Raw genomic sequence first — 72,089 nt, forward strand, 5'->3', positions numbered from 1 at the left:
TATATAATATTTTATTTCAATATCACTTTACAAGGCTAAAAAAAAAAAAGAATTGAGCTCAAATTAAGAGAAAATCAAGCGGGATTCAGATGTGCATCTTTTTTTTTTTTTTTTTTTTTTTTTTTTTTTTTTTTTTTTTTTTTTTTTGCGGAATGTTTCTTTTACGGTATGTGTAAGCTATCTGTGAAACTATTTAGGAAAGTGGAAAGACTATTACGTAAGTTCGTGGAATAAAAATATATCTGTCATTAGATCTGGAGAAGGGAAAATTATTGCTTAAAGGAGAAATGTATACGGCCTCACGTGACACTGTCTTGCAACAATAATACGAAGTGTGAAATAGTTTCTTAATATCATAAGACAGAAGAAAATTTTTCCAGCCATGGAGGGACTCGGGTTAACTACGACGGCACATTCGGGACCTGTAGTTCCAATGATAGTCTATTCTGGCCACTAATAAATCAGTGTATGTGTAACTGTGTAAAGAGTAAATGGTTCATTTGTACGAAAAGCTTCCAGATCATACGTGTTCCCACCTGTTCAGAGCCGCGCGGGAGTAGCCGAGCGGTCTCAGGCGCTGCAGTCACGGACTGTGCGGTTGGCCCCGGCGGAGGTTCGAGTCCTTCCTCGGACATGGGTGTGAGTGTTTGTCCTTAGGATAATTTAGGTTAAGTAGTGTGTAAGCGTAGGGACTGATGACCTTAGCAATTAAGTCCCATAAGATTTCACACACATTTGAACATTTTGAACCTGTTCAGAGTAATACGATTGTATGATCTGCACGGAAGCGTGAGTGAACGTGAAGTGAGTGACGCCGATTAACTGAGTCGAGTGACATTCTCATCTCCACAGAATTGTGTAGACACACGAACGTCATTGTAATGCGACATGCTTGTGTCACACGCATCGGCCTTCTGCCACAGAACGTTTTACTGTTGTACCAGCAAACCAGAAACACGGCACGGTTATAGCTAATGGTGCTTACACTCCAGACACACAAAACTGAAATATAAATTCCTTCATTAAACCAGCATGTCTATACGCCTCAAAAACATCGATTTCTAGAAGTAAAGTGGATCTCGAAAGTACTTGAAAAGGATAATGAAAGAAATTATACGAAAACAATATGGTTTCAAAATCCATAAGCTGTCAGTTGAGGTTAGGAAGCGAGTAAGACATGGAACATTCTTAGTAGCACAGGAATTGGGGACTATATTTTGCGGGCATATCAAGGGAATAAAAGCAGACAGACTTAAAGGAATAGTGAAAAGTGGAGTACAGCAAAAAAAATTATGGAAAGAACTGCAGTGCCGGAATATGAGAGAGAAAACTGTGTACGGGTCTGGTACTCAAACCAGAATGTTTGTCTTTAGCCACGGGGTATGGAAAAAACGAAAAAAGAAAGAATCGTTTCCCTGTATTACCGGTGACCGCTAGCTGTGAGGCAGCAGACTACCCGGTATAATGGAACGCCAAGGTAAATTCTGCGAGAGGCGGCGGCCTTTGTTTATAGTGTTAGGTAGCAGACCACCTCAGTGGAGGCGAACAGGCGGCCGCTGCCCGCTGATGATTTAATAATCGGCCAGTAGTGCCGTGCCGGACCACCACAATGAGCCCTTTGTGCTCCTCCAGCCTTTGTCCGCGCGGTGCTGGGTTCGATGTCGTCCCTTAAATTCACCGCGCAGCATCCAGGAAAAACACGAGGTCCGTGCCGGCACCAGATAATATTTGGTGACCCAGCTTTAGCAGAATACCGAAAAGGCTCTATTCGTTATCATAATACACTGTTGTAATTCCACCAGAGCTGCTTTTTTATGTTTTACGAGGATACGTTGTAATATTTCTGGCTTATTCAGCCATCGTATTAGGCTCCAGGAAGCTATTCCCAGGGCAGTGGAGATGCAAGAAGCGTAGAGATGACGCAATGTGGGATGAGGTACCGGTGACAGATGTTAGATTCGGTACCATTCCCGTGAGAAAGACCGCCTGCATGATGCTGCTGTTCTGTGATTGGCTGCTGTGTTCGGCGGTAGGGCGCCAAAACGTTAAACTTTAGTTGCTACTATTAATTAAACCTGTCACCCAAATTACTTCATTTTTTAAAATAAACGTCTCTCAACAGCCAGGTGTCAATCAGTCATTTCAAAATTATTAAAATCGAAGTATTACTAAAACAAAAGACTGACGATATTACTGCCGATGCACTTCGGTGGCGTTCGGGTCACGCCTTGCTGGCTTGGCGCGCGAAGTGTCTCGGGCAGTCCGGCTCTCCAGTTCTGACCGTTCCAGTACACAGGCATGTTGTCTGTTATAGCAGTATTTGTTTCATGCAATTTTATTTACTACAATTCCGATCGTCGCTGGGTACAGACATGTTGTCTGTAACAGTAGTATTTGACTCATATAATTTTATTCCCCAGTTCTGACGGTTCCAGTAGACAGACATGCTGTCTGGCAGGATGTATTTCATGTTATTTTAGCCAGATATAATGACTGTGGAAATATATGTTCAATACGTTGTGATCAAGAATAGTTTCTCGTGTCTATATCAATAAAAACGCGAGTGGCATCCCAAATAACTTAATTTCAGTCTCAAGGAAAAGAATCCACGACCTGCGTGCTGTTTTCTGCGCTGGGGACATCATCATCATGAAGACAGCAGGTTAGTGAAGTGTACAAGAACTTATGTATTCCACTAGTGCAGTGGAAACAACTAGGCATCTCACGTGCATGCACAGAACAGATGTGCTCAGTGACACGTCATCTGCAGTAATGCAGAGGAGGTAAAGAAGGATGAAAGTATTAAAAATATCTCACTTTTATTCCTTTTTTCTTGCCGTAACGTCCCTTCAGCCTACCCCATCGTTAGACAAGTTGTACCATGAAACTCTTTTCTCCCCGGTTCGACACAGTACGTCGTAATCACTTAACCCTATTTGACGGTACCGATTCCGAGCGATGGTTCCTTCCCAAGCGGTACCTGGAAACAATCGAGCTATTATGAGCACATACGTCTATCTTAACACATACACGTAAAAGTTCTATTTTCGGTTGTGTTATAATTTTCACGTATCTTATAAGCTGTCGATATGTTATGATCTACTTATGTCATATTTGTGCATATTAGTCATAAAGTCAATTTGTTCGTCAAGAGATGAGACTTGTTAATAAATTTATATTTTTGACGGAAATCAAGTTATGTTGTATGTGAAATTTAGGATTGTCTTTCCTGAATTATCTATGGCCGATAATAATTCAGTCAGAGTTATCAATGTATTTCGTATCTCCAACTTCTGTTTGTTCGTTTCAAATTTTATTCGGATTATTTGACAAATGAGTGGAGATTTCTATTTCCTGTAAGGTGTCCCTGTAACTTACTTTTACGACTCTATCGAGAATGGAAATATTAGTGCTTATATCTACTGTGGAGTGTCAGCTTTCTGAAAGATGCACACAAAATATGGGAAGATTACTTCAGCTTTTGTTTACATGTTCTTTTTAACTTTTAGTAAATTTTCGTCCTGTTTATCTTCTGTAGAACGTTTCTACAGCAGACATAAGCAGCAATATACCTGTTCTTCATAGCTCTCTCGTCATTGTTTCTGTTTTGGTCGTTAATAGAATGACTGGTTTGATGTAGCTTTTCACGCTGATCTATAGTGTGCAAGTCTCTTAATGCTGCATAATTTTTGCACCTTGCATTCATTTGATCCTACTTATTGCAGTCAAGCCGTAGTCTCCCTCAGATTTCCGTTTATCTCCTAATTAACCAGTCCTTGTTACGTCAGGATATGTCCAATCAACCTATCCCATCGTTTGTGAAGTCGACACACTGTCGTAATGAGTTAACCGATCCATCAGTGTTAACCATCAGCTTTCAGATAAGACACTTCATTTCAAAATCTTCTGTTCCGTTTTTGTCTGAACTGCTAAACGTCCACGTTTCACTTCCGTATAAGGCTACACTCCCGGCAAATAGCTTCGGAAACTACTTCCGAATACATTTGTATTAGATGTTACACATTCTTCTCTTTTAGAAATACCTTTCTTACTACATCCAGCCTGGTTTATGTTGACCTTACCTCGACCATAGTTATTTTACTACCCAATAGCAAAATTCGTCCACAACGTTAGTGTTTCAGTTGTGGAAATCGTAGAATACCCTTGGTAGCGTCAGTTGTGTTGATAGTTCGATTGGAGGTGGAGTGATTTATCCCTTGACGATTCTCTGTGACAGTTCTGAAGTGAATTTCATGGGGATCAACTTCAAGTCACAAGGGCTTAAGTCTGGAGTGTGGTGGGCGGCACAACACTTACTACCCCCACGGACCAAATAAATCAGTCACAACAAGCGTCATATGCGTCCATGCATCGTCCTGAAAAAAAATGAGTGGTTTCTGCAGAAAGTGTTCATTCTTGGCGCACAGCCAGCGACTAGCTCAGAGAAAGAAGCCATGACACTTTCTACAGGACTCGCCCTTCATTTTGTAAGACAATGCACGGGCGCATATGACTCTTTTGCTGTGAGTCCTATGCTCGATCGATGGGGATGGTAAGTGCTGCAGCAACCACCTCTCTCTCCCTGGACTTAGACTGCTCCACTCGAAGTGTCAACACATCTGGTGCTGTTAAGGGTATCCTACAACTTCCACTTTGCTGGTAGCAGGTTATACACAACGCTGATGACAAGTCTGAAGGACTGTAGCAAGTATATAGAAGTTGTAAATATGTCTAGAAGTTGCCACTATTATACACCAACCAAAAAAGGTTTTGCTTCACCCCAGTTCCCAGAACTCTTGAAGATAGACGGTGACTGTGGATATTTTATTGCAGACCAAGTTTCTTTGACTGTTCAGAGTTGTAACTAAACCCTCCCAAAGATGTAAACAACCATGCATGAGCAGCGCCTATTAGACGGAGGAGGTCCGCCAGCCGGTCCGTTCCAGTCATTCCACCCGGAAGGAGATACACGGCTCGTGTTGTCTGTAGTTCAACCATGCCTAGACGGTCAATACTGCTGTTCGATCGCTTCCGCATTGTTACTTTGTGCCAGGAAGGGCTCTCAACAAGAGAAGTGCCCAGGCGTCTCGGAGTGAATTAAAGCGATGTTGTTCGGACGTGGAGGAGATACAGAGAGACATGTCGATGACATGCCTCGCTCAGGCCGCCCAAGGTCTACTGCTGCTGTGGATGACCGCTGCCTACGGATTGTGGGTCGTAGGACCATTGACAGCAACGCCACCATGTTGAATAACGCTTTTCGTGCAGTCACAGGACGTAGTGTTACGACTCAAACTGTGCGAATAGGCTGCATGATGCGCAACTTCATTCCCGACGTCCATGGCGAGGTCTATCTTTGCAACCACGACACCATGCAGCGCGGTACAGATGGGTTCAACAACATGCCGAATGGACCGCCCAGGATTGGCATCACCTTCTCTTCACCGATGAGTGTCGCATATGCCTTCAATCAAACAATCGTCGGAGACGTGTTTGGAGGCAACCGGTCAGGCTGAACATCTTAGACACACGGTCCAGCAAGCGCAGCAAGGTGCAGGTTCCCTGATGTTTTGGGGTGGCATTGTGTGGGGCCGACATACGTCGCTGGTGGTCAAGGAAGGCGCCGTAACGGCTGTACGATACGTGAATCCGACCGATAGTGCAACCACATCGGCAGCATATTGGCGAGGCTTTCGTCTTCATGGACAACAATTCGCGTCCCCATCGTGCACATATTATGGATGACTTCCTTCAGGATAACGACATCGCTCGACTAGAGTGGCCAGTATGCTCTCCAGACATGAACCCTATCAAACATGCCTGGGTTAGATTGAAAAGGGCTATTTATGGACGACGTGAACCACCAACTACTCTGAGGGACTTATACCGAATCGCCATTGAGCATTGGGACAATCTGGACCAACAGTATCTTGATGATAGTATGCCACGACGAATACAGGCATGCATCAATGCAAGGGGACGTGCTACTGTGTATTAGAAGTACCGGTGTGTACAGCAATATGGACGACCACTTATGAAGGTCTTGCTGTACGGTGGTACTACATACAATGTGTGGCTTTCATGAGCAATAAAAAGGGCGGAAGTGACGTTTATGCTGATCTCTATTCCAATCTTCTGTACAGGTTCCGGAACCCTCGGAATCGAGGTGATGCGCCGGCCTTTAGGGCCAAGCGGTTCTAGGCGCCTCAGTCCGGAACCGCGCGACTGCTGCGGTCGCAGGTTCGAATCCTACCTCGGACATGGATGTGTGTCATGTCCTTAGGTTAGTTAGGTTTAAGTAGTTCATAGTCTAGGGGCTGATGACCCCAGATATTAAGTCCCATAGTGCTTAGAGCCATTTGAGCCGAGGTGATGCAAAACTTTTTTTGATGTTTGTAATTGTACTCTCGCGCAACCTCTAAATGATTCAAATGGCTCTGAGCACTATGGGACTTAACATCTGTGGTCATTAGTCCCCTAGAACTTAGAACTACTTAAACCTAACTAACCTAAGGACATCACACACATCCATGCCCGAGGCAGGATTCGAACCTGCGACCGTAGCGGTCGCGCGGTTCCGGACTGAGCTCCTTAACCGCGAGACCACCGCGGCCGGCACGCAACCTCTTTTCAGTATATTATTCATACTGTTCAAATTACCTTGCAGTTTCTTTGCTGTCTCTGACAGAACGACAATATCATTGGCAAACTTCAGTGTCATAATTTCTTCCTTCCGAACTTTGTTTTCGGAACTGTCCTTGGTTTCCTTCACTGCTTGCTGAATGTACAGACTGAATTACATGGGAGATAGGTACCACGCCTTTCTCTCTCAATTATTGCCTCCATTTAGTGTCCATTGACTTTTAGAACTGCAGATTGGTATCTGTACAAGCTGTCGATCTGAGGTTAACCGGAACCCTGGTTAAAGTCGGGGACGTTGCAGCTGCTCGTAATCGTTCAGATCTTCACAGGCGGAAACCAGCGTGGCGTGAAAGCGGCGAGAGCAGAGTGTTTCACAGGCAGGCTGCAGCAGAGTGCAACGGCTGGGAATGCAGCTGCCCCAGCTAACTGTTCCGGGCTGGATCCCGGCGTGCCGATCTCAGGGCGCTCTCGGCGACAGGCCGGAAGCAGGAAGGAGAGCTGAAGAGGCGAGTGTTGTGTTGAGCTATGCTGAGGTGAGGGTGACTTGTTTAGCCGCGGCACCGTACCAAAGGAAGCGTGCGCAAGCGCCGCCTTTTGTTCCTCTGGATCGAGCCGCCGCCGCAGAGAATAGCACGGCCCTGAGGTGCTCGCTTTGCGCTGTATCCGCGCCCCTCGTGTTTTGCGGTTCTGCTTTCGTAAACCTCGCCACCACTGAGTCTTCAAAGCAGCAACGTCTGGTTCCGGTGCTGACAGTTACGCAATACACGCTCGGATTAGCTGAACTGAGACTAGTTGACGACGAGAGTTGGGAGCGAATATTTCCTGTGTAGTTGAGCAGGACACCGCTTATGGCGTGCGGCGCAACTGTCAACTGACTAATTATTAAATCATTCGTAATGTGGCCAGGAGAGATCTGCTAGTATTAAAGATCGCCGTTAAAGTGGGGAGGACTTTTTTGAGCGTGAACCAGAAATGTGGCCAGGAGAGATCTGCTAGTATTAAAGATCGCCGTTAAAGTGGGGAGGACTTTTTTGAGCGTAAACCAGAGGACCACATCTTTGCATCGTAGTAAAAATTGGCCTGTGGAGTAACCTGGAAAGAAGAGAATCAAAGCTTTGTGAGGTGGTGCTATAGAAGGATGTTGAAAATTAGGTGAACTGGCACTGATAAGGAACGAGGTGGTTGTCCGTAGAATCGGAGAAAGTATTGGAATATATACAACAATCAAATGAGGACTTTGAGTGCAATTGCTACTCGCAAATGACGAGGTTGGCACAGGAGAGGAATTTGTTGCGGGCTGCATCGTGCCATTCGGATGACCGGTGACCCGTGCTAGCGGCATTGAGTCCGCCTCTCAAGCGATCTGAGTTTCGTCGTCTCCTGTAACATACGTCTGTGTTGTTTTATTTTGATAATGAACGAGCAGGTTTCGAACATTAGATTTATACAGCAAGTGGAAAAACGTCCTGTTTTATTTTTTCTGGATGTAAATTGTTTCGTTTTCGCACTATTCCTCATTGTAATTCAATCGAAAAAAAAATCCTGAATGTGCTGGGTAATATTTGATTGTTTATCTGTTCACTTCTTGGATGTTTTGAGAAGAGTACAAGGCTTGCTACCTTTGGAGGAAGGCCTATATTATCTTGTTAAGAAATGAGAGGACCAGTTGCCTGTCATGTGGCCTGGCTTGACCACAGGTAGTCAGTCGCAGAGACTCGGAGAAGGAAAGAGGATCCCCAGGACACTGCGGTACGCGGAAATGGTTGCGATAAGCCCCTGCCCCTCGTCTTGCCGCCGGCCGCGGTGGTCTAGCGGTTCTGGCGCTGCAGTCCGGAACCGCGGGACTGCTACGGTCGCAGGTTCGAATCCTGCCTCGGGCATGGGTGTGTGGTGTCCTTAGGTTAGTTAGGTTTAAGTAGTTCTAAGTTCTAGGGGACTTATGACCAAAGATGTTGAGTCCCATAGTGCTCAGAGCCATTTGAACCTCGTCTTGCCGGATACTGAAGCTTTCTCCTTTGAAGGCAGCTGCCTCTAAGCAACTGCTAATCCCCAGAGTATAACCATGTATGATAAATTCACTATCCCGCTAACCAGATCAAACAACGGGGCGACACGACGCCGCACGGCCAACGTGGGAAAATTCCTTGTCTCTTCCCTCCAAATCTTTTCATCAAGTTAACTGAGTCTTGCCAGCAGCCGTGTTTCGGTGCGAAGAGCTCGACCAGGGAGTAGAATATGGCTAGCAGCCGCTACTAATCTCTTGCATGTTAAGATACAATCAGTAATCCAAGAATGAGGATTACTGCAGGGCTGAATTCAAGTAAATCAATCGAAATTCTCGCCGGTCACTGTGGCAATGGCTGGGTACCCTCTCCTCCCACGTGTAGGTTTCCAAAAAGTCGGGAGTTAAATATGGTGGAAAATAATTTTGGGCACTTTTCGCAGGGAAGCCGACTGGGGCAGTCCAGTCCAGAGGACGTCTGTGGCAGCCTTTTTCTGTTGCCATCTCGGTAGTCTCTGTGCGGTGCTGACTTGGCGCAATCTGGCGCACGTTTGCTGAGTTTCAATAAGTGTCGCATACCGCCTTAGCCCTGTCCACTTTCTGAGCGGCTGACAATTTTCGGGATTTGCTACGCAACTTTAATTGCCTGACTGAATGCATGATTTCATGGATCTTGGACTCTCTTTCTTTGCATTTTCGAGATACACAGATTAGGAGAGCTTGTAGCGTTTCGCAAGCTGTCTTCTCCGTAGATGGGGCACTTCCCGCAATATTAGCGGGACATTGCGTGCTTTGTGTATCAATGTTTTAGACGACTTCGTGCTTGTTTCGTCGGAGCAATTCCTCAGTCAGCATTAAGAGACTTCATGTTCATATTTTTGGTAATTTACCTATTCTCTGTCAATTTAATATGGTGTACTTGGAGATTTTAAATAAATAAATGACTTACTACATTCAGACTTCATTTGAATCTCAGTATCAAACTACTGTTTTACAACTGATTCTGGTTAGACGACACTATAATTTTAAATATTACCCTAACATTCATAATAGTTTTCCTCTTAGTGACGGTGTTCCATTGCAAAGCAGGAGCCTGTTGTTTAAATATAAAATGTGAGAATAATTTGATCTGGAGTTATGGTTTACACTGCGCTGACAAAAGTCATGGGATGCACATACATAGATGATGGCAGTATCGCGTGCTGGCTCTGAGCACTATGGGACTTAACTTCTAAGGTCATCAGTCCCCTAGAACTTAGAACCACTAGCCTAACTAACCTAAGGACATCACACACATCCATGCCCGAGGCAGGATTCGAACCTGCGACCGTAGCGGTGGCGCGGTTCCAGACTGTAGCGCCTTTAACCGCTTGGCCACCACGGCCGGCCAGTATCGCGTGCACAAGGAATAAAAGCATAGTACATTTGCGGAGCTGTTATTTGTACTCAGGTGATCCATATGAAAATGTTTCCGACGTGATTCTTGCTGTACGACGGGAATTAACAGACTCTGAACACAGAATGGTAGTTGGAACTGGGTGCATGGGACATTCCATTTCGGAACTCGTTACTGAATCCAGCGCTCCGAGATCCATAGTGTCAAGAATGTGCCGAGAGTACCAAATTTCAGGCATTACCTCTAGGACAATGCAGTGGCTGACGGCCTTCATTTAACAACCAAGAGCAGAGGCTGTCGCGTGGAGTTGTCAGTGCTAACAGACAAGCAACACTGCGTGAAATATGCGCAGAAATCAATGTGTGAGGCGCGACGAACGTATCTGTTAGGACACTGGCGAAATCTGGCCCTCTCCGATTCTGCGCAGAACCACCTCACTCCTTATCAGTCTACCTAATTTTGAACATTCTTCTGTAGCATCACATTTCAAATACTTCGATTCTCTTCTGTTCCGGTTTTCCCACAGTCCGTTTATCACTAGCATACAATGATGTGTTCCAAGAGTATATTCTCAGAAAGTTCTTCCTCAAATTAAGGCCTATGTTCGATACTAGTAGACTTCTCTTGCCCAGGAATGCCCTTTTTGCCAGTGTTAGTTTGCTTTTGATATCCTCCTTGCTTCGTCCGTTGCCTAGATAGCAGAATTTCTTAACTTCGTCTACTTCGTGACCTTCAATTCTGATGTTAAGTTTATTGTTGTTCTCATTTCTGCTACTTCTCATTACTTTCGTCTTTCTTCGATTTACCTTCTGTACTTATTATCCTGTCCATTCCATTCAGTAGATCATGTAATTCTTCTTCACTTTCACTCAGGACAGCAATGTCATCAGCGACTCTTATCAGCCGGCCGCGGTGGTCTAGCGGTTCTGGCGCTGCAGTCCGGAACCGCGGGACTGCTACGGTCGCGGGTTCGAATCCTGCCTCGGGCATGGGTGTGTGTGATGTCCTTAGGTTAGTTAGGTTTATGTAGTTCTAAGTTCTAGGGGACTTATGACCTAAGATGTTGAGTCCCATAGTGCTCAGAGCCATTTGAACATTTTTGACTCTTATCACTGATATCGTTCCACCTTGAATTTTCATTCCACCCCTGAAACTTTTTTTATTGGATCCTAGACGACTGGAAAACCGTCACCTGTTCAGATGAGTCCCCATTTCATTTGGTAATAGCTGATGGTAGACTTCGAATGTGGCATAGATTCCACGAATCCATGGACCCAAGTTTTCAGTAAGACGCTGTACAAGATGGTGGTAGTTCCATAATGGAGCGGGTTTACATGGAATGGACTGTGTCCTCTGGTCCAACTGAAGCTATTGTTGGCTGGAAATGGTTATGTTCGGCTACTTGGAGACGATCTGCAGCCATTCAACGGTGGAATTTTTATGGATGACAATGCTCCATGTTTCTGGGCCACAACTGTTCACTTTTAGTTTGAAGAACATTCTGGACCATCCGAGCGAATGATTTGGCCATCTGACATGAATCCAATCGAACATTTATCAGATCAGTTCGTTCACAAAATCCTGCACCGGGAATACTTTCGCAATTACGGACGGCTATAGACGCAGCATGTCTCACTGTTTCTGGTCAGGAGTTCCAGCGACTTGTTGAGTCCATGCGACGGCGAGTTGCTGCACAACGCCGGGTAAAAGAGGTCTACATCTACATCTACATCCATACTCCGCAAGCCACCTGACGGTGTGTGGCGGAGGGAACCTTGAGTACCTCTATCGGTTCTCCCTTCTGTTCCAGTCTCGTATTGTTCGTGGAAAGAAGGATTGTCGGTATGCCTCTGTGTGGGCCCTAATCTCTCTGATTTTATCCTCGTGGTCTCTTCGCGAGATATACGTAGGAGGGAGCAAATACTGCTTGACTCCTCGGTGAAGGTATGTTCTCGAAACTTCAACAAAAGCCCGTACCGAGCTACTCAGCGTCTCTCCTGCTGTCTTCCACTGGAGTTTATCTATCATCTCCGCAACGCTTTCCCGATTACTAAATGATACTGTAATGAAGCGTGCTGCTCTCCGTTGGATCTTCTCTATCTCTTCTATCAATCCTATCTGGTACGGATCCCACATTGCTGAGCATTATTCAAGCAGTGGGCGAACAAGCGTACTGTAACCTACTTCCTTTGTTTTCAGATTACATTTCCTTAGGATTCTTCCAATGAATCTCAGTCTGGCATCTGCTTTACGGACGATCAACTTTATATGGTCATTCCGTTTTAAATCACTCCTAATGCCGACTCCCAGATAATTTATGGAATTAACTACTTCCAGTTGCTGACCTGCTATATTGTAGCTAAATGATAAGGGCTCTTTCTTTCTATGTATTTGCAGCACATTACACTTGTCTACATTGAGATTCAATTGCCATTCCCTGCACCATGCGTCAATTCGCTGCAGATCCTCCTGAATTTCAGTACAATTTTCCATTGTTACAACCTCTCGATATACCACAGCATCATCCGCAAAAAGGCTCAGTGAACTTCCGATGTCATCCACCAGGTCATTTATGTATACTGTGAATAGCAACGGTCCTACGCCACTCCCCTGCGGCACACCTGAAATCACTCTTACTTCGGAAGACTTCTCTCCATGACATGACATTAGATGGTATCCCATGACCTCTGTCAGTATACGATTTACGAGCATTGCACTGAGCTCGTCTTAGATGTGCTAGGGGAAAGTGCTAGGGGAAGGTGCCAGGGGAACCAATAAAGAGATAACAAAATGCTAATATTTCACATTATCAAGGCCAGAGGCGGTATAAGCATATTGCCTTCTGCGGGTAAGTGATGGCCTGTCCGCGATGTGTATGCCCATCGCGCCAAAGACTATTAAAGTCGTGAGCGTAGGACGGCTCTGTTGGTATGCTGGATCGTGACGGCCGCAGCTGAGAGCTGCGATGCCATTGAGGCGCGGCTGTTGACCGCGCCACCGCGCACGACTTGTTCTATATATAGCGGTCGCAGGCAGCGTGCGGCAGTCTCTCCTCAAGTGGGACGAGAAGGGCCGAGCTTTCTCCGCGAATCGGCGCTCATTAGGAGCGCTGCCAGCTACGGGCTGACATTCCGTTCCCTCTGTGTCTATCTCACGCTGCTCCTGGATAACCCAACCCACCTCACTCAGGCCTGCCACCACGTCCCCAACGTACTACACTTTGCAGGCCACTCCACGGGCAGCGTGCGGTCCGCACGTTCTCGGCAGCAATGAATTACTACCACTTACTACAGGTGTACTGTTGAACGACGAAGTGCCATTCTGCACGAATTATTTAAGAGAGGACTTCAAAAAGTGAATTACACATTACCGTGGCAGGCTAAGTAATTTTTATTTGAACACTGCACTGCACTTCAAGATGACAAAGTGAAGTTCTTCATACTGGCTTGGACTGCGTGGAGGTTTGTTATGCATCATCTCATGCACAAACACTTAAATAAGTTGCCACCCGAACACTCCTTTCAAATACAATAAATATTGCTTACTGAATATTCCGTCGCCGTTGAGTATTATTAATCAGGCTCCAGCTAGTCTTTGCCGTAAATCCGTGCGCCTTCTTCCTCCAAATTGGCTCAGACTTCGCCTCCTTATAGGCTACAGACAAAGCTGCTGAAAATTTCGAGTTATCATTCACTCCACCACACCAATAAGAAGTGAGACTCAAATCCCCTTGTATATTATCTTCAAAATTACAACTCGGTACATGATAAATGACGACAAATACCAGCTCGTATACTGCCTCTCTGTACTACGTACGTAACAGATCTGATATTCAAGTTTATAATGAACAATTACAATATATTATTATCTTATCTTTGATTTGTCGCGTTCTTAGGTTTCATGGAGCTCTCCCTTCCCACCGGCCGCATCATGGAATTCCTATCTCCACCTCAGCAGGTAGGGTCGTCTGACTGCTACCAATTCCTTAGACTCACCGGTATCAGCACCTCCCAACAGTGCGGTCCTCCACTCACGAACATCTTTTCTCTGACGTATGTGTTTAAGGACGTGATACCTCTCATTCAAGTAATGGGATGAATGACTAGAGAGGATACCTGACACTATTTTTCAGCAGTCATCAAGTCTTTGTGACCCTTCTTTAGGATTAGAATTCAAAGTATAAGTCTGTCTTTGATAAAAAGAAAAATGGTTCAAATGGCTCTGAGCACTATGGGACTTAACATCTGAGGTCATCAGTCCCCTAGAACTTAGAACTACTTAAACCTTACTAATCTAAGGGCATCACACACATCCATGCCCTAGGCAGGATTCGAACCTGCGACCGAAGCGGTCGCGCGGTTCCAGAATGAAGCGCCTAGAACCGCTCGGTCACACAGGCCGGCCTGTCTTTGATAAGATTTGCTGATGACATTGCTGTCCTCTGTGAAAGTGAAGAAGTAGTACGGCATCTTTTGAATGGAACGAACGATCTAATGCTTACAGAATATCGATTGAGAACACATTGAAGAAAGACGACGGTATGAGAAGAGGCAGCAATGAGAGCAGCGAGAAAGTTAACAGCAAAACTGGTGATCACGAGGCAGCAAAATAACGCATGATGAACGGAGCAAGGAGGATATAAAAAAGACTAGTACAGGTAAAAAGGGAAATCCTACCGAAGAGACGTCTGTTAGTATCAAACGTAGACCTTAATTTGAGAAAGAAATTTCTGAGAATGTACTTTCGGAGCACAGCACATGGACTGTGGAAATACCGGAACAGAAGGGAATCGCATTTGAGATGTGGTGCTACAGAAAAATGTTGAAAGTTAGGTGGACTGATAAGGTAGCGAATGAGGAGGTTCCGCGCAGAATCGGAGAGGAAACAAACATTTGGAACACACTGACAAGAATGTAGTACATGTGTTAAAACATTAGGGAATAACTTCCATGGTACATGAGAGAGCTATAGAGCGAAAAAACTGTAGAGGAAGACAGACTGGAATAAATCTAGCAAATAATTGAGGACTTTGGTTGCAAGTGTCACTCCGAGATAAAAACGTTGGCACGAGAGTAATTCTTGGCGGGCCGCATCAAACCAGTCGGAAGGTATATGACTTCTGTAGAAATGCATCTCTTGCTCAGGGAGCCATTCAAGAATCTCTGTCTGAAGGTCTCATCGTCGGACTGTTTGCGATTTCTGCTGGATTGCCTGGGCATTGTCGTCTGTGGTCTATGTCGACGGCCTTCTTTCCCGACCAGCATCGGCCACGTCTGTGAAGCCTTCGTCAAATTGTTGGCGCTCTTTCTCTACGGCTGGACGCGACATTACATTTGGTCCACATACCGTCATAATTTCACTGTGAATCGAGTACAATTTAGACGTTTTTCCCACAAGAATTTTACTGTCCCGTGTGTACTACAGCTTTGGAGTACGTTTCCAATTGCCGCGCCATTTCGCTCGTACCCTATCCGAACTGCAGCAGAACTGCGTCTGCGGGAAACCCGGAACATGTACTCACTTCTGACGATGCGACACTCTTGTAGCACAATGGTATTGGCGTGATACGACGTGTATCTTACTTTCCGAAGTCCTTACGCACAAACGAATGGAAAAACTGATACAAACTAACCTAGAAGTAGAACAGATCAGGTTCCGGAGGCAATAACGAGCCTACGACTTATTACACGCATCTTACTCATCTGAACATTGACTCGTGCATTTTTCCCGAGAGGTTACGCAATAGTTCCAATGATTTTGACTTTCGGCTATGCGCAAGAAAAAAGTCTGCACTAAGTGCTCGTCCAAGGCCACTGAGTTGGTACATTTTAATAAAATTATAGTCACAGCTTTCTTAGCTATGACAACGTTCTCCGTTTGAACTGATACAAATGTATTTATTGACAGTCGCGATTTCGACTTCAGTGCCACTGAAGCTACAGCTGTAACAATGTTACTTGCCCCATGGCCACTTCTATTTAAAGAATACATTGTCCTAAAAATTATATAATAAAAATTATCTAAAAATTTATACCACTTCCTACCTCAAACTGCATCAATGCATGATTGCTCGTTTTAAGAATACATTGTCCTAGTATAAACTATGATTACATACTGTAGGAATTTAAAAAAGTTTGCTTTTCTACATTTTTGGAACATACCGTATTTTTAAAGCTGAATTGTTCTTCAAGCACTTTAAGTTGTTAGAACTGTCACATGAAAATGGCTCGAGCTCGCGATTGTGTATAAACGCTTTTATAGCAGCCCGACTGGAAAAAGTTTTCATTCCGAAAACACTGCAGGACTATGGACGTAAGTAAACAGAAAATTTCTAGTCGTGGCGTCAGGACATAGTTCACGATTAAAAACGGGCATGCTTCAATACACTACTAGTGATGTTGTGTGCAGTCTGTTCCTTTTTGTCAGAGCACATATATATAAACAAAAACATTTGACATAATAGACGATGTCTTATTTTCTTATAAAGGAAACAAAAAAATCGTCTTTTTCTTAAGGTCCGAAGCTTGACCGGTCGAATCAATGCAGTGCCTTAAAATGATGTGTGTTTCGAAAGCGTATTCAGTGTATTTTTTTTTCCTGTGGCTGACTGACAAATGATTGTGTATGGAAAGCCTTGTACAGGACATTAATGCCTAAACTTAGTCTTGCTCCTTTTTGGGAGTGGATACTGCGATTCCATATTAACAGCGACGACAAAAAACTCTGTTCTTAGTTAAGACGCGGAAGCAATTCTCAATTCAGCAAGCGAAGCTTCTCACCCTTGCTGGCAGGCGCCCGGACTTGGAAAAAGCCGTGATTTAGCGTTAGTTAAAGTTTCAGCTGCTTACTCGTAGCTCAGAGAGTACATTAGCGTGAAAGCTTCAGGCAGTGGGAGGAAGCTTGAGAGATGAGAAACTCGTGAGGCACTCTGGCCCGCGCGTGCTCCCACGACCAGAGCCGAAGGCTCCAGGGCGCATCCCGCCCAACCAAAGCCTTCTGGGTAAGTTGAGCCTACAGGCCTCTGCGCTGCTGCTAGTCTAGAGGGCATTGGCGTAGACTGGTCGCTGGTTGCCTAAGATCATGCTCTTCGGCTGTGCGTTGTGCCACATCCCTCCTGGTATATATTTCTGATTCATAATTATATATATATATATATATATATATATATATATATATATATATATAGTGGCGTCGGATATCGGGAGAAATGGTTAACAGAAAGAACAGGCTTCGTACGAAACCTGTCCGTGTTGCCTAACAACTGAAAAAAACTTTATCTTTTCTTTACGAATACTAACATTCTTCAGTTTTCAGTGAAAGAAGTTGCTTTGAAAGGATAACGGCTCATATCATTAACTTCATTTATTGAGTTCGTAGCCGGCCGATGTGGCCGAGCGGTTCTACGCGCTTCAGTCTGGAACCGCGCGACCGCTACGGTCGCAGGTTCGAATCCTGCCTCGGGCATGGGTGTGTGTGATGTCCTTAGGTTAGTTAGGTTTAAGTAGTTCTAAGTTCTAGGCGACTGATGACCTTAGATGTTAACTTCCATAGTGCTCAGAGCCATTTGAACGATATTGAGTTCGTAAGTAATACTTCCTAAGACCACTTAGACCCAACCATGCTCACATCATCAGCAGTTACATTTACTTCCATTTTCACAATGAACTTCGCCATTGCTGCACTATTTTTCGAAGTTAAATAATTACGCAATAGCAGTTCACGGCAGCCTTCATAATTGTTTAAACAATAACACAACCTGCCAACGGGTGCTACTGACTAAGGATGATAATATTGTTCTGTCTACTAATTTCAGGAGTACTAAAGCGCATTCAACGCTAATAAACTGATCATTTCTGCCCTACTATGCGATGGCAAACTTCCAGACTCATATTTTATCACCTTCAAACTGCTCACATGTTGTTGGTGCGAATCCAGTGCATACGGCCTATCCACGCGAAGCTTGTGAATGAAAGCGGCTAAAACAGGCCATAGGGAAATCTTTGCGGAAGCGCACGGGTTTGATAATTGGAGGCTTATTTAATCTTCTTTCTGAATTTTTTGTTAATGCTTTATTATTACAGTTAATTGACACCATGAAAGCAACAAACACTTCTCACTAACATAAATGTTAGAATTTTTCCATTTTTCCTCACAGGTTGGTTAAGAATGCTCGTTACCTTCATAAATATGGGTTAGAGTAGCTGTGATACAGGCTGTAATAGCTCATATAATTAATGTAATCATTTCACATGTAATCAATCCACAAGCAGGGAAGAAAACTTTCTGTGCTCGACATTGGTTTATCACTTTTATTATTAAGCTCATGAATCATTATAAGGATAGTCAAACCCTACTTGACCGTCGAGTTAGACTTAATGAGTAGTGTTGAATTCAGCCTTGTATACTATCAGAATCGACTGCGAAAACCCCAGCTACGTTATTTCTATCCAAAGAAACGTGACCACATGATCCTACACAGGTTTCTACGTCCTGGTAGTTATGAAGAAGGGACAAGAGCTAAAACGGCGAATTTATGGGTCACACAAAAGTAAAAATAGACTCGTCATCATATAATTTAACCTGTTTAAGTCCGTTCATTAGTACAAGGCGTTCTTCAGCTAGCTATCAGTCCTACAAACACCTCCCTTCCGCTGGGAAGTACTACTCACCTAGCTAAGACACAAGTCAGAAATTTATTATCTTCCAGGCAGCATTGCCCAAATTCCAAAGGTTTAGTGTTGCAAGTTACGAGATACTCGATGGGTTTCAGCTCTGTGCAATGAGAGAACAATTAGTCTCACAGCCGGCCGCGGTAGCCGAGCGGTTCTAGGCACTTCAGTTCGGAACCACGCGGCTGCTACGGTCGCAGGTTCGAATCCTGCCTCGGGCATGGATGTGTGTGATATCCTTAGGTTAGTTAGGTTTAAGTATTTCTAAGGGGCTGATGACCTCAGATGTTAAGTCCCATAATGCTCAGAGCCATTTAAACCAACTGAATTAGTCTTTCAGAGGGAGAGAAAGTGATTGAGGTGGAAATGCTCAGTTGAGACAGGTTTGGACGCTGTAGAGTGTAGAGGGAGAAGCAACGTTTCGCAGAACTGGAAAACTGCAGCCATCGCATTCGTCCGCGTGTAGCCGGGACACGTAACGGTAGGTTTTCGGCGGCACAGTAGTAGTGCGGGAGGTATCGGTTCGGCTGCGCAGCAGGTGCGGTGCGGCGGCGTGAGTTCCCGCAGGAACGCCGTGACTTCCTGCCGGGATCAACGACCAGACGGCGGCTCACCGCTCCACGGGGCCGGCCGCTAATGGTCGCTAAGCGGCAGCCAAGGCACCTCCCTATTGCCCGTCGACTGAACACCTGTCTGTGCTCGAATACCACATTCATTGCAGAGTGGTAGGATCGCTAATTGCAAAAAAAAAAAAAAAAAAAAAAAAAAAAAAAAAAAAAAAAAAAAAAAAAAAAAAAACTGTGGCGAGTTAGCCATCTTGTAAGTAGGCTATTTATGTTTTCTTTATGTAAGTAGGCTGTTTAGATTTTTATATTGGTAACGCCGCCGCCACGTAGCGGTCTCTGTATGAAAATGAAATCACTGGCTGTGCTGTGTGCAGTCTGTGGCTAGTTTGCATTGTTGTCTGCCATTGTAGTGTTAGGCAGCGGGGAACAGCGCGTAGCGTTGCACAGTTGGAGTTGAGCCGCCAGCAGTGGTGGATGTGGGGAGAGAGATGGCGGAGTTTTGAAAAATGTCATGAACTGCTGTATATATTATGAATCTTGAGGTAAATACATTGTTTGTTCTCTATTAGAATCTTTCATTTGCTAAGACTATCAGTAGTTAGTGCCTTCCGTAGTTTGTATCTTTTATTTAGCTGGCAGTAGTGGCACTCGCTGTATTGCAGTAGTTCGAGCAACGAAGATTTTTGTGAGGTAAGTGATTTCTGAAAGGTATAGTTTAATGTTACTCAGGGCCATTCTTTTGCAGGGATTTTGATAGTCAGATTGCGTTGCGCTAAAATTATTGTGTGTCAGGTTAAGCACAGTCTTGTATAAATTGTTCTAAGGGGTCGTTTCATATGTCGACCCTTAGCCGAGGATACCTCACTGGAATCTTCTGATTTTTTCTTGTAGTTTGTGTAATTAGTGTAGATTTTATTTATTGCTATTGCGTAATTATAGAGAGAATTTCCTTGGTAGTTGTGGTTTTTCATTGTTGCACAGTAAAACAGTTGTGGCATGCATGTAGATTTGCACCAAGTATTTCGCAGTTGCGCTTGCAATTAACTAGATATTATTTTCAGTGCTATGTTAAGGTATTCCCCTATTTTTGCTCTTCAAATTGTGCTTTTCTGTGTTATCGTGTGAAATATTGTGACAATAATGGCGTGTGAAAAACGTAATACTAGGCTCCAAAGTAAACTGAGAAATTACAGTGAAGACGAAAGTAGTGTGTTCGCGCCACCATGTAATGAATTAACTAATGTTCAACATAGTAATTTGGTAACTGTGCATAGGGAAATGGAGCTGGCGGCAAACAATCGCGTAGGCAGTGAAACAATTAGTGAACAGGGAAGCATTATCGATCGATCGCTCGGCAACAGCTCGCCTCAGGAATCCGAAATGACAGGACACAATTTTACAAATACTGTAGATTCAGGTTTTGCGTCCTCACCGTTTTCTCAAATAAGTCAAGACACATTTTCTGCTTGTCAAAATGTGAATGTTGCCGGTGAAAATGCACTGCTGTCTGACAATCTTCTCGGTAGATATTCTTTCTGGCAGTATGAGGAGAGGCATCCTATAGGTAATGCAACACATTTTTTTTCTGAAAGCAGGGTGGTTTCATTCAGGATTCCAATACACCATATTATTCCCCCCTATTTTGGCTACAAAACCCTTTTTTTCAACATAATCTCCTTACGTCACCTTACTGGGGGCCGAACCGCACAATGACCCTGGGTTCGGTGTGGGGCGGCGGAGGGTCGAAGTGGACTGCGGTAGTCATAGTGGGGTTGTGGACCACTGCGGCTGTGGCGGGGACGGAGCCTCTACGTCGTTTCTAGGTCCTCGGTTAACATCCAACATACAACCTCCATATTACAGTATTTTGACCTGTCCTGTCCAGATCACTTCATCCAGTCCGTTTTTCTCTTTCTACTGGGTGTAAATTACAATACTCAGGCGTCGCTGTTTCTCCGCAATTGCGGGGAGGTTTTCCCGTCTCCCTGTTCTGTATAGGCGGACGGGTAAGGATCACTTCCAGTAAAAAGCGCACCATTCCCTTAGACGGATTATCCAAGCGCGGTCGTATTGTCTGACACACGGGGGGGGGGGGGGGGGGGGGAATAACACACCCGCCTTTCGGTTTTCCTATCGTTCCAGTCGCGATACCGTTCGTATGATCATCTGATTTTGTTACTGGTCCAACTCCGGCCTTTGACAGCAGATGAATGGCAGCGTGATTGGAACGATAGGACCACCGGTGGGCGTATGTGTAACTTTCTCCCAAGTGTCAAAGACACGCTGTTGACGAAAGTGTTTCCACGAACAGCTGCGTTTATTTTGCCATCAATCAATACTAATGGTCGAATCCCAAGTAATACAGACAGCTGTCCAAGGCAGTCACAAAACCAACGCCGACTCGCACTCTCGTCGCTGAACACACACACACACACACACACACACACACACACACACACACACACGTAAATAAGTACCGTTCGCCAGGAATCCGTAAGATCAACAAACGGCAATCTGGGTGTCACGTCATGTAAGCGTGACTCATCAGTCCATACAAGCACCATTGCGCCACTCTAAGCGACGTCGTGCATTCGTTCCTGTGTTCAGTGGCTTCTTGGAAGCAGACGGCTCTTCCAGAAACATAGTACACAACAGTGCCGTTTGCGACGCAGTACACAGGCGGTAGAGATTTGCACAGACAGGTGCTCGGTGTATGCAAAGCAGCTTCCCGCGGCGACTTGCAAATCAGTTGCAAATTTATTCGCCGTGTGGAAGCTGACGAGGACTTTCTCCTCGTGCGGCGTATTGGCAGTAGCGCACACGCTTCAGGCGAGACAAGATCTCTAGGGGGAGTCGCTGCTAGACAACCACCGTCTGGTACCTGCTTCCATGCAGGATTCAAATGTACTGCCAAGTGCGAGGAGTTCGGCTTGAAATATACCTTACCGGGCGTTTACGCTAATACATAGTTGCAAGCTACTGTTCACGACTCCGTTAACTACGACGGGATGCTCATAATTCCTTGGCTTTGTTAAGAAAAAATGCTGTTATGGATTTGAAAAAAAAAATAAAAGATTTACTCAACGTATTCGCCTTGAGCTCAACATATTTGTGGCATCTTTGTTCCAGGTTCTTGAACCCATCTAGAGAAAGGGATTTCGATTGCGCAGCAAATCACTCATCCGCAATGTTCAGAAATCGTCTTCCCCTGAGTTGTTGCTTGAAGTTCCGGAACAGAGAGGGCCAGGGGCGGATCCAGGATCTCGGTCAGGGGGGCGCAAATTTTTTGGTAACTGCCGTCCAAAAAATTAATTCCAAATAAAAGCATTAATATATATACGCGCGCGCGCGCACACACACACACACACACACACACACACACACACACACGCGCGCGCGCGCGCGCGCGCGCGCGCGCGCGCGCGTATATAGAGTATTAATGCTTTTATTTGGAATTAATTTTTTGGAAGGCAGTTACCAAAAAATTTGCGCCCCCCTGACCGAGATCCTGGATCCGCCCCTGGCCCTCTCTGTTCCGGAACTTCAAGCAACAACTCAGGGGAAGACGATTTCTGAACATTGCGGATGAGTGATTTGCTGCGCAATCGAAATCCCTTTCTCTAGATGGGTTCAAGAACCTGGAACACAGATGCCACAAATATGTTGAGCTCAAGGCGAATACGTTGAGTAAATCTTTTTTTTTTTTTTTTTTTCAAATCCATAACAGCATTTTTACTTAACAAAGCCAAGGAATTATTAGCACACACGCACACACACACACATATATATATATTCTGATTTTAGTTTAATTGTGTATCGCTTTGTGTTAAGTGCGTTTAATGAAATAACTTACTGCATTACCTAAAAAATACTCTTCAAATACGACATGTGCACTTGAAAATCTCCGTGTTTGTCTCCTAATGTAAAATAATCTTTAAAAATGCTAATGTTCGTTTCCATTCTTAAATCTCCGAAATTTGTTCACCAATTGCTTTCATATGACAGAATGTTGCCATCGAATTCGCGCATGTGTTTATACGCAGCAATGACGGTACGACTGCGAAAAGTTATAATAGGGTATTTGACTCAGTTCAGGAAATCATCTTATATTGTTAATTACGTCCGTGTCTGTCTGAATCTGCTGGCCGTAACATTTATATTTTTACTGTATGAGAGAATGGATTGTGAATCAATTCACAGACGTTATTACAGTTGGATAATTAATGTTTGTTCACATTCCGCATCAAAGTGAGAAGAAAGCTTCTCTGCCTCGTGATGACTGGGTGTTGTGTCCCGTCCTTAGGTTAATTAGGTTTAAGTGGTTCTAAGTTCTAGGGGACTGATGACCATAGATAATAAGTCCCATAGTGCTTACAGCCATTTGAACCATTTGAGAAGAAAGCCAAAATGGGGGAGAAGTGTTCATCCAGATCGAAAACGTGCAATTGCAGAATAAAAGGGACTGTCGTAAGGTTCTCACTATTTGCAACAAATGAGAATATTTTCAAGTATTCTTTCGGTGTTCATCGCATAATTATCAACACTATCTCTTTGCAAATTGCCACTAGAAACAAAATCTTAAATACGCACTGCAGGGAAAGTGCTAAAAAAGGGACACAGATCGCTCATGCCTCAGCGAATATTATCATTTTATTCGTAAGTATAGTTCTTTCTTCTGTAGTTTATTCACTAAATGGAAGAGGCTTCAAGGTCTCTTTTTGAATTGTTACATCAAACTGCGTGCCATTGTTTACATCTTCGACTTCAAGTAAAACATACTAGATAGGCCGACGTAATCAGCCCCTAAAGAAGTCGGAAAAAAATATCGGTCACGCACCGGGGGGGGGGGGAGGGGCTGCGGCAATTGCCCCCCCCCCCCCCCCCTGGATCCGCCCCTGGAGAGGGCCAAGTCAGGTGAATATGGTGAAGATCTGCCAGCTTATGCTGCGTGGTGCCCGCCATGTGATGAGGGGTGCTGTCTTGCAGAAACAAGATTCCTTTTCTCAGCTTTCCTTGATATTTGGATACCTGTTGTTGCTCCAGTTTGTCGAGAGGTTCAAAATATTATCTTGCCGTGATTTAAAGTAGTCAGTAAGTAGGATTCCATCTTCATCCTAAAAGACAGATGCGAGTAACATGTCTGCTGATCTTTGTGTTTTATACCTCTCTGGACGTGGGTGCCGGTCGGTGTGGCCGAGCGGTTCTAGGCGCTTCATTCTGGAACCGCACGACCGCTACGGTCGCAGTTTCGAATCCTACTTCGGGCATGGATATGTGTGATGTCCTTAGGTTAGTTAGGTTTAAGTAGTTCTAAGTTCTAAGAGACTGATGACCTAGGATGTTAAGTTCCATAGTGCTCAGAGCCATTTGAACCATTTTTTCCTTCACACTGAACAACTGAACACTCGATATCTGCCGTTGTTCACACTTCGTTATATACCAGAAAAAGACCCATAAATAACAATAAACACATACAACACTATAAACTCTGGTGGTAGTTCATGTCCTCAGAGTGCTTCACTTCTTTTGTTAAGGCTTGTACATAGGTGACCTAGTGGATAGTGCCGGAAGTTGCAAGGGGCTTTTCGTGGATCATGTTGTTGTACGTTTATACAGAGAAGACGCAACGCTAGAAAATTGTACCGAAATTCAGGAAGACCCGTAGAAGATCGACGCTTGGTAGAGGAATTGAAAGTTGACCGACAACATAAACAAATGTAGCTTTTTGTGCGTAAAGAGGCAGAAAGTCCTACTGTTGCAAGATGATGCGATTGAAGGACTATCGCTGGAAGTAATCACATCCATAAAACGTGTAGTTACTTCACTACAGAGTACGTTGGCAGCTGGGGATAGCCATCTACGGCAATAACATTTTCTGCGGTAGAGGTAGGTTAATGTACTTTCTCGAAAATTTAAACGTCGGTTTTAGACGTATCTAACAATATTTTGAGAATATTTTTTGTATGTAAAAGTGTTGTAGTTAGGCTAGACTTAATGAGCAACTCTTCTGAGAGCCTGATCAAGAATAGTTACTTATCAAATTTAGGACAACTAAAATGATATCTTAACAATGTTTTTGTCTTCTTCTTATTGTTATTAGTAGTGCATGATGTCTCTCCATTGCAGAAGAACCAATATTCACCAAAGTGCAAATAGCTCTGAAGATTGTCAAGGTATCATTTACAGTGGCATCCAAGAGGTCACTACGACTGTGAAGCTCCCTTATCACTCTTGATTGTCGAAATCGATTATGCTCCACATACATTCCCTAAGAATTGATAGTTTTGGGTTTGATTTTTGGTACAATGTCCGGTTCTGTGTACAAAGTATGGATATAATTACGTAATACTCTCCATTACTTATTCTTACTCTCACTTACGTGTCTAAACATTCTCCATGATATTTTGCGTTCAAATGTTCTTAATTTGCTCCTTGCCTTTTTTTCTAAATGTTCGCGTTTAACGTCCACTGGCTGAGACTGGTACAATTAACATTTTTGTTTCTGAATTTTAGGTTTCCTTTAAAGTACTCTCACCTAGCTTTTCAAAACTGTCAAACCACCTTTGCAACATCTGATAACCTTATCAATTCGTGATTCGATTTTGGTTTTCATAGAGTTGTGAAAAGTTAACTGAGTGACAACGACACTAATTCCATTCAGTGTTTTTTCTATTATTCTATTATTCTATCCTGGCAAGTTACGTTAATTGTTGTATTTGTATTCACCTGCATTTTATGCATATCCCCGATTTGATTTTGTGATCTTTTGTGTATAAGAATAACGTTGACGTAATAGGTATTTCCTTTTTTCATCTTCTTTTCTTTCATCAGTTTGAATAAAACTTCTGGGCTTGAGGACAAGGAACTTTGAACACAACGCAACTTCGCAATGACCCAATCATTGGACTGAAGATGATTTTCGGGAAACAGAGAATGGAGACAATGGGGATACTAGGGAAGTGCAGACAGGTGTTGTTACTGCCTCTTCCCCCGCCCTTTCTCACTCCTTGCAACGCCTGTGCAGGTGGGGTGGGGGACCAGCGAGCAACGGCGGCTCTGTCCAATCAGAACGCGTCCTTCCGGCGGTAAACAACAATGCAACGGCGGCGCCGCCATTGTCCTCGAGCTCCGTCCAAGGAGGCGACGTACAATGGGCCTGCTATCTGCGCACGACGCCGCGCCAGGCTGGCCGTCTAATGCCCCAATATGTCACCGCCAGGTCTTGTTAAGGTGGCTACACTGCCTCCGGGCGCTGGCCCATCGGCTGCCTCCATTTCCTCCCCCGTGCTCATACACAGTAGAGATGGGCAAACTGAAACACGTAACTTTTTCGAAACAAATGAAACAGTACAATGTAATGTTTCGATACGATGTTTCGAAACAGTGAAACAGTTTGTGTTTTGTAATCTAATAAACCTACACATTTTATCATCTTGAATGTCTACTGTATAAGTATGTCCATATAAACACAAATGAGGTGTGAGAGAGCTATTCATATCGCAGAAAGTATGAAACTATCACTTAGGCGTCTTGGCAGTTTCGTATTTCCTGCAGCAAATGCACTGCTTTCGTGTCGTGTGACTTTCATACTTTTCAATTGGCTGAGGACAGCCATAGCTGAAGACGGAAGAACCACCACGAACGGAACTGGAGATGGGAGCAAACTGCAAATGGTTCAAATGGCTCTGAGCCATGGCTCTGGGACTTAACATCTACGGTCATCAGTCCCCTAGAACTTAGAACTACTTAAACCTAACTAACCTAAGGACAGCACACAACACCCAGCCATCACGAGGCAGAGAAAATCCCTGACCCCGCCGGGAATCGAACCCGGGCGTGGGAAGCGAGAACGCTACCGCACGACCACGAGATGCGGGCAGCAAACTGCAGAAACAACGGATATGCTACTGGGATTCCCACATTCCGTTAGTATGGGTAATATACCCATCTTGCTAATTTCCATGCACACAAAGGGAATCATTGTGGATAACAGGCAGTGACTATAGACTCACAAATAACGCCAAATAATTCGAATAAATAACAAAATATAACAGAAAAATTTTTTACCTTGCAAGGTGTTTTGAACCGTTACTATTAATTCACCATGCTTCCCAGCCCTTCCCGTTCACCATTACACTATCAGTGATATGTCAAACAGATTGATTGCAATTGTACCTACATCAAATTTATGTATATGTCTAATAACTGTCACGCTACGCTTTTTTTAATTCAAAATGTTGTAAGCTTACTTGCGTTTCTTAATATGAGTGCTGTACATGAACAGAGTAGCGTACGTTATAAAAAAAGTGTAATTTAACTGAATGATTTTCACATATTTATTATTTTGAATGTGAATACTATGCGTTGTTTTATTGTTTGGTTAGTGTTTATAAAGCAGATGTTACGCCATTTCGGAATAGGATAGTCAGCTAGAAACGAAGCTTTATTTTCGGATATGTTAACCTTCACGCTAATGCTTGGCAAAAAGGTTGCGACACTCTTGAAAGTGTTTTATGAAGTGGTATGTTGTGTTTCAGTACCTGTGCCGAGCCCGAATCTCGTCCGACACAGAGCGGAATGAAACACCACTGTTTCGATACAATTAGTCCGTTCTGAGCACAGGTGGACTGAAACAGCCTTATTTTGAAACAACGATACAGTTTCTGTGTCTGCCTCAAGATCGAATCTGGTCCGGTTATCCGAGACAGAGGCTGAATGAAACACCTCTCTTTCGAAACAGTGAACCACAGCCGTTCCGAAACACTGAAACAGTTCCACGTATCGATACACTGTATCTAAACACAGAAACAGCGGCCAAGTCTAATACACAGTCTCTTTTCTACATTTTCCCTTACACTAGACTTTACTACGTCCTCAAGCACATATCACAAATTTTGTCTAGACATACAATGGTGATACTGTAGCTGACTATTCGAGTACAAGGCTGCGCAAGAATGAAATCAATTTTCACAAACATTTGGGACAGTTGTCGTCACTAGTCATTTTTGATAAAGTTCTGCATACCTACGTACGGACACATTCGAAACCTTTGCGTATAGCTGTCACTGACACAGATAACTTCTGTGCCGGAATGGCCACGATATTTTTGGTGCACATCCTATATAAATTAGTCTACAAAAGTGGATCCCACCCATTCTGAGACAATCTCCCTCAGTGTTACGAGATACTAGCTAGTACCGCCACTCCTCCCACCACCTTCAACAACAGCACCTATTTAAACTTTAGAATGAAAACTAATTTTCTTTAAACATTTATTTTCAAAATTACTAAAGATAAATGACATAGTTGTTGTAGGTGTTTTACAGAATTGCGGACTAGTGAGTCAGTGAGGAGGCATTAACTATCCACATTGAGGGTCGACACCTATTGATAAACACGCCTCCTATGAACCGCTTTTTTTCTTAAAAACACTTCTTTACGAAGTTAAGATGTATGTCCTACATTTATCTTTTCTAAATCAGTTATTGCTGGACTGCTTACCTCTGCACTGACAGAAATTGGAAGGCTTCAGACTGTCATTGTTTTGTGTCTCACAATTACCAGTAATAATAATAATAATAATAATAATAATAATAATAATAATCATAATGTGTAGGCTCTACAGAAATGTAGTAGCCATTACATGGTTAATGTTGTATTGTGCTGAATCTTCCTGGCACATTAAAACTGTGTGCCGGGCAGATTCTCGAACTCGGGACCTTTGCCTATCGCCGGCAAGTGCTCTACCAAATGAGCTACCCAAGCACGATTCACGCCCCATCCTCACAGCTTTACTTCTGCCAGTACCTCGTCTCCTACCTTCCAAACTTTACAGAAGCTCTCCTGCGAACCTTGCAAAACTGGCACTCCTGAAAGAAAGGATATTGCGGAGACATGGCTTAGCCACAGCGTGGGGGATGTTTCCAGAATTTTGTATTGTGCTGTCAGCTACTTCATTTATGTGTTGCGAAATGAATGACGAAGCAATTTCTGGTCCATTGCGTGAACTTAGACTATTTGAAGAACATGTTGTTCACATATTTTCACAAGCTGTAACGACCACATATTTCAAAACAAATATAATGATTGACAACTTACGTAATCAGTCTTATGAAACAATCTTTTGAAATGAACCTTTGACAACAGTTTAGCTTCGTGGCAGAAACAAAACTGGACACTCCCCTTACCATGCCTTCACAAGGCTAAAGTGACAATTAATAAGGAAGAAAGAGAAAATGAAAAGCCTTTGAGGATAGCAATGATATTAACTTTGACTACAATTTGATTCGTGATTTTTATATGTATTGTGTGGCCGAAGGAGCGATATCAAATAGGTAGTAATGACGCCACAGTATAGAGGTATTATCCATAGTTTTTGCTGGTTGCAGTTTCAGTTAGCTCAGAAGTTACTAAGTTTCACCAAGATTGCGTTTTCCGTCCTTGATCATCACCCCTGATCTACTGTGATTGTGAATACAAGATTATTTTAACGCCTGTAATAGGAGAAAAATTGGAGGCTGTGTGCTAAGTTTTTACAGCCCTTCGCCTGAGCACACCAGTGAGGGACCAGAGAAGCTGTTCTCGGCGGTAGAACAACTCAATGTAACCGCATTTAAAAGTAATTAAAAACAGAGTAAAAGAAAAATGACGGAGGTGTAATACCCTCACTGACGCTCTCATGTTGTCTACCCTCAACCGTAGAGGTCCCATGAAGAGTCCATTTGGACGCGACTGAGGGTTCACGCTTAAAGATTTCTTTCCGTTAAGAACGACGTAATTAATTCTGTTTGTAATGAAGTCTTCAGCCTGCTACAAAGATAATCCGATATTCCGTAATATCCTAATTCGTGCACTAGTGCAGTAGGTGACAGTAGAGAAATGTATCCAACACCTTCTGGAAGCTAAGGAATACAGTACCCATCTGGGTGTCGTAATTTGTGGTTTACTGTATCTCTGTGGCGAGTCGAGATTCACGCGATAACTTCTTCAGAAAACCATGTAGGCACATGCAGAGAAAAATCTAGCTCTATAGAACAACGTGATCGGGTTGTTCAATCCAGAGTGCTCTGCCCAGGACAGCCTAGTTCCGAGTCTCGGTCAACCAGAGTTTTAACGTATTAAGAATGATGTATTGTGCCAAGAATTTCTTTATATTTGTTTCCACACTCTCCAGGCGCTGAAAACTATGATCGCCACATCATAATTAGCTTAATTACAACAGTTTAGGAATCAGCAGCATTGTTAGCATGTAAAATGGAATGGAAACCGAGCTTAAGACAAGGATAGTGACGGCAGACACAGCATATTTTGGCTTATGGGGCGTGCTGTGCAGCAGAGCGCTTTCGAAAGGTTTTAAAATCAGACTCTACCACAGTGTAGTTCAACAGGTACCTCTAATGGGTCTCAAACACTTGCATTCAAAAAAGGCAGATGAACAAAAACTGCATCGAGAGAAAGATATAAAGGAAAGTATGCGTATGTAGCCCTACAAGAGAGACCCTGTCACAGGAATGAAGGAACAGGCAGATCTGTGTGCACAAGCTGATAATGGCCGAAGGGATTGATGTGTTAGGATACGTAATTAGGGTGGTAGAGGAAAGACTACTGCGAACAGCATTCTCAGGATACGTGTAGGGCAGAAAGGGCCGAGTAAATTTGTGTCTCTGAGTACGTAAGTGATCAAGAGCTGTATACCTATCCAGTAATAATGTTCTTGTTTCCAGGCACTTTTGATGCACATTTCATTGTATTTTTACATTGAGAGCTTCATTATCAATGTATTTGTGGGTCTTAATCAAATAGACGTATTTACATTGAGTCTGTAGTTGACTCTTATTTAAGAGGAGTTGTGCTACCCCCTTCCGTCTTTAATCTATCATCACGCCTGAACTACTGTGACTGTGAAAACAAGGTAGAATCATGCCTGCAGTAGAAGATTAATTCGAGTTTTATGAGCAGTCTTGGCGGGAAGTAGGGTAATAGCTGCACGTTTCCAAGCCACACAGATGGAAACGCGTTTCCAACTTTTCACATGTACTTCTCCCTCGTCACGAACCTTGTTTACTCTGACTGCAGTTGGCAGACTTGCGTCGTGTGCCCCTGAGCTCCTGGCTGGTGGTGCCCTGTTAGACTGCCTGCTGGTGGCCCTATTAGACCGCCTTAATTGGGGGCGGGACGAGACGCTAGACTTCTCGGCTCTGCTAGGCGCGCCTTTCATTACGGCGGCCTCCCTAACGGAACAATCGGCTCACTGCGCCATCCGGTAATTAATGGGCAGCATTCATAATTACGCTGCCTGGAATTACTGCCTCAGTTGTACAGCCGTGCTAAAAGTATTCCATTAACATATCTAAGTATGTAGATGAGTACGTTTTGTTGTTGAAACACAACAGGAGAGCTCAACGCGAAGGCGCTGCGTTAGTGCTCCGTTCAAAAGGTGTTCAATTAATGGAGCTGCCCAGTTTAAAAATGTCATTTTCTATCGTTCTACCATCACGCTGAAAATACTGCTATTTAATCTGATTGCATGGTTTGTGTCCTTGGAGTTTTTTGCGGTTGCAAGCTTCAGTTATATCTTCTCGGTTTCCAAACCGCGTCGCTTCGTTTAAGACAATCGAACTTTTGGTGGCTCGACTGCCTGATTCGAAGTTAAGCGGCTTGTAAAACGGGAAGATTTTATTGATTACGTCTCGACTGATTAAAAGTGTTTTTGTGACCTGGAGTTCAAACCGGACACACGCCTTTAGCGGGCAATGTTCGTCCTGGCATTTAAAAAGAATTGTATCAAAATACATATCAGACTAGCATAAACAAAACATTTTTAGAAACACCAACTACAAAGATCGTGACACGTCGAGACGCCGATGAAATCGAAAATTTAAAACATAATCAAGACTTACAGTCTCGTAAAACTTAAAGTATTACACAATGTTTGTGCAAATCTCATACGCTGAGAAAGGGAAGTTACATTATATGTATGAAATGATGTAGGGGAGCATATATCGTGGCAGATAATGCAAGCACACTATTTAACGTTCCCAGGTCACGGAATTCTTTTATACGTTTCCTGTCTTTTCACTGGAGTCTGCTGTATATCATCTGCGTGTATTTTGCATAGCTGAAGGACAAAGATTTTTCCTCTTACATTACGTCAAACTCAAACATTGGTTTCTTGGATAGACTGTTGTCATGCATGCAATCTTTTTTGATGTATGACATTCTTTAATTTTTAGAATCCTCCCTGGACTTCTTAAGAATCTGAAACCCAATTGCTGACAAAAATTTTCCAGGCAACTAATATCTTCTCATGAAACCGAGGTCTTCTCAAAAACATTTTTTTTGTAGAAGAAAATCTTCTGGAATCCTGTTCGTCTTCTCTAAAGTTACATTATTGTAAAATGAAATATCTGATTAATTAAATACTTCTGGTAAGGCAACATGCAACCGCTTCTCTTTTCAGTTCGGTTCGTGGTGTTTTGTCCAACTACTAATTAGTTGTGTCACGTAATGTTCAAATATGTATTTATATTTGTTATACAATGTTGCTGTTGTAATTGCCGATGCCAATGTTTTAAGAATTCCTGAAAGCCTCTTATATCGAGTTCTCTTTACTAAACAATGTACTTTTAATCAAGTTTGACAGTTTCCAGGCCTGTTGCAATCTAGAGCTGTTTTCTGTTTGTTGTAGTACGCTTCTGTTTGTCACATCTAATTTGCGGCTTAGTTCAAAACAGTAGGCGTTCACATATTCCAGCTATATTCCTTCATTGTGTAAAAACACGCAGGGGCTGTCCTACGATTTAAAATCACGCATAAGAACTTCGTTGTCGTAATATATTGTCATAGCATATTCATTTACGATCTGGATGATGAAATTCGTGTATATTGCAGTGCAGTGTTTTTTGCGGGTTTGATATTCCTGTGCCACCGTGACGTACCCGTATTTGTCATTAAAACTGACAGGAAGAGATCCCCAGCAGTGGGATCGACTTTAGAAACCATGTATGCAGAGATGTAGGTTAAGGCCCCAGGTGTAACACGCTGCAGCCATTCGTCTTGTGGGCCCTCGTTTGTGACTAATAAATTAAACTCAACTACGTCCGAACAGGCCTTTAAGGCCAAACGGTACCGACCCACCGCCGTCTTACCCTTAGCCACAGGCATCACTGGGTGCGGATATGGAGGGGAGCCGCTACTTCCCCATCAAGTAGCTCCTCAATTGGCCTAACAAGGGCTGAGTGCACCCCGTTTGCCAACAGCTCTCGGCAGACCGGTTTGGGGCTAACGGACGAAAAAATATTCGAAAATTAATAACAAATGAATGTTACACACACTGGTCGCGTAGCGCAGAGGTTAAGGCATAGTAGTCACGTTCAGACCGTTGTGGGTTCTGATCTTGTCTGGTACTCTGAATTTTTTTAATTTTCAAATCATTATCGTAATGATTATCCAATAAATTACATTAAATTTAATTTTTATTTATATTCCATTGCCACGTCTATTCATCATCGTATTAACTCTTTCATTTGCTATTATTTCTCTTTCTATCATTCTTTTTCAACTTCGAATATTTGTTCAAGTGATTTTAATTGCTTTATGTGTTAACTTCAATTTAATTTCCTCAATTTTATCATCCTATATTTTTGTCCTGTTACTGCAGTCATTATTTTTATAACTAATTTTGATTGAATTTCATTTCACTTATAATCCCTTCTTTCGTTTCAATCTTCATTTGCGTTATTTTGTTCACAGTGCAATAAGAATTTAATTATGTTTTAAATGTTTGTATGACGATTACGACTCAAGAAACGCTAACAGTGGGTAGAACATTCCTTGCTTATTACTGTAGAGCATCATTCAAAATTCCGAACTTATTTTGTCGATTACCCGCAAAAGAGTGCCCACAAAGGTGAATGGTTAGAGAATGTGATACCTGGGACCTTAACTTACATAACCGTACAGTTGTTTCAAAAAATTCATCCCACCATTTGGGATTTCGGGAGTTCGGCTCCATGTCCAGCCGTGTTAGGGCCCCGTTGTTGCCATCAGAGGCGGCAGTTACGTGTAATAAATTTTATCTTTTCTACAATTCAAAATCACCTACAGATTTAATCATCTATTCTTCCTAATGTACTGTACACGCACAATATGAGATATTACGTTATTTACTATACCTTATGTGTTGCAATGTTAATGGCCATTTAAGTAGGATGCTGCTGCGTAACTTCTACATATGATTTTCTTCGCAGGACTAAGGACACCAAGATATTTCAGGTGACTGACAGTCCAGTTGGAAATCTGCCCAGCAGAGAGCGTTCCAGCTCATTCACGGCGTCCGTAAGAGCACTGGGTAACGGCATTGCAGGTTATGAACCCAGGACCGTTACGCGCCGGCTGCGGCTGCCGTCGTCGCCCACGCTGCAGGAAGTGAAAGTTGCTTGCGGGCGTGTGTGTGTGTGTGTGTGTGTGTGTGAGAGAGAGAGAGAGAGAGAGAGAGAGAGAGAGACGGAGTTTAAAGTGTGCGTTTGTTTATTTCTCTTTGAGAGATTTCTCTAAATCAGTTTCAGATCATGTTGGTATGGTTCGAACAGCAATTACAATGCAGATTCCTTCTACCATTCTATGTCACGTGGGATGGCGTTTCGTGGCTAACAGTCTCCATTCTGTCACTGATTATTTCGAGATCGGTGAAACATCAAACGTTTCCAACGTAATCTAAAAAAAAAATTAAAAAAAATTGTTCAAATGGCTCTGTCCACTATGGGACTTAACTTCTGAGATCATCAGTCCCCTAGAACTTAGAACTACTTAAACCTAACTGACCTAAGGACATCACACACATCAATGCCCGAGGCAGGATTCGAACCTGCGACCGTAGCGGACGCGCGTTTCCAGACTGTAGCGCCTAGAACCGCTAGCCACTCCGGCCGGCTCACACATACATCACTGATGGGTAAGTAAATGATTTAGGGTTGGAATTCTCTGTGACAGGTAGAGCGGCAACTAGCAAGCATTAGTCTTGTTTGCGTTAAGTGTTGTTAACAGGACTGGTAACGCATGTAAGAGGCGGCTGGTCGGATCTTGCAGTATCTAGATTTGTGAGGCATTCTGGTGTGACAGTAGCCCGACGTTGGACAGGGTGAGAACGTCAGGATAGGCAAACTCGCCGTTGAGGTCCAGCAGACACGTTTGACCACCAGAAGGGAGTGTCGCTTTATTGTGAACCAAGAACACATCGTAACACTTCCACATCGGCCCTTGCCATCCGAGAACAAGTAATGCACTCCTTCCAACATCCTATGTCATCCCGCTCCATTGTTCGGATATTAGCAGCATACAGTCTGGGGAATTTCCGTCTCACGCGTAGACCGCTATTAACACCATAACGCAAAACGGCGGTATTTGGAGTGGTGCCGTGAGCGGGAACATGGAATGCTGATGAATGGCGTCGTACTGCGTACAGCGGTGAATCGCGGTTCTCCACTACCCTGGATAAACATCGTCGGCAAGTCTGCCAGCAACGTGTTCTCTACCACCCTGGATAACCATCGTCAACAAGTACGCCATCAACGTGGGGAGAGATCCCATTATTCCAGTGTTTTGCAGATGTACAATGGTGTTACTCTTTGCGACATGGTGTGGGGAGCCATTGGGTACGACTTCAGGTCACAACAGGTAGTGACTGACGGAACTTTAATGGCACAACCGTAGGTTAGGGCCATGTTGGTCTTCGTGTGTTGTCACTCATCCGACAGTATTGAGGTGCCAATTTTCAACAGGACAGTGCATGTCCATATATGGCACGCAACTGTATGAACTGTTTTCTTGATGTCTAAGTACTTGCATGGTCAGCAAGATCCCCTGATCTATCCCCAACGGAATGGGTGTGGGAGTTGCTCGTACGCCAGTTCCAGAGCCAGTATCTATAGTGCTCATAGCCGTTTTCTCCTCTCCGAGAAGACTCTCCGGCGCTGGCATGAAGGACGCGGAGGACAGCGCTCGGGGACCAGTCGTCAGTGGGGATCGTCTCCTCAGTTCTACAGCTCAGCTCCCTGGAAAAGCGGCTGTCGATGTCATAGTTAGTTAGGTCTGCGAGAACTAGCGCAGCTACAAAGAGAGCTTACGTTAAGTTGACAAAAGACTTCATTCAGGAAATGCTTGTTATATTCTATATGACTCCTTCTCAAAAGGTAAGTAAATGTATTTGAATATTCAGTTATAGTACTGTCAACTGATATTCTGAAGAGTGCCCAGCTATCTTGGTCTATCTGCTGCTTCCTAGTTTACGAATTACTTTTGTGACCACTCAAGAGAAAACAATGGACATCCATACCTCCCCAACTCCTACAATCATTGTGTGAGGAGCACTGGGTGACACCAGGACTGTTTTCGTAATTGTCAGAGGCGCCCTGAATTTTCTCTAGTATGTGGATGGAACGGTAAACCCTGTTATACGCTTCGCGACCAGGGCACCAAATGACACATTCCAGTAGGATAAAGCAAGAACTTACACTGCAGTTTACACCACAGTCGCCTTGAGGAATGTACTGGTCCTTGACTAGCCTGCCCATTCCCATGCTGTATCACTAAGATGCCATGGGATGACGTATATTCTTATACAAGCCTCCAGTCAGCAGTTTCCTTAAACTGACGTAGTCTAAGTATCAAGGATGGCAAGAGATTTCTCAAGATGACTTTTGGAGGCTGTTTGCTTCCATGCCACAGCCAATACAAAAACGTTTTGTACCCATGGGCTCATACTGATGAGATGGACATTACGGATGGAATTACTGGGCGATGAACATCACCCCAAAGTTTGATAAACATCAGACTGATGCTCAGTGGCATAAAACGTTTCACTCTCTTCTATGTGTTACATAAAAATTCAGCTTTCAGATAATACATTCAAGCTGTTGAGATCCGTTCTTTTAAAGTCCATTCTTCATGCGCCGCTTGATCACGAAGACAACAGATCATCGCCGGCCGGTGTGGCCGTGCGGTTTCGACGCTTCAGTCTGGAACCGCGTGACCGCTACGGTCGCAGGTTCGAATACTGCCTCGGGCATGGATGTGTGTGATGTCCTTAGGTTAGTTAGGTTTAATTAGTTCTATGTTCTAGGCGACTGATGACCTCAGAAGTTAAGTCGCATAGTGCTCAGAACCATTTGAACCATTTGAACAGATCATCGTCTGAGTTCGCGCTTCATATTTACTCAAAAACAGAAAAAATACATTTACATTACTAAGCCACTATCCCGAAATCTGGTACCCAATTCCATTTACAGGTTTCCTACCTAACTGCTTCCAGGGGGCAACAAAAAATTGGTTTTCAATATTTCACTTAATTATTGACCGAATATATAAATTTAAAGTTCTGTCAAAAGCTTCTCATTAAGAGGTATAATCTTACGTTAAAATTTAACACAATAATACAAATAATACGGTTAGAAACTATGTGTGTATCTTCAGGAAGCGTAACTGACGACGCTCAAATACCCGGACTTTGTTCATTTAGTATTTGAAGAGCACCCATAGGCTCATACTGATAAGATGGACATTACGGATGGAATTACTGGGCGATGAACATCACCCCAAAGTTTGATAAACATCAGACTGATGCTCAGTGGCATAAAACGTTTCACTCTCTTCTATGTGTTACATAAAAATTCAGCTTTCAGATAATACATTCAAGCTGTTGAGATCCGTTCTTTTAAAGTCCATTCTTCATGCGGCGCTTGATCACGAAGATAACAACATTGCACACAATTTCAACCCTTTACGAAATCTTTTGTCGTTGACGTGACCCTCAAAAAGATGAGAGGATAAACATAAACCGCTTACTACATTTTCGCTGTTGGTGCGGTAAATCTTCAACGTCAGGCATCACCTTTTTATTTTTTACTTCTGTACTAAATCTATTCGCAATACCCTTTGCAGACAGTACCTTTGTATCTAAATATATCACTGAATGTACATGCCAAATTATATCATTGTACGACACATAGTTCAGGAGATGACGTCATAAACATTGAGATGCATGAAGAACTTGCTTTTACTTAAAATGGAGCACAAATTGCCCAGACGGTTTCATCCAGTGTTTTATAATGAGAGCACTTAGCTACTTCCAACAAACTTCAAGCACAATTTAAAACATTTTCTAATTTTTCTCAAAAAATGGTTCAAATGGCTCTAAGCACTATGAGACTTAACATCTGAGGTCATCAGTCCCCCAGACTTAGAACTACTTAAACCTAAGTAACCTAAGGACATCACACACATCCATGCCCGAAGTAGGATTCGAACCTGCGACCGTAGCAGCAGCGCGCTTCCAGACTGAAGCGCCTAGAACCGCTCGGCCACAAGGGCCGGCTAATTTTTCTCAAGCTTGCATCTTTAACGTCAAATATTTAACACAAACTAATTTTTATAAAGTAATCGGACATTTCAAGCTGTTTTATACACAGGAGTTCGGTTAAGAATCAGGGGGTTACAGATTGTTTCCGTTACGAAAGTATGACATCCGACAAAAAATATGTTTGTCAGCCAAGATACTTAAGCTGGTATTCGACGCACAGAAGAGACTGCAGTACGGAAGCCGGGCCTGTGCAGCTGTAGCAAAGCTAGGCGCGCCACGTGTACGTAGCAGCCGGCTCCCAGCCTGATGGCCCGTGTTCGAACCTCGCGGCCAGGGTTCGGCGACCGGTGCTGTAGCCTCCGCCTAGTGGGGCACGCGGCAAGCTTTCTCCTCCCAGCCACGCCCCGCCTGGCAACCTGAGGGTGGCAGTGGTGGCACTGAACTCTAATCTGTTGAAAGACACTTTAGCTCTGACACTTCGGCACGATCACGTTAAGGTGCGGAGCAGAGTTGCCACATACCCCATGTAGCGAGCAATTGAAATGACGGTATAAACACGTTCGGCTAGCGTTCGGTTAAATTGGAAGTCAGTCAGTATTGGATTTATGTATTTCTTCGTTTTCGTATTAAAAGTTGCGTGTTATGAGAGTATGCCGTTTCAAGGCAACAGTGCACTGAAGATTTATCACAAACACACTCTTGGTACGATATGGTGCAACTAATGTCAGTTAACGGCACATCAACGGTAAAAATCTGTAGGAGGTTCTAATATGAACGATGCTAGGAGTTGAATGTGTTCACCGTGCTCTTGTGGTTAGAGACGTGCGTTATTGGGATCGAAGACAGTAGGTTCGTATCCTGCCACGCGCTATTTTTTTTCTTCGTGTTTGCACAGATTCTGGGACTGCCTTATTCGTATAAAAGAAGATATGTTTTGCAATATTCTAAGTGATTTACAAGAAGTGCGTGCGCTCTCAGAAATAAGTTTCTTCGCTTTTATGACTTCAGTCTGTTTAAAAAGAAATGCTTGTCACAAATATTTGGCTGTTTTCTCATGTAAGTCGCAATTTCCACGGATGTGGTTAGGGAGGAACCTAAAAGCACAGCTTAAATTCATGCGAGTGAAACGGGCGGCAATGGCGTTCATAGTTTTGCTTCTGACACACATTTACCTGCAATCGAATCTTTCACGACGCTTTCGTAAATTCAGCGGTCAAGACAAATATCGCACTACAGAACGAGCAAGGGAGATCACATGAACGATTTCCACTTCCAGCCGAATAAGCATAATCTTAAGATTCGTTTAGTTCGATCAGCTTCTCGTAAACCACTCAGTGTGTAAAGATGGAACTGGAGCTTTGGACGAGTGGCATTATGTTTTCATTTTAGTTTTATTTATTTTAAAGATGTTTTACAAAATGTTTATGAAAATATATGTCACGATAACGTTATAAAATTTTCAGTAAGTTGTGAATTTCTTTTACTGAAATTAGGTGTACAAACTATGCTAACCAATCTTTAAAATAAATTATTTTTCTTCCTATTCCAAACCTTATCTCGGTCAGAGGCCTTTAACGCGTGCTACTTTTCAATGAAATATTACATGGTCGTCCGTGTGGTTTCAATAAGGCAAATAGCAGTAGGTTCATAACTAACCTGCTGTTGGATTCTCTGAGTAGCCGTGCATGTGCGGTGCGTTTTGGATAAAATGTTTCTTTCTCTAACTGGAAAATAGTAAATGAACGGGATATTTATTTAGATAAATAAATTAAGAAACTTTACTACATCGAAGAATCGTTCGATGTACAAAACAGCTTCAAACGTTCGATTATTTTATACACGACTTAAAGTGAAAAATATTTGATGTTAACATGTAAGGGAGAGGAAGTTTAGAAAAGATTTGAAATTATGCTTAGAGTTTGTTGGAAGTCGGTAACTGCTCTAATTCTGAAACACTGGATGAATATAGGATGGGTAATTTGAGCCCCATTGCAATCAAAAATTAGGTTTGATGTATCTAAATGTTTATGACGTCATATCTCCTAAACTATATCTCATATCATGACATAATTTTGCTTGTTATATATTTAGATACTCTCTGCGAAGTGTGTTGCGAAAAGGTTTAGCAGTAAAGAAGTAATAAATTAAAATGTCACGCCAGATGCCAAAGTTTTACCGCACGAACAGCGAAAGCGTAGTGAGCGATAAACTTTCTTCCTTTCATCACTCTGAGGGTGATGTCAGCAAGAAAAAGTTTGGTCAAAGTTTGAAATTACGTGTAAAGTTTGTTGGAAGACGCTTAGTATTCCACTCTCAAATACTGTTTGAAGAAATTCCATATATTTGTGATCCGTCAGTTACGCTGCGCCACGACGAACACAGTTTCGAACTGTAATTCTTGTCGTACTGTATCAAACTTCTAATATAATATTATACCTGGCAACGAGAAGTATATGACAGCATTTAAAATTAGGTCAATAATTACACGAAACGTTGAAAATCAAAACTTTGTTGCCTCTGGCAGCCGTTAGATGTTCAGCTGGTATCGGAATAATCGCTTAATATATAGATTTTCCAGAGTGTTACAGGAACATTAAAAAATAAAAAAATTAAAAAAAAACCATTATTTTCTTCTAGCTTGTAGCGGAAGTATTTACTCTGTTACGAATCAGTTTAAATTATACTTCTATGCGACGTGCTGTACGTATCTGGATGTGTTCGGATGTATGTTCTGGTGGCGAAATGTTCAATGAAACGAGTGCCCATTTTCCTGAATGTACAATGCAACGTAGACGAGATGTAAAGCTGCTGGTGTCACGCAGCGAAAAACGCCCTCAACGCGCTGTTTAAAGCACTGTTTGGTTAGATTGTAGAATGTATCCTTAGACTGACAGGTCGAAATGTACTATCACATCCAAATGAGGTGCGGTCTTTCGCGAATATTGACACAGAATAAAGAACCCACAGATGTCTTCAAACAGCGTACTTGGGAAGCTTGTCTCTCCGTGACACACGAAACTTTAAATATCGTACAACGGTCGATCAGAAGACCCACTGAGTTGTGTGTCCAGGAAAATTGCTACTCATTTGAACACCTCACTGAAATTAACAAAAAAATGGTTCAAATGGCTCTGAGCACTATGCGACTTAACTTCTGAGGTCATCAGTCGCCTATAACTTAGAACTACTTAAACCTAACTGACCTAAGGACATCACACACATCCATGCCCAAGGCAGGATTCGAACCTGCGACCGTAGCGGTCGCTCGGCTCCAGACTGTAGCGCCTAGAACCGCACGGCCACTCCGGCCGGCTGAAATTAACATTCTGACATCCATCTGAACATGGGCAGTTATGTACAGCAAACTGCATTCATCCATAAAACTTTGCACGTTTCTAGCCATCAAACTAAAATTGATAGAAATTTTATTTAAACTGATTAATACGCAGTTAGTTTAAATAAATCAGCTACATGATAAAATCTCGGGTTGACTGCCGAGTCAATGTGTTGTTCTCCAGCTACGTTTCAGCAGTTTCTTACTTGCTATCTTCAGGCAAAGTGATGGCAACACATTGACTCGGCTGTCAACTCAAGAACATTTTACTATCGAGATTCGCCGAGAAAGCCTGCATTCTCAATCATGTTACAAAAAAATGTTATGTTTAAATAATAGTAACTCGTTGCTGTAACTCTCTGGAAAATAACTGAATAAATTATTTTTGTGTTTCCACAGAATTTAGCATTTCTTATGTTTATCTAACGAAGTAAATATTCCTTTCACTTGTTATTTAGGAAATTACAGAGAAGAACGCGCTATCGGGAACAACCTGACCACAAATAGCTGGCGGCCACAAATGTCCATGGAGAAACGTCAGACTGGCCAAAAATGTGAATAACGAAGTGCGACTGCATTTGAAAAGAACTACTTCCTGTCGGACGAGTTATAATTTGCTTAATGTCAGGTCGTCCTCTACGCGATAATAATCGTAAACATAACGACGTATCTTATTCACAGAAAATGATACTATGTTGTAATCTACTTATCCAAACAGTTTCTTTTTCAGAATTCAAACCTTCGATTATTTTCCCAACTTTCTCTTCATTCTCCAACATTCCCTTGCTAATCTTCGCAAGTTTTCTTGTTTGCATTCAAAGCTGTAGCAGTTCTTTGGATCGGCTGGTTGAGAGTAGTGGACTTTTAGAAAAGTTTTCAACTTGGAAACAGGCATGTAGCGCCCAAACTATTGCTCTCGACTGCCCTCGTACGGAAATCGCCCGGCTAGGAGAACGACGACTGACTTTTCCACTCATAACTTTGAAGTGAACTTGCTTCTGGCACACTTCCGCAACCGTAAGAAATAAAAACTAACTATATCACAGGGTGCAACGAACGATCACAGAGCAGCAAACTGCCGGGAACTGAAGCACAGTGCAGGCGGTAGGAGTTGCAGTTGTGAGGGTGAAGTTTTTGCAACCCGCTGGTGTTTACTACGACTACAGGTCTCGTGATGTCGGCTAAATGCCTGCCAAGCCTTCTTCGTGAACTACATCCCATTACATCCCTCATTGCTGTCAGTCCTAAAGTATTTTTGAAAAGGATGTAGTGTGTGATTGTCAATCTGCCAATACACAGATGGGCAGCCATAGCTCGCTACCGCTCTGAAGCCGCGAGACCAATGTCTTACGGAATGTGCCTGGAAGCAGTACTATTTCTTGGCAACTGAAACAATTGCATGTTACATGCAGGACTACAAATACCAAGATAAAGGGTTAGATCACTCGTCTGTCCTAGTATTGTTTCTTGACACACACGCTATTTGCCTCTGGCAATGATTTGTTAATGTGAAAAAAAAAACAAGCTGTCTCGTGGTTAGGACTTCACTTTGCACTACAGATCCTCCATGATTGCCTGGAAACATCAGAACATAGCTTATTGGAAGGTAAGGGCGTACTACAGCCAACTGGATCCTGCCCAGTAAAGAACTGCGGTGTTCAACTCTGCCTTTGGGTTGAAGACAGGTTTAAAATGTTTCATAGATTTTTGATTGGTAGACTGTCATTCCCGTTTAAGTGGGAGAGGGGAGTGTATCCACCTTGTGCCCTGTCCGGGGAAAATTAATTATGATTCCCGGTCTCAGTCCTGATACCGTAAGCCGTAAGGTAACTGAATTTTTCCCTAATTGCAGTGAGCTCTAAATTAATCTAAAGACTGGGGAAGTGGACAGGGATTACAGCACACAAAGAAACAGTTTATCATTAAAATATCACATCATAAACTTCCACATTGTTGAGAACAGACTTCAGAAATGTACAGTTGCAGACAATAATTCACTGCAGTAAACCTAAGCGAAACACTGACATGAGAAACGCATTGTTAATCCATACATACTATAAAATTGGCTGTACGTATATATGTCTGGAGCACTTAGAGACTTCCAACAAGCTTTTCACATAAGTTCAAACCTTTACGAAACTTTTCCTCGCTCACGACCCCACAAAATTATGAAGGGAAAAAGTTTACAGCTTACTACACTTTCACTGTTCATAGAGTAAAATTGTTACATGAAGCATGACGTTTTGATTTGTTACTTCTTTAGTACAGATTATATTCGCAGCACATTTCGCAGAGAGTACCCACATACGAGGTGTGATAAAAAAATAACGGGAATTTAATTTATCGAGCTTTATTCGTCCGACTTTCAAACTTCTTTTAAAATGTTATTGGTACACGTGTTCTTGAGCTAAGTTTGTATTTTAAGCTGTTTTGAATGTTTAGTTTATTGTGAACAGTCGAAAAGGTTATACGTGTTTTCGAGTGTTCGGTGAATTTTTACTTTCGAAGAAGTTAGATTAAAGAATATGTATTAAATCTTGTTTGAAAAATGGAACGAAGTGCAACATCTCATTCTAAATGTTGACTGTGGCTTTTGGCGAGCCTAATGTGAGTGAGTCTTTCGAAGAGTGTGGAGAAGACGTTGAAAATGACGACCGCCTTGGACGCCCCAATACATCAATTACTGACGATAACGTAGTTGTAGTAAAGAAAATGGTCCTGGAAAACCTGTGGATCACCGTCAGAGATGCTGCTGATGATGTCAGCACATCTTTTGAGTCATGCCAAGCAATTTTTTCCGATGTTTTGAGCATGAAACGTGTAGCTGCGAAGTTCGTTCCGAAATTCTTGAATTTCGACCAAAAACGACGTCGCGTAGACTTCACTCAGGAATTGCTAAGTAAAGTGGACAAAGATCCACTTCTAAAGAAGGTTGTAACAGGTGATGAAACATGGGTATTTGGATATGATTCAAATGGCTCTGAGCCTATGGGACTAAACTGCTGAGGTCATCAGTCCCCTAGAACTTAGAACTACTTAAACCTAACTAACCTAAGGACATCACACACATCCATGCCCAAGGCAGGATTCGAACCTGCGACCGTAGCAGTCCCGCGGTTCCGGACTGAGCGCCTAGAGCCGCACGGCCACCGTGGCCGGCTTTGGATATGACGTCGAAAATCAAGGCACAATCGTCTCAACGGAAACTACGCGAAAAGCAAAGACCAAAAAACGTCGTCAAGTTCGGTCGCATGTGAAGGCTCTTCTCGCAGTGTTATTTGATTACAGTAGGATAGTGCTTCCTGGGTTCATGCCATATTGCCGAGCGTTCAGTAAGGAATACCACCTGGAAGTTATGCGCCGTTTTCGTGAAGCAATCCGAAGAAAACGACCAGAATTGTGGCAAAACTACTCGCGGAAATTGCATCACGATAATGCTCCCGGCCACACTTCAATGCTTTTTCGTGATTCTTTGGCAAAACACAAATTCACTGTGTTGCCTCATCCACCATATTCGCCAGACATTGCCCCCTGGGAATTCCTTCTATTCCCGAGGCTGAAGAGAACCATGAAGCGACGTATTTTTGCAACCACCGACGAGATAAAATCAGAAATGCTGCAGGAGCTGAACAACATAGCGAGAAGTGATATCCAGAAACGCTTCCAAGATTGGAAAAAATGCTGGAACAGGTGTACTGTATCTGAGAGGGATTACTTTGAGTGGGAGAAAGCTGATGTTGACGAATACATAAAGATTCTTAAAAAAAAAAAAATCGTGTTACTTTTTGATCACAAGTCGTATGCCACTGGATATACATGCGAAATAACAACATTATACAGCGCATAGTATACGAGATACGTCATTACAAACATTGAACTGTGTGAAAATGAAACTGCGCGGCGAAATTCGCTAGAGGTACAGGTGAAATGTACGTGTGAAATATGTCAGATACATTTCACATATATTTAACATGTATGTACGCGGGCAAAGTCAAGGGTAAAAATCTCATGCTACACCCTGGAACGGTTTCAACAAAATTTGGTACACATATTAGTTAGTACCTCGGAAGAAATTCTGTGGGGGAAAGAATCAACCACAAGCCTCCTATTGGGGTTAGCATGATAACCTAGAGAGAGAATTGGGACAGACAGTGAGGGGCAAGTAGGAGATTGACACAGACCGGGGGGGGGGGGGGGGGGGGAGACGCTGGTCAGAGAGAGTGGAGAGGCGGAAGTGGATAGAGAAAGGAGGGAGGAAGGAGATCGAATGAAGGGTAGAGCCACATCTGAAATGTAACGTCCACTGTTCAAAGTGCCGTCAATGCGAATAAGAGGTGACCGAGACGTGTAACCATTGGCAGCCCATACCATCACGCCGGGTGATACGCCAGTATGGCGATGACGAATACACGCTTCCAATGTGCGTTCACGCGATGTCGCTAAACACGGATGCGACCATCAAATGCTGTAAACAGAACCTGGATGCATCCGAAAAAATGAGATTTTGCCATTCGTGCACCCGGGTTCGTCGTTCAGTACATCATCGCAGGCGCTCCTGTCTGTGATGCAGCGTCGAGGGTAACCGCAGCCATGGTCTCCGAGCTGATAGTCCATGCTGCTGCAAACGTCGTCGAACTGTTGGTGCAGATGGTTGTTGTCTTGCAAACGTCCCCATCTGTTGACTCAGGGTTCGAGACGTGGCTGCACGATCCGTTACAGCCATCCGGATAAGATGCCTGTCACCTCGACTGCTAGTGATACGAAGCCGTCGGGATCCAGCACGGCGTTCCGTATTACCCTCCTGAACCCACCGATTCCATATTCTGCTAACAGTCATTGGATGTCGACCAATGCGACCAGCAATGTCGCGACACGATAAACCGCAATCGCGATAGGATACAATATGACCTTTATCAAAGTCGGAAACGTGATGGTACGCATTTCTCCTCCTTACACGAGGCATCACAACAACGTTTCACCAGGCAACGCCGGTCAACTGCTGTTGGTGTATGAGAAATCGGTTGGAAACTTTCCTCATGTCAGCAAGTTGTAGGTGTCGCCACAGGCGTCAACCTTGTGTGAATGCTCTGAAAAGCTAATCATTTGCATATCACAGCATCTTCTTCATGTCGGTTAAATTTCGCGTCTGTAGCACATCTTCGTGGTGTAGCAATTTCAATGGCCAGTAGTGTATAAAATTTTTGAGCCACACAATTCAAAACACGTGAAATTAATACAGGAGTGCAGGGATCTGGGGTGAAGGGTTAGTTATGACTATTCATAGGTCAAAGTGGACCCAGAAAGTTTGGCAGCCCTAAAGGCTACAGGCCGACGAAGACCTTTGAACGTGAGCGTGAGGCAGTTTGGAATGGTGGCGTGCCGCCGCTGCCTGTCCCAGATCCATTTGAGGGCAGCGCGCTGCAAGCTGTAGACTGCACACTTGGGCCGTTGGTTTTCGAGTGCTGACAACTGAAGGGAAGCCGTAGCGACGCAGGGCTGGCGCTGGCTTAGGCCGGTCACGCGCCCGGCGGGCTGCTGCCTCCTCGGCTGCCGGCTGCCGCGGCCTCCTTCAGCCAGGAATGCGACTCCGACTGGCAGCTGAACGCTCACTCTTTATTCACCGCATCTGCACTTATGCGCCCAAACATTGTGGCCGCTTCCCACCGCGAGGCTGAATCCCGTCTACTGCCGAAGCAGCAAGGGAGCGGTAGTAGCGGAGTAGAGACGAATGACAATTCATTCCAGGGACCATACGGGCTGAAAATGAGCGAACCCACTGACATAAACGACTTTTGTAACAGAAAGACTGTTATGATCCACCGCCTGAGAACGAGGGCGAAGATGGACGGCTGCTACCGCGCTACTGTCGTGAGCACCTGGTTCAAAGACAGTGAAACCAATGCTGGACGTCAAGGCTTCATCCCAGAACGTTTATGTTGGAGCCTGTAATGGTACTTGAATTACGTAACCATTACGGCACCTCAACTCAACCACTCGATACTAGCGATATTCTACTGTATTTCTGTAATGTAGTTAACATATTTCTGAGACAACATTCATATTTGATTTCATTAATGTAGAGGTACTTTGATACATCGATATGTTTGTATTGCAATGATATTATTCTTATGTGTATTCTTTCTTTTGTCACTATGATCTTTGTCGTACTTGTAACTCTGATTTTTGGGCGCGTAAGCGATTATTAGTTAGTTAGAGAGTCGGACCTTGAGAAAGTCAAATCTTGGACATCATGTTGGAAAGACGCATATTGTAGTCAGCTTATAAAATGTGAACTTTAGCAGTGAGGAAGATGTTTTCAATTATGTTTTGTATTGTGAAGTGATGTTTTGTGTGTAACGTGATATTGCAACAAAAGCAATAAAAAGGAAGTGTAACTTAAATTCGGATTGCTGATTATTTTTTTACATCACCATTGTGCTAACTTTCAAAGGTTTAATCTTCAAGAATGGTTTGTGGAACACATCTATAAAACTTTTGAATATAGCAGAATAAAACCTAGGCCTCTTTGCATCCGAGCTTGGAATCATCACCACCTAGATTTTCGACGATTGAGCCATGATTTTACAACGAGACCAGCGTGGGAAACACGAAAAGATGAGTGTCTAGTTTATTCATTAATACATGAAATGATTTTATTAACTGTGCTCTAATGACTCCTGCCACATAATAACTGTTGTTGCCCGAAAATGCAGTATTTAGCAGCGTGAGCAACACCACAATCATTATTAATTTTTGACCTTTGTTGTGATAGGGTTGTTAGAAGTCTTATCGGCTCTGTAGAACAGTACAGGCAGTGATCTGTGGCAGACCTGACGACAGAGAGCAATGCTGGTGTACACACGTCTTTCAGGGCTACCATTCAGCGCACATTGTTGAACATCGGGCTTCACAGCACACGATGCCTACATATTCCCATGCTGACCCAACGACAGCTGCAACTACTACTGCATTTGGTATGGATTTATCGAAACTGACAGTGGATCAACAGAATCGTGTCGCCTAGTCGGATGAACCACATTTCTTTTTAGACACTGAGGCCGCTGCAGGCATTCTACATCTACATCTACATACATACTGCGCAATCCACCATACGGTGCGTGGCGGAGGGTACCTCGTACCACACCTAGCATCTTCTCTCCCTGTTCCACTCCCAAACAGAACGAGGGAAAAATCACTGCCTATATGCCTCTTTACGAGCCCTAATCTCTCTTATCTTATCTTTATGGTCTTTCCGCGAAATGTAAGTTGCCGGCAGTACAATTGTACTGCAGTCAGCCTCAAATGCTGGTTCTCTAAATTTCCTCAGTAGCGATTCACGAAAAGAACGCCTGCTTTCCTCTAGAAATTCCCACCCGAGTTCCTGAAGCATTTCCGTAACACTCGCGTGATGATCAAACCTACCAATAACAAATCTAGCAGCCCACCTGTGACCTGCTTCTATGTCCTCCCTCAATCCGACCGCCGGCCGCGGTGGCCGTGCGGTTCTGGCACTGTAGTCCAGAACCGCGAGGCTGCTACGGTCGCAGGTTCGAATCCTGCCTCGGGCATGGGTGTGTGATGTCCTTAGGTTAGTTCGGTTTAAGTAGTTCTAAGTTCTAGGGGACTTATGACGTAAGATGTTGAGTCCCATAGTGCTCAGAGCCACTTGACCCACTTGAACCTCAATCCGACCTGATAGAGATCCCAAACGCTCGAGCAGTACTCAAGAATAGGTCGTATTAGTGTTTTATAAGCGGTCTCCTTTACAGATGAACCACATCTTCCCAAAATTCTACCAATGAACCGAAGACAACTATCCGCCTTCCCCACAACTGCCTTTACATGCTTGTCCCACTTCATGTCGCTCTGCAGTGTTACGCCTAAATATTTAATCGACGTGACTGTGTCGAGCGCTACACTACTAATGGAGTATTCAAACATTACAGGATTCTTTTTCCTATTCACCTGCATTAATTTACATTTATCTATATATAGAGTTAGCTGCCATTTTTTGCACCTATCACAAATCCTGTCCAAGTCATCTTGTATCCTCCTACAGTCACTCAACGACGACACCTTCCCGTACACCACAGCTTCATCAGCAAACAGCCGCACATTGCTATCCATCCTATCCAAAAGATCACTTATGTAGATAGAAAACAACAGCAGACCTACCACACTTCCCTGGGGCACTCCAGATGATACCCTCACCTCCGATGAACACTCACCATCGAGGACAACGTACTGGGTTCTTACAGTCACCTGAACTTCCACGAGACCTTTGGTAATAATCGCATGTACCATCACAGCTATGGACAACGTCAGTATTATTGCGAGCCACCTACATCCCTACATCGGCCCGACGGCATCTTCCAGTAGCACAACAGTCCCTGCCACAAGGCCAGAAGCCTGATATAGTAATTTGAGGAGCATGACAGTGGTCACACGTTGGTGTCTTTGCCATCAAATTCACCTGATCTGGACCCGACGGAATACATGTGGGACGCTATCTGGCGCCAGTTCGGCGTCCGCAAACCACCGTAATTTAGGGGAGCTGCGTGACCCGTGTGTAGACACCTTGCACCACACAGCTTTGGGATCCTACCTGGGAATCCACAACACGTAAAATCGATGCCGTATTGCATTTCGAAGGTGGACCAACACGCAATAACCATTTGGTGATCATGTTTGGTCATCAATGTATTACTCTTCACTGTAGCTTTAAATCCGAAGATGGACAAACTAGGCCGAAAACCATCTTTACATTTACATAAAGCGTGATGAAGACTTTTGACACTGTACCATACAAGCGGCTCGTAGTGCAATTGCGTGCTTATGGAATATCGTCTCAGTTATGTGGCTGGATTTGTGATTTCCTGCCAGAGAGGTCACAGTTCGTAGTAACTGACGGAAAGTCATCGAGTAAAACAGAAGTGATTTCAGGCGTTCCCCAAGGTAGTGTTATAGGCCTTTTGCTGTTCCTTATCTTTATGAACGATTTGGGACACAAATCTGAGCAACCGTCTTCGGTTGTTTGCAGATGACGCACTCGTTTATCGACTAATAAAGTCATCAGAAGATCAAAACAAACTGCAGAACGATTTACAAGAAATGTCGGAATGGTGCGAAAAGTGTCAGTTGACCCTAAATAACGAAAAGTTTGAGGTCATCCACATGAAGGACTCAAACTTCGGTTACACGATAAATCAGTCTAATCTAAAAGCCGTAAATTGAACTAAATACCTAGGTGTTACAATTACGAACAACTTGAACTGGAAAGAACACATAGAAAATGTTGTGGGCAAGGCTAACCAAAGGATGTCTTTTATTGGCAGGACACTTAGAAAATGTAACAGACCTACTAAGGAGACTGCCTACACTACGCTTGTCGGTCCTCTTTCAGTATACTGCTGCGCTGTGTGGGATCCTTACCAGATAGGACTGACGGAGTACACCGAAAAAGTTCAAAGAAAGGTAGCACGTTTTGTATTATCGCGAAATATGGGAGAGAGTGACACAGAAATGATACACGATTTGGGCTGGACATCATTAAAAGAAAGGTGTTTTTCGTTGCGACCGAATCTTCTCACAAAGTTCCAATCACCAACTTTCTCCTCCGAATGCGAAAATATTTTGTTGACACCAACCTACATAGGGAGGAACGATTACCACGATAAAATAAGGGAAATCAGAGCTCGTACGGAAAGATATAGGTGTTCATTCTTTCTGTGTGCTATACGAGATTGGAATAATAGAGAATTTTGAAGGTGGTTGGATGAACCCTCCGCCAGGCACTTAAAATGTGATTTTTAGAGTATCCATGTAGATGTAGATGTAATGTAAACTTATGTTTATAAAATAATACAAAAATATCACTGAATTCTCCTGTGCCTATTTTCTATACTCCGCTTATTTATGGCTTAAGTGATAAGATGAAAAAGGATATAGTCGAATGTAAACATACGATAATGAAGTAGTGGAAATGAAACCAACAGTTACAATGTTTTTTTGTTATCCCGAAATGTCACGAAAATAAAACGGGAGGAGGGAACCAGTGTATTATTGGTTGAAATAGACAAAATTGGAAATAAATTATTTTCCTGACTTTGAGAATAGAATGCTCATATAGTATTTTGGTCATTATGGGAGACAGACGATGTCAGGAGGTAAGTACAGCCTTTCTACGGAGTCAGCAGTCCCGTTTACAACAGTTGTTGCGGAATGAGAGATCGCGGCGCTGGGAAGGGAACCTGCACAATGAGCGTACGCCGTACTCTCGGCGAGCCTCTCATTTCTCGCGTCATTTTACTAAAGCGGACGGGTTGATGGCGGTGGGGGTAAGGAGTAGGGGATTAACGAAGTTTGCCTACCGCCGCACATCGGGATTAAAAGATGCAGACCCAGTCAGAAATCTGATGCACTCTTTCATTGTCTTCTCGACAATCGCAGTGGAGGACGAAAATAATTCATATTGCAGCGGATGCGCTCGATAGATGAGTCTTTCATGGCGTGATCGTAGAAAAATGAGGGAAGATCCAGAAAGATGACGACTGGAGTGATGGTTGTTTCCTGAGACTTGCGAATCCGTTAAGAGAACGCAGAAACTGCTTTCGTTTAGGGTGGTGTGATTAACAGATTATACGATTGAGATTTAATGTAACCAGATTATGACGCTTCTCACAGTTGACCAATTAATTTTCTCCTTCGTTTCAAACGTGCACTAAGAAAACTTTACAACTTTGTAAAATTGTATAACGAAAGTGCGCCCCGAGAAATGTAATCAGGACTATTGGACATAAGCTATCCAGTTACGAATTGTGACCCACCACACTGCTAATATCTGCCTTCAACTTTTCCGTACCTTCCTTCAAAACTGCTCATAAGTTCTCTACGTTCGCTGTACTCTTGGGAACAACCGCCCTGAGGAGTATGTCTAAACAACAATCTAGTGTTCGTTTCGGGAAGTATCTCTACTTTCTCAGTGGTTTATGCGGTTTTATGATACTTGACCGCTTGACTGCTTCCACTCTATTAAGAAGGGGCTCGAACCCTGGCCACGAGAGCTGTTTTAACCTGTCTGGATCTTTGTTTTTTTTTCGTCAGACTTCTGACTGGTTTGATGTGGCCCGCCACGAGTTCCTCTCCTGTGCTAACCTCTTCATCTCAGAGTAGTACTTGCAACCTACGTCCTCAATTATTTTCTGGATGTATTCCAATCTCTGTCTTCCTCTACAGCGCCCTCTAGTACCATGGAAGTCATTCCCTCATGTTTTAACATATGTCCTATCACCCTGACCCTTCTCCTTTTCTGTGTTTTCCACATATACCTTTCCTCTCCGAGGAAAGCCTTTGCTTTTCCCTTTTCAGATTTTTTAGTTTCCCTACCACGTTCAAACTTCTGACATTCCACGCCCCGACTCGTAGAACGTTATCCTCCCATTAATTATTCAATCTTTTTCTCATGGTAACCTCCCCGTTGCTAGTCCCCTCCCGGAGATCCAAATGGGGGACTATTCTGGAATCTTTTGCCAATGGAGAGATCATCATGACACTTTCTGCAATTATTTCACGTGCCATGTGGATACACGTTACGTGTCTTTAATGCAGTGGTTTTCATTGCTTTTCTTTCATTACAGCACAAATGTCACTTGAATGATAAAGATATATTTTATAAGATTTCAGTTTACTTTCTCGTACTGTAGCTACAACAGCGTTTGTAACAGGCATCTAATGCTCCCAAGTCGGGCGAATTTGCTAAATTGAGTTAGGAACTTCAGGCCACTCGAAAACGCCCAATAATTTTGAGAGTAATGTGGAGACCCTAAAAGGTATAAACCATGAGAATCTTAAATTACGGAACACGAATTTTTGGTAAGTACCTGGGGTAGAATGTTTTCAGAGAGCTTAAAGGTTATAATTATATCGCATGTGGTTTTGGTAGAAATCCATTCCTGTAAATTAATTTATTTCGTATGGTTCCCTGTTACCGTGTGGAGCAAAGCTCCTTGGACGTGGGAGAACACACTACATAATCCACAGACAAGTGACTAAAAATTTTAAAATCTAAAAAGTAATTCTTTTTAGAACAAACGCAAACTGGTGCTTTTCATTTATTAAGTCTTAAGAAGGTTGAACACTAAGACTTAATAAGGATTTTGCAGAATTAGACGCAGTTGCACACAATAGTTATTCACGTTAGCTCATTAATGATAGTTACGATAAATCATTGAGGCTGAACAACGAATTCCTTTAGGATGTTTTAACAGTGTGAATTGAGGTTTTTCTACAAGAGCTTCACAAATATTTGAGAAGTCCAACTTTGTGCTCCATCGCTCGCACTACCACACACTGCTTTTTTCCCCCGTCCCATTCAGTTACGTTCGTGCGTGTCCCCTTACTGTGAAACAACTATTCCATTTTGTGACACACATAACGACTGAAATTCAGTTACGAATGATGACGAATGCTATTCTTAATACACAATGAACTCATCAACCAGAAAACATCTGCTAGCTCGGCTTCTTATAGTTCAGGAGCTTCAGAATTTCCTCAAGTATTTCCCGAGAGTCTAACAAACCTGCTACCTTTCGTAGCGCCCTTCTTTCTGTTAGTTCTACTTAGCATGGAGCACACACTTTCGAGCAACAGTGTTTTGTGAGCAGTGTCCTTTGCAGACTGACTGCATTTTCCCAGTGTACTGTCAATAAACTGAAGTCTGCTACCTTTCCTATTTACCACTGAGCCTATGGGATCATCCTTGCAAATTGTTACACTCAATTATTTTCACGGGTTGACTGATTCGAACTGATTTATTGATGTTACTATCACTTTTTTCGTTTCGGGAAGTGCAGAATTTTCACATCTTTACATTTAAATCATGTCACCAGTCTTTGCATCACTTTGAAATATTAATAAGATCTAACTGGATATTTGTGCAGCTTGTGAAAAGGCCGTGTGGTTAAGGTCTTCCGTCGGGTAGACCGTTCGCCTGGTGCACGTCTTTCGAGTTGACGCCACTTCGGCGACTTGCGTGTCGATGGGGATGAAATAATGATAAGGACAACACAACACCCAGTCCCCAAGAGGAGAAAATCTCCGTCCCAGCCGAGAATCGAACCCGGGCCGTTAGGTGACCATTCAGCTACCATGGGCGGACTGTGCAGCTTATTTTTAGATAGTTATTCATTATAAATAACTGCAACTTCTGCAGAAAGTCAAGGTTACTAGTAATATTAGGTCATTAGTATTCACTATGAAGAGCAAAGGCTGCAATACACTTCCCTGGAGCATGCATTAGGTTACTTCTACATCTTGAAAGGTGTCCATTATCCATATCTTCTGCTTTTATGTAGGTTTCTCGAGAACACGTTGGATATTGTACAGGGTGACAGTTATTGAACTATATGAAAAAAAACATTCAACTTTATTTAACATGTAAAAGTCACTACAGATATTCGGATTTAGGTTATGACATGTCCGATATGCCTGCCGTCATTGGCGATGATGTGGTGTGGACGAATAGTGAGATTCTGCATGAGCCGCTGAAGTGTCTGAAAATCGATGCTGTCGATGACCTCCTGAATGGCTGTTTTCAGCTGAGTAATGATTTTGCGGCTATTGCTGTACACATTGTCTTTAACGTAGCCCCACAAAAGTGAGTCGCATTTGTTCAGATCCGGAGAACATGGCGGCCAATCGAGGCCCATGCCTGTGGTCTCTGGGTACCTCAAAGGCAGAATGCGGTCCCCAAAGTGCCCCTCCAGGACATCAAATACTCTCCCGCTTCGATGGGGTAGAGCCCCATCTTGCAAGAATCACATTTTGTCGAAATCGGGGTCACTTTGGATAATGGCGATGAAATCATTTTTCCAAAACGTTCACGTACCGTTCAGTAGTCACCGTGCCATCAAGGTATATTGCACCGATTATTCCGTGACTGGACATTGCACACCACTTAGTCATCCGTTGAGAGTGAAGATACTTCTCCATCTCGAAATGTGGATTCTCAGTCCCCCAGATGCGCCAATTTTGCTTATTTCCGAATCCATCCAAATGAATGTGGGCTTCGTCGCTAAACCAAACCGTACTAATTCTCAATATGCCCCGCTGCCAACCGTGCTGTTTGAACGTCCTCAAACCGGCCGAGTGGCCGAGCGGTTCTAGGCGCTACAGTCTGGAACCGCGCGACCGCTACGGTCGCAGGTTCGAATCCTGCCTCGGGCATGTATGTTTGTGACGTCCTTAGGTTAGTTATGTTTAAGTAGTTCTAAGTTCTAGGGGACTGATGACCTCAGAAGTTAAGTCCCATAGTGCTCAGACCCATTTGAACCATTTTTTGAACGTCCTCCTAACACAAACAGTTTAGAAGTTATTAGGATTTCATTTCATACAGTCCAATAACTGTCACCCTCATCGACTTCCGGTAATTTGGCTGCTTCGTCTACTCGAGCGTATCTGCCTGAGAGCGGCGCGGGGTAGCCGCGCGGTCTGCGAAGCCTTGACACGGTTCGCTCAGCTACCCCTCTCGGAGGTTCGAGTCCTCCCTCGCGCATGGGTGTGTGTGTTGTCCTTAGCGTAAGTTAGCTTAAGTTATATTAAGTAGTGTGTAAGCCTAGGGACCGATACCTCAGCAGTATGGTCCCATAGAAACTTACCACAAATTTCCAATTTTCTGTCTGAGAGGTCTTCGATGCGAGAGTGTTTTCAACCCGTCCCTATCGATGGTGTGGTCGCCACATATGGCTCCCTTATTCTGAAGGAAAACAAGCCGTTCTGCTTCAGTATTTTCCGTTTCGTTGCTCTGGAGTGAAGTTGTGTTTTGCTCGCATATGATACGGGGTGTTTTCGATGGGTTGCAGTCACGCAGTTTTACTGAGAATCGGACATGATATCTGCTGCATTCCGACTGCAGAATACAGGTAATGCGTCTCCTTACTTTTCGACTAGGCGAGCTATACTGTAACAGCGTGGTCGCTCTTGCTGTTACGATCAGTGTTGGGCAGATTACTTTCCGTTTACCTATTATACCTGATTCTTGACAGGGTTTAGCAAGCTGGTATTTCACTCATCAAAGAGGTTTTGTGTGTTGTATGATTTTCAAATGTACGTTGAAGAAGTGATTTTTATATGGATGGGGAAATGACAGCAAATATTTCATTTGGCTTTCAGCAGTGTGGTCGATGGAAACTTTCGCATGCACGGTAATAGTAAGTGTGAGAAATTTTAAGCCCTTGTACATATGCCTTTATCAAAATAACTGAGCTGAATATTTCTGTGCCGCGCGGGATTAGCCGAGCGGTCTAGGCGCTGCAGTCATGGACTGTGCGGCTGGTCCCGGCGGAGGTTCGAGTCTTCCCTCGAGCATGGGTTTCTGTGTTTGTCCTTAGGATAATTTAGGTTAAGTAGTGTGTACGCTTTGGGACTGATGACCTTAGCAGTTAAGTCACTCAGCATCATTTTTGCTCTTAACGAATTTTCATTAATCATTCTCGGAATTAATAAATTATTTTCGGATTAGGGAGGGTAAGTTTACTTCGAGAGTTTCTAGACGGCAGCGGTTTCGTCATCTAATTCTTACGTTCCGTGACAACGCTTCATTACTAGATCATAATTAATAACAGATCATTCACATGCCAAAAGAATTGGTGTTCTATTATGTATGTGTGTGTATGAGTGATGGATCGTTCCTGATGACAGTCAGATCACGTAATAATATTTTCTTTGGGCTTTATTGACTTTGCGTACATTGCATCTTCAATCATGGCTGTTTCAGGTATCAATTCGCGGTTCCCGTCAATCTTGTATTTTCAGTATAGAGTGTGAAATATGACATTTTGTATTTATATATGTTACATACTATTGGAGACCCTGTAATAGTATTTAACTAGTGCATAAACTATGAATTGCCGGCCGTGGTGGTCTAGCGGTTCTAGGCGCTCAGTCCGGAACCGCGCGACTGCTACGGTCGCAGGTTCGAATCCTGCCTCGGGCATGGATGTGTGTGATGTCCTTAGGTTAGTTAGGTTTAAGTAGTTCTAAGTTCTAGGGGACTGATGGCCACAGATGTTTAGTCCCATAGTGCTCAGAGCCATTTGCACCACTTTTTTAAACTATGAATTATGACCACCTTTGAATGAAATATGTAGTAGTATAATTTTCTATGGTTTAGTAACAATACAACATTTTCTCCCCATTAGTGGTCTATGGTTAAATGTCTACCGCTACTATAATCTGTCTGTGACTCTCCAACCAAAGTAACTTTTGTGTCCTCCATACCAAAAAAACCTTACTCGTACCTTTGTTAATAAACGGCGGTGCAGTACAGAATCAAATGCTTTGTGGAAGTCAAAAAATAGGGCGTCCACCTAATTATATCTTAAAGCCATGGATCAATGAGAAGTGAAGAAAAGCACAAGATGGGTTTCGCATGATTTTGGGAATCCATGCTGGTTGGCGTAGGGGAGGTCGGTCTCGTCGAAATTCCTCACTATGTTTAAGCTCAGATTATGTTACATGATCCTGGCACAGATGGACGGTAGTTTTGTGAGTCGCTTCAGTTACTCTTGTTCTGGACGGATGCGACCTTTGGTTACCTTCAGACACTGTGCATATTCCTGTCGTATGCAGTATATTGTGCTTAACCATGTGGCGCATAGTGTCCACTACAGTGGACAGCTGTTAATGGGCGTTTCTTTGGAATTTTGAATCAGTCCTGAGGCTGAAAATGGACACAGTTCTCTGCAGTGACCACTCCATACTTGTGTTGTGTCCTGCATGTATTTACTGCCTCATGACTCATTGAAACCGCCAGAGAACTGACCATTAAAAGTTGTCCGCTGCAGTGAAATTCATGCACCACAGGGTTAAAATGGGCGCTAACTCACAAGGGAACCTCCCCGTCCCACCCCCCTCAGATTTAGTTATAAGTTGGCACAGTGGATAGGCCTTGAAAAACTGAACACAGATCAATCGAGAAAACAGGAAGAAGTTGTATGGAACTATGAAAAAAATAAGCAAAATATACAAACTGAGTAGTCCACGAGAAGATAGGCAACATCAAGGCTAGTGTGAACTCAGGACCGCCATGGTCCCGTGGTTAGCGTGAGCAACTGCGGAACGAAAGGTCCTTGGTTCAAGTCTTCCCTCCAGTGAAAATTTTTAATTTTTTATTTTCAGACAGTTACTATCTGTCCGTCCGTCCGTCAGATGCGATCACTTTTTTGGGAGTGATTATCACATCGACAAGAAAACCTAAATCGGGCAAGGTAGAAGAATCTTTTTACCCATTTGCCAAGTGTACAAGTTAGGTGGGTCGACAACATATTCCTGTCATGTGACGCACATGCCGTCACCAGTGTCGTATAGAATATATCAGACGTGTTTTCCTGTGGAGGAATCGGTTGACCTATGACCTTGCGATCAAATGTTTTCGGTTCCCATTGGAGAGGCACGTCCTTTCGTCTACTAATCGCACGGTTTTGCGGTGCGGTCGCAAAACACAGACACTAAACTTATTACAGTGAACAGAGACGTCAATGGACGAACGGACAGATCGTAACTTTGCGAAAATAAAGAAAGTAAAAATTCTCACTCGAGGGAAGACTTGAACCATGGACCTTTGGTTCGGGAGCTGCTCACGCTAACCACGGGACCACGGCGCTACTGAGACCATAGGTTCCTTTCTGTTGCCTATCTTGCACATGGACTACTCAGTTTGTATATTTCGCTTTTCTTTCATAGTTCCACACAACTTCTTCCGGTTTTCTCGATTGATCTGTGTTCAGTTTTTCGAGGCCTATCCACTGTGCCAACTTATTACTAAATCTGAGGGGGGTGCGATGGGAATGTTCCCTTGTCAGCAGCACGTCCTGTCTGCGGACGACTTTAATATTCCAATAAGAACGCGAGTCAGGGTTTACCGCGAAGATACATCACGAGAGCAGTACTAGAACTGCTTCGCGAAATGCGATAGGAGTAAAGCTGAGGCAAGGCTGCAGATAATCAAACGGCATTCACACAGCGGCGACATATGCAGATTAGGGGCTATAGAAGTGGGAGCCGGCAGCCTGCGCAGAATGGGCCCAGTAGACGCCGTACGGTCGGCGGCCGAGTGCTGGGAGGGGGAAGAGGCAGGGTTGAGCGTCCCGACGTCAGACTCGCCGGCGTCGCGACGCCCCCCCTCCTCCCGCCTTGTGGCGCCGGCTCGGCGGATTTCCTGCGGCGCCTGCACTGCGGAATACGGACCCGTCTCTCTGCCCAATTCCTCTCCTCTCCCCCTGCCCTACCCCCTCCACAGAGAATTCGCCGCCAAGTTGGCCGGCGGCCGTCTTTGGAAACTGGACGCTAGAGAGGCTGCCGCTCCACTGCGCGCACTGAAAGGAGCGCGGAAGTGTAATGACCCGGGGCAACGAGTCTTCCACCGAATCAAATTCAGGACGTAATTGTCGCAACGAATGCGAATGAAATAATGTTTTGTTTGTTTGTACTGTGAAATACACTGCAGACTGTTAAAACTGCAACACTAGGAAGGATAGCAAATACAGAAATTTTACTCACTGTAGGAAACAGGAAAAAATACATGATCGAATTTCTTGGTGATGAGCAGGGTGCGATATTTATTATACGGAGCTAGCAGCAAAAACAGCAGTAGTGTGGCTGGGAATTGAGTCGAAGTAGGCTTGCATGACAGGTATTCTAACAACCCTACCACAACAAAGGTCAAAAATTAATTATGATTGTAGTGTTGCTCTCGCTGTTAAGTATTACATTTTCGGGCAACAACAAAGTTATATTATGTGGCAGGTATCATTAGAGCACGGTTAATAAAGTCATTTCTTGAAATAATGGATAAACTAGGCACTCATCTTTTCGCCTTTCCCACGCTGGTCTCGTTGTGAACTCATGGCTCAATCGTCGAAAATCTAGGTAGTGATGATTCCAATCTCGGATGCAAAGAGGCCTAGGTGTTATTCTGCGATATTCAAAAGTTTTATAGATGTGTCTCATAAACCATTCTTGAAGATTAAACTTTTGCAAGTTAGGACAATGGTGATGTAAAAAAGTAATCAGCCCTCCGAATTTAAGTTACACCTCTTTTTTATTACTTTTGTTGCAATATCACGTAACTCGTTCCAAAACATCACCTCACAATATAAAACATACTTGAAAAAATCTTCCTCACTGTTAAAGTCACGTTTCATAAACTGACTACAATTTGCGTCTTTTTAGCATGACGACCAAAGCTTGACTCTCCAATAACCGCTTACGCGCCCAAAAATCAGAGTTACAAGTACGTCTAAGATCATTGCGACAAAAGAAAGAATACACATAAGAATAATATCATTGCAATATATACATATCGATGTATCGAAGTACCTCTACATTAATGAAATCAAATCTGAATGTTGTTACAGAAATATGTTAACTATTTTACAGAAACACAGTAGAATATTGCTGGTATCGAGAGGTTGAGGTGAGGTGCCGTAATGGTTGCGTAATTCAAGTACCATTACAGTATAAATACGTCATTTGTGCTGATTCACTTCTACGCCAAAATTTATCAATCATAGTGACTGGCAAGTGGTGGCGAAGCAGTTACTCTGTCAATCATGACTGAATGTTTTCAGTTGATGACAGCTGCGTAAGGAAGTAACAGTCAACACACATTGTGTAGAAGCAGGTCAGGACATCTCGGGCAACATGTAGTCTTTTGTTATCTTGTTGAAAGTTAATATCACTAATACGTTGAAGATGGGGCAAGGCCTCCGACCTTAGCACATGCGTAGTTTAACACCAGTTGCCTAAAATCAATGCTACCTGGACCAGAGATGATGCTGTGTGTATCCGACGCATTGTGATGAGACCCCTATAGCGATGGCGAATGCTCCATGGCAATGTTCTGCCTTCTCGGAGCCTGGACACACGAGTAAGTACATTACGATGCTGCCAGCAAAACCGGGATTCTTCTCAGGAGACGACGTGAGGTCACTCATGAGTTGTCTTTTAGCGCACAATACGTTCTTACAAAACAACCAATATTCAAATGTGTTCGCTGAATGAGAAGTCTGTCGCATATTCTCACTTTGTATGCAGAACTAGCGAACCAAGCAATGCTTCGCAATTGCTAAATATGTATGGGAATTGGTTATACTTTGTAATCTCCTCCTTTCCCTTCTCTGTCGTTCACTACCTGCCCTCTCTCTCTGCCCATCAACTCCTGTTCCTCTCTTTGTACATCTCCTCCACCTCCTCCTCTCTCTTTACACCTACCTTCACCTCTCTCTGTCCATCACCTCCTCCTCTCCTCCTCCCCCCCTCTCTCTCTCTCTCTGTCTGTCTGTCTGTCTGTCCATAATCCCCTTCCCTATGCCCATCCCCCCCGCCCCCCACCCCCGCCCCCTTTGTCCTTCTTCTTCTCCCCCCTCTCTCTGACGTCGAGTCATTTTTTTGTTATAACCACAAAACCTTGATTGGGGACTGAAGACACTTAAAATGAATGGGTAAATCGGTTGGGATCATTGGCCTTGAGAGATCTCTCCTGCGGCTGGGTCTATGGAGCCAGTAGCTTCTGTGACAGTATTTTGTATAGTTTTAATCTGAAAACCGGTTAGATTACGGAGCTTCAGAAAATCAGTATACCTTTATAATATTTTAACCATAAATAGTGAAGACAAATACAATTTCGTTATTTACTGTTATAACCAACTGCGAGAAAGAAAACAAAAATTCACGCTTTCATACTGTAGCACAGCACAATGTTGTTTTTAACAGAAAATCTGTATATTGTTGTTTAAAAACATTGTTGCTTATGTCTGTCTGAATGTTTAATAGAGTATCGTGTAAAGATCTGAATTAGGTCGATCAAGATCTTCTACAGATTTTTGTTAACAACTGTTCCCTACATACCTATCACAAAGATTTGTAGCCTATGTCCGTCCGAACGTTTAAATGGAGTATCGTGTAAAAATATGAAGCAAATCTGAGAAGAACTTTTCGAGATTTTTGGTAACCAAGTCGAACGACAGCTTGCCTTTATATAACTTACATGGCGGTGCTTCTGTCTGCTGTGTGCAGTTGCGCTGAAACTGCAATCGTCTGCAGGACGGGCAAAATAAAATTACCTCATAAAATATTTCATGTATTTTAAGATAGCCAACGCAGATTACATCTTCCGCAAGCGGGAGAGATGAAGTAAGTTGGGTTGCCTACCTTAAGACGCATGCAGGGTAGCCGAAAATTGCATTAACATTTGAAGATGCACTAAATCATGGAACAATGCAGGTAGAGAGGTAAAACTAGACACACATGTCTGAAAAGTCATGAAGTCTTACTGAAACTGACAATGAGTGTGAAAATCGGCCAACAGATGGAGCTGGACAGCGGGGTGCTGCTTTTCAAACTGTCAGAGTGACGGGTGCGAGGTTCGCCGATATGTTAAAGAATCGCATCATCCCTAGCCTGACTGATAAACTGCTTTTATGCAGGATGGCGCTCTGAACCACCACTCCCATGTCTCCAGACCTCAATCCGTGTGATTATTGGATGTTGGGATGCCTGAAGTCACAAGCCTACTGCGATCGTCCGATCTCATTGGGGGACGCCGAAACCCAACGGCAATTTCTCATTCTACCTATTAATACGCTGTACAGTGCTGTTCGTAACACTCTCTCGACTATAGGTGTCGTTGGTGGATGACGACCGACATGTTGAGCATTTGTTATGAAGAACATCATCTTTGCTAGAAGTCAGTTTCCACGCTAATTACTGCCTTTTTTTCATATGAAGCATCATATGCACCATATGTTAGTCATTTTGTGCACTTTTTTGGTTTAAGTTAAAACCCATGCTATATCATGGTCGTGTGTCAGTTTGCACTACTCTACTTACGTTATTCCGTGGAGTATTGAATTTTCAAATGTTAACGGGGGTTTTGGGTCACCCCGCATTTTCTGCCCCAGTTTTATTTTGCACCGGCTGTAGTCTACCTCATGCCAAATGGAAGTTTGTTGCACGCCGCTGTCGCGGTGTTCCAGGCTTAACTCGGCCAGCAGTGCACCTGCTTTCGCAGAGTAGCAATAAATTTATCTTTCCTTTCGCTTCCCTTTAACGATACATTATGAAGTGACTTTAATGTCCTCGATCATTTGCAAGTAAAATTGTTTAAAATGTGCTAACAGTCTTGGCACACGTATGTGGTTCTATTATCGTATGTGGTACCACTCCGTTCACAATTGTCCGTCTGATCAGGCGAGGGTTTCACGCAGCCGCTCCACCGTGGAGACGCAGCCTGGCACTTTGATGCAGCTCTGTCGGTAAGTTTCGCGAGGCCCACAAAGATGTGCGCCTCCTCTTTTATCGCAGTGGCAGAACTGCACCGCCGGCCAGCCATATTGATTTTCGATGCGTCCAAGTTGCGGCTGCGCCACAGGGCCAAGTTTCCGGGGCTCTCTCTCTCTCTCTCTCTCTCTCTCTCTCTCTCTCTCTCTCTCTCTCTCTCGCCATTCGTCTCACCTGGCAGACAAGTGAGGGTGGTTGTGACGGCTCTGTTACAGGTCCACATCCACGCAGGTTCAAGGTTTCCCCAGATGCCAAAGGAGAACAATCGAAACAGTAGTTCTAAATAATGAAATTTGCTTCACAAACACAATTACTAATGTATAAAACTAATCGCAGGAAAAGCAGATGCCATGCAGATTCACTGAAAGAATGATCAGGAAATGTGGTCCGTCAACTAAGGACCCTCGTTCGACCAATACTTGAATATTTTCCATCATTATGGGATTCGTACCATATAGGTCTGGTAGACGGAAGAGAACATCCAAATAAGGGCAGCGCGTATCGTTCCATGTCCATTTAGTAAGCAAGAAAGGGTCACAGGGATGGGAAACTAAGTCCAATGACACGGGCTGCAAGAGAGGCATTCTGCCACACAGTTTACTGTTTAAGTTCCGAGAGCGTATATTCCTAAAATATTCACGAAGTATATTGCTTCCTCATATGTGTATTTCGTGAAAAGACCATCGAGATAAAATTAGAGATCCGATGCTTGCATTGTATTGTATGGAACGGGGGACCTAGAAACGACGGAGAGGCTTCGTCCCCGCCGTAGCCCTCAGTGGTTCACAACCCCACAACAGGCTACAGCATTCCACTCACCCCACCGCCGCCCCACACCGAACCCAGGGTTATTGTGCGGTTCGGCCCCCAGTGGACCCCTCCTCCCCCCCCCCCCCCCCCGTAACGTCTCACACCAGACGAGTGTATAACCCCCAATGTTTGCGTGGTAGAGTAATTACAGTGTACGCTTAAGTGGAGGTAGTATTTGCGCTGCAATCGCCGACATAGTGTAACTGAGGCCGAATCAGGGGAACCAGCCCGCATTCGCCGAGGCAGATGGAAAACCGCCTTAAAAACCACCCACAGACTGGCCGGCACACCGGACCTCGACAGTAATCCGCCGGGCGTATTCGTGTCCGGGACCGGCACGCCTTCACACCAGGAAAGCAGTGCGTTAGACCGCACGGCTAACCGGGCGGGCATCCGTGGCTTACTGGCAATCTTCCTCCCCACTAACTATTCTCGAATGGAACTGCGGGGGGAGCGACAGTGGTACACACAGCAAGTGGCTTGAGGAGTATGAGATAGAAGAACGCCAACTTTTCAGCTTATTGGTAGTAATTTTCTACAGGTTACATTTGTGGCCTGGTTGAGTAGAGACTTCTTTTTAAAATATGCGTGATTTTGTAGTATCGCATGCAGATATCTTCATCAGAAAGAAAAATCTAGTCTCTTTTTTCCTAGCCTTTATCCACATCTCGCGACGTCGCCATTTTAACCAGAATTTGGCAGTGTTAGTGGTATACAGTGACGAGATAACCTTTCCTCCCCTCCCCCCTCCCCGTCTTCCCCGCGCACCGGCAAAGAAATCTTGTACTCCATCTGTTTGCCTCTAGTGCAACAGGTGAAAAATGTGATTTCCATAATGTGCATAACTTACGACAATTTCCGACGATTCACGTAGCCCCATTTAAGATTCAAATAGCCCCACAAATTTTTAATTTGTCCGTTGTTTCAATATTTTAAATTTTGCTATTTATAACGAAGAACAGGTCTTGAAGCAATGTACATGCATTATACAAAACTAATAACTATGATATATTCACCATTACAATTTAATATGCGTGACAGCCGTCCGGGGTGGCCGAGAGGTTCTAGGCCCTACAGTCTGGAACCGCGCGACCGCTACGATCGCAGGTTCGAATCCTGCCTCGGGCATGGATGTGTGTGATGTCCTTAGGTTAGTTGGGTTTAAGTAGTTCTAAGTTCTAGGGGACTGATGACTTCGGAAGTTAAGTCCCATAGTGCTCAGAGCCATTTGAACCATTTGAAATATGCGTGATAAAATATTTACGACCCCTTCGGGAACCAAAAATTTGAAATGATTCATTTAGCTCCACCTTATCCCAAGCAAAATCCACATAGCCGAATGGGAATTGGACACCGCTAGTTCTGTGCTGCAACTACTGCTGTACGTAAATGTGTTCTCTCAGTCGACCTAGGTGGCTCATACAAATAAGCCGGAAGACGAATACGGATAAAGTGAAGGAAGAAGACAAAGAAGAGCATTTAACAAAAAGTTTGTGTAAGCACGTCCATTAAGCAACATTTCACAAAAAATAAACACTATAAAAAGGTCCATAAAGTGTATCACGCTTACCCTGCACATTGAAAACCACTGCTCTATTTAAATACGATCCAATATATGTTTGCACCCGCTTCTAAAACATATTCGTTATATTGTTATTTGTCCGTCCTCTTTCACGCTCGATCAAATTTAACGGAGTTGTGGCTGTAGCGAGCTTTTTTCTGAAATGCCCTACTAAATTGCTGTGAACTCTCAGCAAAACCTATTCAGCTCCAGTGAAATCAATTTCCGGCCGTTGTGAATAGAACATCGTTCATTACTGGTTCCATTAATTAAAGGCGTGGAATTCGTTTACTTCAAAAACAGGAAATGACCCGATCGTCTATTGGAATGAAAGTTTTTTGTGAATGCGTTTGGGAGCGGCAGGGTGAGGATTGATGTTGCCTCACATATTTTAAATATTACTGATTAGTACACCTGGCACTGGGACACCTGGAACAACCGTTTGTTAAGTGGACAACGCAGCACGTCAATGCGTTGAAACTTTGTAAGAAGGCATGCGCTTATTCAGAGCAATAATTACGTGGTGTCGGACGATCTAGTTCCAATACTGCGTTCATTACTACGACCCGACGTCGGTACAACTGAAGTCTATTTTTTGAAATGTTGCATTTATGACTGTTTCAGCCAACGTGCAAGTCGTCCGTGGGTACAAATAGCATTCGACAAGGCGACATACATTTTCTTGGGTAGATTTCATATTGGTGCAATAACCAGTCTGTATACGAACCATATTATTCGTGGCAAAATGCCAGTCGGCCATTGACTGAACAGTGTATATTTTCAAAAATTTGAATGTTTTCCTGATCCAAACCGAAAATATGCTATAGTGCAATATAATACTATCTGGACTTCAGTCAAGGAAGTAACTTTGTATTAATTTATTCAGGTTAATTGTAGCTGATGTTTGTGACTGTGGATTAAATTACTTTAATAAATACAGCAACAAGTACTTTTTATAAAATTTTATATAGGCAACGACGAGTTTCGTGCCTCATCCTTCAGTAGCCACGTGATATATTTGTACGTATTTTCATCCGAATTCTTTGTCAACTGCATTTTCAACGCTGCAATTTCTCTGTGCCACATAACAATTCGTTCAGCGACCACGTTTTCAGAGTTGTATATTTACGTTTAAATAATAGTCAGATGTACTTTTATTCTATAGCTAGTAGCTCACTTCTCGCATCTACAGGCACAGCACACACATTTTTAGCTTCACAGCGCAGTGCAACATTCTCCATGTCTTTGTTTATGTCGGAAATTACCATCTAAAGCCGAGTTACTTCTTATTCATTCATTCATTCATTCAGAAACTACTAATAAATCAGTTATGTTTCCAGAGTTAATACTGCCAATATTAAAACTTCATACATCCCACTGTATGAATTAAAAAGAAAAATTTCGAAAGAAAATAAGAAAAACGGTCAAGTGTTTTCTAAAATGATTTGTCTAGAAGCAAGAAATAAAATAGATTACAGAAAGTTTTGACATACGTTTGAATGATGCTTCAAATTATGTAGAGAAGGTGAGATACTTATACGTTAGTGATTTAAGGATACCCACTGAATGGAATTCCACCAGACAAATATATTCTAGTATCTACTCTTTAAGATTCTAAGTTAAACATTGAACTTTACATTCTCAGTCGTCTCCTCATACGCTGTACATGAATTCGAATGTAATACAAAGGTGCGTCAAATGTTTCCCTAATCTGTTTTCTCTCTTATTTTTAGATACCATATCACATAACAATGGACCGCTTTTTCAATTTCTTAAATTTCAATTTTTGTTTAGGACGCATGAAATATAATGTAATTTAAATATCGATCGGTGTCCTATTATTAATAAGAATGTACAGATCAAGAGAATGCAGGGAAACGTCAGTTTATGCTGTGATTTTATATTGCTTTATACTTCATTTACACAACTAGCGGTGGCTGTTCGTGAAATATTTTAATTTTCTCTCAAGCAACTAAGTTTTTCTGATATACCTTGATTACTTTCGAATAATTTTTTTTTAAATGTAGACCTCAGGGTGATCAATTTGATACCCGATATGTTTATGTCCCGCTCTTAGTTTGCCTATGAAAATTTGCTCATTTTGATACTCGCTATACTTACTCTTCGTTTGCCTACGAAAATTCGCTCCATTCCGTGTCTCACTCTTACTAGCTATATATCATGTACATATCTTAATGAGTTGTGCTAATTTATCTTACAGATAGCATTTTTCAGATTAATGATATCAGATAACTATATTAGCAGTTAACATATATGATTATCTACATAGTGGAATAATGACTGGCTAGCATTAACAGAATGATGACTAAATTAAAATGACTGTGACAAAAATAAATCTGGCATATTTCTCACAATAGAAATAATATCATATAATTCAAGTTACGTGAAAAAGGAGCTACAAATTTCAGAATATAAATCTCTTTCTATAGCCTGTTACTGGTTTGTATTTCTGTAGCCGCAGCCTTACCTCTGAAGGCTTGTAACCACTCATTCGTATGTTTTTTGAGTTTCTATTACGCGGCTCTCTCGAATGCACAGCTCAGTTAATGACGTGATTTTAAACAGAGGGAAGAAGCACCTAAAGCCTCTCAGCACTGCGGCTGATAGATTGTTCCGTCGATCCTTTAATCGGTGCGCGTGCTCTACGAAAAACTTTCTACCACACGCTATCTCGTCAGCTATTGCTTGACGCACTTCCTAATGCGATCAGATGGCAGCAGTATGAAAAATTCAGCGAAAATACTTCCGAAGTTATTCAAGAGAAAGCTAACAGAGTCGACCAACGATTCCTGGCGGCAAGAGTAACTTCTGGCGCGTCGCCCGCGAAATGATGGAGTTGGTGGCGCCAGTGAAACGTGCCTGGAAAAACGAATGAGCTCGCGGATGGAAATCCCCATAAGTCCCTACCTGCATTTCTGCACAAGTCCGGCGAAAATTTACGGCGGTTTTTCATATCCTGCACAGCCCTACTCCCTTTTTAGCCGATTATGGCACGTAACTCAAGTTGCTGTTTTAATAACACGCGGTTTTGTGGCCCTCGGCGCGCTTTAGGATTTGAAATGCCGCTCTCTGGCTCGTTACTCCAGTTTACGCAGAATTCTTTTTTCAAAAGGCAAGTTGCTGGTTGAAATTGCGCTGAATGCGACATCGCAACCCTATAAAAGCAGCCCGGCATTACGTCCGATTAAAGAGCTCTACGTGAAAATTTTCAGTCTCGTGAATAGGAAAGAACATAACTCTGCAGTGCGGTAAAAATAATGTATTCTTTTTTACAAACAGTACTGTCGCATGAGTAACTGTCTTGCTCAACTGCCGGCATTACGTACCAATTCATAAACATCGATATTAAGAGAACGTCTCGCGAATATCTCGCTGTAGGTTGTCTCTACTGAACAATGGGTGACAGATCATCACACGCGGGCTAGACTGGTGGACCTCCTGGATGTAAAGACATTGAATGTTTTATGCTGTTTTTAGTTCACGTACACGATTTAGAGTCTGTGAGCAGTCTCTTATGTAGTTATCAGGTGGCGCTGTCGTTTACCACCCAGTAGGATCATCATAACAACAACGAATTACAACGTGATTTAGGCAAGATGTATGCATGGTATGAAAAATGGCAATTCACTCTGAACAATAAAAAGTGCAAAGTTCTCAAAATGAGTACAAAAAAATTCCTTGTAACTCTGTTACGTGATAAATGACATAAGGTTGTCGATTCACCTACTAGCTAGGCATCAAAACTATGAACAACTGAAATTGGAACCATCACATAGAAAATACTGTGGGATAAGTAAACGAAAGAATGTGTTTTATTGGCAGAACACAAAAAATTCAACTTATCTGTAGCCTACTACAAAGATGGCCAAATCCAATTTTTTTGTAATTTGAGATAATGACATATTTCAAGAGCAAACATCATAGGGAACCCAATTGTGCTATTCTATAGTAACAAAAACGGACAGAAGTGTTTTAAAATCATTTTTAAACATTTGTCTTGGTTACAAAATCGGCCAGCCCCAACATATGTTGGTGACAAAAACAAGCACCTCCACCAAATACCAAGCACCAATCACAAGGCTTAATTCTTTCACGTGATCTTATAGGTCATGACTTTTTAGAGGCATACTGACGAGCAGTGTGCTCTGCATCTATCTGAAGCATATTGAAAGTAGAATTATCTGTACAAAAAACTCTTGCATCAGCGTATTTTCGTCTACTGAAGAAATCGGATGATAATGTAACTGTAATGTCACGTGACATGCAAAAAATAAGCCTTACCAAAGCTTCCAGATCGAAGCACATACTACTGAAGGCAGCTATAACGTTATAACTTGACAGTGGTTTCTGGATGTTATAGTGAACGCCCAGCCCTGCATAAAGAGAATGTATCAATTTATTCTTGGGCAGAGCGTGAAACGAAAAAGTCATCAAACGAAATAACCTCTGCAGTATTTTAGGAACTTAGTACATCTAAAACCGACTATTTTGAATCCAAATAGGCTCCATGGATTGTGGCAGATGAGTGTTCAGGCTAAAATAAAAATAAAATCTCATTGACAATGTGCGTTGCTTGGTACAAAGAGCAAAAACTTCGATCAAAAAAACTGAACTTACGTTTCCTATCAAAGGGCGCTCTTCTACGCCAAGTGAGAGAGTTTTCGTGCGATCGAAAAAAGCATTAACAAAGAAGATAAGATTATGCAGCTGGTGATTATGCTCTGGTGAATTCAGTAAGCATGGAACAGTAAAAATTTAGGAAAAGATTGGGCCAATCAAGACTGGAAGGCGGAAGCTAAAGCCTGTGTTGAAGATCCACCCAAACTTCATTTTAATATTTCCCAAATTTAAAAGTTAGCTTTGAGCCAGTTAGTACGTGTCAGTGGTGAAAAAACTGTAGCTCGGAAATCAACCAATCTTCGTCTGTGACGAAACCAGGGAACAAATAAACAGTAGAAATAAATCCCAATGAATATTGGAGAAAAAGTAAATGTGTCTAAGATACCAGACGTGTAAGCATTACTAGGAAAACACTATGATGAAAAATGGAATGAAACTGGAAATGTTAAGCGGTATGAAGAAGTAATAGACAACAAGAAACTAATGCCTGACAATCAGCTACCTGAATGTAATCATTTGAATGAATTGTGTTATAAAGGACATGAAATAAAAGTCAATTAACTTGTTTTACTGCGCAGTTAAAATGTTATTCTTCAGATTTGGTTTGTTTGTGATAATTTACACTATGTGACCTGTTAAGTGCTACTAAAATTGTGTTTCCATACATTGTCTCTTTCCGTTATTTAACCTGAGGAATTTCAGTATAGACCTTGTACGTCAATCACGCCTGATGAACTGTGGACGAAGCCCGACCAACAGGCAATACATGCATTCATCAA

This window comes from Schistocerca cancellata, chromosome 8 (genome assembly GCF_023864275.1).
Source record: "Schistocerca cancellata isolate TAMUIC-IGC-003103 chromosome 8, iqSchCanc2.1, whole genome shotgun sequence".
NCBI classification, from domain to species: domain Eukaryota; kingdom Metazoa; phylum Arthropoda; class Insecta; order Orthoptera; family Acrididae; genus Schistocerca; species Schistocerca cancellata.